The sequence below is a fragment of the Pelmatolapia mariae genome, linkage group LG6 (assembly GCF_036321145.2).
Source record: "Pelmatolapia mariae isolate MD_Pm_ZW linkage group LG6, Pm_UMD_F_2, whole genome shotgun sequence".
In the NCBI taxonomy this organism is placed as follows: Eukaryota; Metazoa; Chordata; class Actinopteri; order Cichliformes; family Cichlidae; genus Pelmatolapia; species Pelmatolapia mariae.
This window is the reverse complement of record NC_086232.1, coordinates 4,957,803-5,029,891: the sequence shown is the minus strand read 5'-3', so window position 1 is coordinate 5,029,891 and position 72,089 is coordinate 4,957,803. Positions and strand designations below refer to the sequence as shown.

Below are 72,089 nucleotides of genomic sequence, written 5' to 3'. Positions count from 1 at the left end.
TGCAGTGGTACAGAAAAGAATGCATTTGACAAATCTATAACTGAAAACCACTGTTCCTTGGGGGTCACTTGATTCAGGAGTGTGTGTGGATTTGCTACCACTGGCGGGATTTGTTCTGTTACTTCATTTATTGCTCTGAGATCATGTACTAGACGGTACTTTCCCGTATTTGCTTTTTTTACTGGGAAAATAGGGGTGTTACAGGTTACTTTAGTTGTTTTTATTAAAATGCCTGCCTTTTCCATGTCTACTATTACTGGTTTTATTCCTGCTTTAGCTTCTGTTGCAAGGGGATACTGTGGCCTCACTGGCCTGTAAGTTGTTGTGGTTTTTACTACAACAGGATCTGCTCCTTTAATTAGTCCTACGTCTGTTGGTCCTGTAGACCACAGCTTAGCAGGTATTTCTTCTAGTTCTGGATGTTGCTCTAAAGAGTGTGTGTATCAATTTTCACTAACTTCATGCAACATTAGTTTAGCATACATGCCCTCTGGCCCTGGCACTACACCAATATTTAGTTTTTCTAAAGCATCTCTCCCTAAAAGGTTAACTGGACAGGATGGGTCATATATACATTGATTCTTACAACTTCTGCCGCTTTCTTTGTGTACTAGCAACAATCCCTCTGTTAATGATTTAACACTGGTGTGGCCTGATGCAGATTTAACTATCAGGGTATCACTTGAGTATTTTAAATTTTGGGGCTTTTGATTTAACACGGTTTTACATGCTCCAGTGTCACATAACATGTATATAGGTTGGCCACTGACATGGATTGTTACTGTGGGTTTGTGTTCAGAACCTAGGAGTAATTGTTCTATGTTGAAAATTTCTGTTTCCTGTTCTTTTTCCTGTTCTAGTCACTTACTCTGATACTCACTCCTATTCCTACAGTCTCTTGCAAAGTGTCCTTCCTTTCCGCAGTTATAACAGCGATTGTCTCTATCATTTCTGTCCCATCTATCTCCTCTGAAACCTGCTCTTCTCCTTCCTCTGTCCCTCTGCTGCCCCTTTCTCTGTCCTCTGTATTCACCAGCAAATGCCACAAATCCTGTTTCAGGATCCACAGTGAAAACACCTCCTTTCTCTTTCTTTTTTAACACTCGGGTTGCATGTTCTGCATACTGCAGAGCATCTGTTAGGTTACCGGTGTTCATTGTCACCCAGTGTTTTTCAACATGGGCTCTAACTGGGGGAAGGAGACCATTTAAGAATGCATTCTTTAATTGCTGTTGGTATGGTCTCTCTGGGCCTTCTTCATAATCTAGGCCTGAATGTTGTCTAAAAACCGGGCGTAGCCGGTCGAGGAAGTCTGATGCTTTCTCGGCTTCCTTTTGTTTTACTTCTCCTATTTTTGCGTAATCTGCTCTGGGGGCCAGGCGGACTCTAATCCGCTCATACAACTGTGTTATGGCAGTTTGTAAATCAGGAGATATAGGAGGTAGGGCTCTACCATGTTCATCTGATCCTGTAAACTCTTCCCTCACTGTTCCCATTTTTAATCCTAGCAAGTCTTGTATCACTTGGAGCATTTCATGGCCATTTAAATACCACTGTCTTCTAATTAACTCGACAGCTTCTCTCCATTGTATAAAGCCTTCATTTAAAGGTGGGACATCTTTGAGTACATTCTGTCTATCTTTTTGTGACCATGGTCTGAAAACAAATATGTTTGGGTTCTCATCTCGCTCATTATGTGCACCACCGGTCAGCTGTCCAAATCTAGGATTAGGTGTGGCTATCATTGGGAATAATTCAGAGGGTCCTGGGGGGTTAACACTTCCTCCCATGTCCCTGCCTGACGGATCTTTCCCTATGTTTTCCTGTGGATTTTTATTTACAGTCATACAGTTTAATGCGTTTCGGGCTTGCGCATAGGGATTAGGTTGGTTGATAAACGGATTTTTTGATTGCGGTTCTGGTGCTGACGGCATTGATACATAAGGGGGTGGCTGTGGGTTTTGTAACGCTGTTTCTTTTTTCTTTTGTTTTTTTTGTCTATTTTCACTACGTCTTTCTTCCTCCTCTTTCCATGCTTTAAAATATTGCAACTCTTGAATACGTTTTGTTTTCTTTTTTTGATTCTTTTCAGTATTTATTTCTACTTGGAGGGTTTCTTTTAATTTAGTCAATGCGGAGGGGCTACATTTTCCCTCCCATGTGGGACATTTAGCTTTTTTTGAATTCCTCCATCTACATGCACTAATTTGTCCGGCGCCTGGACATTTTTTCTCTAACCACTGCTCGTCAGCAGTGAGTTTTGAAGCTTCGTTACCCATTTTAATCCTGTTTCAACTACACAACTGCGGCACCTTCTCTGGCACGAGAATCGAGAGAGGTAGTTGACACGGCCTTCTACTTTCAAGCTATTCTTGAAAGCGGTGTCATCTTTACGTGACAAAACACGACCTATTTCTCTCTTCGCCAGTACTTGGGTGACCAACAGTAAACAAATCAATGGAATAGTTCAGCCTCCTTATTGTGCTGTAAAATTAACTTATTCCATTAACACAAAAAATAAAACAAAAAATATCTTTATGCGCGCGCTAACTTTACCCACTACGGGGGAGCTACCAGTCCCAGACGAGCTCTATTTTTATTTTAATTTTTCTTCTTACCCACTACGGGGGAGCTACCAGTCCCAGACGAGCTCTATCTTTATTTTATAAAATGCTTTACGCAACGTGTCTCAGAGTGTCAATATTCACCTGGTTGCTGATTCACTGCCGGTCTCTCAGGTCCGCCTCATCGACCCCCACCGCCGTGTACCACTTGTAATAACGCCAGCCAGAACCCGAATTCACGTCTCTGGTCTTTTGTACTGTACCTAGACAGTAGCTGTCGACAGACTTCAGCGCGGGCTTCTCACGACGTCAGGACTCGATGAGGTTTTCCCGTAGGAGCACACAAAACGTTATGTCCTAAATCCGGCTCGGAGGACCAAATAAATGTTAGGAGTTTTCCTGTAAATTCAACTCAGATTGGAATAAATGACACTCAGACAGGTTTTACAAATTAACGTGCACGGGAGAGAACTGGACAGGCGCTGTTCCTTCGCTTAACCTCAGTTGCTCTCGTCCGCTCTCCCGTAACACTATTCTTTTATTGTGGTTACATGAATATGCATAGGTTCATTAACATATGACATCTTATAGGTATGCATGTGAACAAAGAATACCTTGTGTGTGTGTGTGTGTGTGTGCGGTCATAAAATGACTTCCTAACCCTGCTGGCCTGGAAGTCCAGCAGTTCATCTAAACAAAATGCACTTAGAGTAAAACAGACATAGATACGTCTATCCTACCATAAAACAATAAGACAAGGTACGACCTCTCTTAGGAGACGTGTGATCTATGCCAGAACACTCTGAGGAGGAGTGTACGCACTCCTCTCTTCATGCTGCACAGAGTTGTTACAGACCTCCTAGGATGAGACATTCTTTCAATCTACAAATAACTATATACTTCTAGGCATATATGAGATAAACAAGAAGACAAGGTGTGTGACCTCTCCCATGATCCCAGGATGTGGGTGTGAAAGTCAGGGAACTCTGGAATGCACACAAAGCTTGCACAATGTAACTTCTCTAATGAAAAGAGCAAACACATCTATAAAACCTTAAACAAAATGTACTTCTAAACATAAACATAATAAAATCTTTCAACAAATACCTTCTTGGTTTTTCTTTGCCGCACAAAAAAGGAATGTACAAAACTAAGGAGAACAATGCCGGTCCGTACAAAGACAGACTCGACGAAAAGGCAAAGAAAAGATACGAGGAAAAAATCAAAGGAGTGAAAGGGTCAGACCCTTACGAGCACACAGAGTGGACAAAAGACGTCAGCGTGCTGCCCAACTTTCACCACGCTCAGATTTATAATTATACGGTTCTTGGAGTGAGTGCATACACTCATGAAGTTTTCAGTAACTTCAGGTCACTGCAACAAGCCCAGGTACAGTTTACCGACGGATGGGTACAGGACCTTGAAATGCACTGTGTAGAACGAAAGACCATCGTACGAACAAAGGTAAGTTTACCAGTCTCACAAATCGTCGTCATAAATACACGTTCGTTAACCGTTTATTAATATAACCTTTGAGCTCAACGGTAATTAATTAGTAGTGGAAATAATTTCTGGTACGCATTACAGAAATGTAGCAGTGACAATAATATTGTATGTTGTAATCTCACTGGGCAATTAGTGATACAAAACAACTGTTTTATCCTGTGAATAAAAGTATATGTTTTTGGCAATGTACCATGGTAATAACAGAAGCGAAACGCAATATTGTGTCAGGACAATTCACTATTTATGCACAATAAATAAAGGAGCATAGTGCGACAATTTCTGTTCAGCGCCAGACTTGCTTGTAACCTATATCACCAATTATGTTAAGAAAAATGACATATTAACTACTACAAAACACTGACCTTTGTGGAAATGCTTGGAACAGACTAACATGTGAGCTGGAGTGTTCTGAGACGTTATTTTTGGTATATCCAGACCATCCGTCGGCTCTTACTTCGGAAACATGGCTTAAAAAATTTCTTTTCAACGTCGTAATCCGATAAAAAAAACGATCTCTTTACCCGTCGGCTTCCCGTGGCTGTCATGCGACCGGCTATTGCAGTTAATAATACAACAGCTTCTTGCCATTTTTTGTGTTTCTTTTTATCGCTGTGTAACTGAGTTCAATTGAAAGCCTGCGTGCGCTAGTACCTCTTGCCTCAAGTTCCCAGAATCCTTTGCGGTTTTACCCCTGAATGACGTCACATTTTCAATCTCTATCCTGGTGGGCCGGTCTCTAGTCAAAATGCTCGGGCCGATTTTTTGTCCCAGTCCAGCCCTGCCGGACTTCCTCAATTACCACTGCATAATACACACATTATGCACAAAAATGCTTAACATGAAAGAGATAATGGATGTGGCAACAAAGTTCGCCTGTTCCATCGCACCAGATCTCTTCAAAGACGGCTATTTCGTGCGCAACTGGAGGTCCATTCTTAGTTGTTGCTACACACTGACATGAGATGGCTTAGTCGAGGGAAATTCCTGGAAAGATATCGAGAGCTCTGTCCAGAGATTAAGGAGTTTTACCATGTAGCTAAACATCAGTGTCAGTCAAGGTACTTGAAAAAAGTAATCAGTAACTAATTACTGATTACTTCCCCCAAAGTAATCTGATCATATAAAATGTAATCAAATGAAATAGTCTTTTTTTTAAACTTGTTTTATTTTTTTAAATCTTTTAACTTTATGCATCAAGCAAAAATTAAATTATATGCAACATTCACTGACTGGAAGAAATTTGTTTAACATTTAAACCTATTTTCTGAACATTCCAGCATATAAAATTAAATAGTTTTTTGTGTTTACACTCACTCTTTCAAATAGATGCACGTAAAACACAGCAGAAAATAAATAAAATGAAAGACTCACCGGTCCTGTTGCTCTATTTTCACCTGTATAGCAGGAGTGGGCAGCCGGAGGTTTGCCCTGGTGTGTCGCAGCTGTCATGTCAGTGGAAGAATCCAGTTTCTCTGTGAATTTCACATTCCTGTGGCAGTGTACTCGGTGCTTGCGTGGAAGTTTAGGGGTATTTTTCGCTGTAAAAAGAAGTTTTCTTTCCACGCAGTGAACAGCGGACACTAATGTTTTTGTCACTTTTTACGGAATCAAACTCAAAGTAAGGTCAGTACTTCCACGCTTTAAACGCTGCACGATCATATGCTCTCCCACAGTCATTATATTATCCATTGTTGATCTGCACACAGCTGTTGCCACAAACGTCTCACTCACTTATGTCATTGTCATGAGACACTCTCGCCCAAAAAAAAATCACGGTTTTAGTAATGCAGCGTGCTCATGGGAAGGTAACAGTAATCTAATTACCTTTTTTGCAATAGTAATTGGATTACAGTAACGCGTTACTGTAATCTGATTACAACCAACTAAATGACGATCAGTGGCTACTAGATTTAGCAATTTTAACCCATCTGACCAACATGTTGAATTACCTTAATATAGAGCTGCAAGGAATAGAAAAAAAAAAAAACATGATCGATATTATCAGCTCAGTTGATTTTTTCAAAAGAAATTGCAGCATCTGTCCTCAAAGCTGTAGCGCCATGATTTGGCAAACTTCAAGAACCTTGTGTCAGAGCTGGAGATGCAAGGGAAGACGTGTGTGCAACTTGATGGTGCAGGCTACACAGAGCAGATCAAGAAGTGTCTGTTGGAGTTTGACAAAACGTTTTCCAAGACTTTGTTATACTGGAGCCAGTTGCTACATGAGCCAGTTGCTACATTCATGTTGCTACATACCCTTTTCAGGAAGATGCAGGTTGATTCACTCACATCAAAAATTGAAACACTGTTTCACGTGAACTTTTCTGGAGTGGAGGATGAGATTTTGACATTACAGGCTGACACTCAACTTAAGTCGAGGGCTCATGGACAGTTCTGGAACTTACAGAGGAAAAGTACCCCAACAAGAGGAAATGTGTTACCTCCTTGACTGCATTATTCGACTCCACTTATTTATGCGAGTCAGCCTTTGAGTCAGATTATTAAATCCAAATACTTTTCCACCATGAATGATCCCTCCAAATGACTGATGATTATTTGGAGTTGTGCTTGAGGCTGGCTATCAGCAGCTACTGTCCAGACTATGTCATGAACCGCAGTGCATGCACACAAGCGGGATCCAAGAGCAGACTCAATATGCCTAATGCAAGCAAGAACAGTCTTTATTGTTCTAACAAAAGGTGGCCCAGAACAACCAAGGAACCGAAAACGTGGAACTGAGGAAAACCGGGAAGACAAACGACACAGGGAAGCTGTAATCGGGACCAGTGATGGGAATAACGGCATTACTAACGGCGTTACTTTTTTCAGTAACGAGTGATCTAATTACTATTCCTATTGCTACAACGTCGTTACAGTTACTAACAATAAAATATGGTATGGTCGCCTTACTATTTTTCAACAAACAGACGGTTGAAGCGGTCTTCAGCTTACCGCACCTTATATCAGTTGCACGGAAGTAGCTGTCTATGTAAGTAATCTGGTCGCTACAGCTTTAAGCAGCTTTGCGCACTCCCGCAGGCGGCAATCACTTTCTGGTAGAGGATCACTTTTTGGCACAACACCTGGAGCTAAGGGGGTAAAACAATCGCATGAGTGCTGCTGTTTGACTGAGGAAGAATAAGTAGTCATGGTAAGCCAATCACATGACCACAAAGCAACAAGGTGATATATACCAGTTTTTAAACTGTGTTGATAGGCCACGTAAAACCAGAGTCATGATAAACAATATATACACGTGTTTTTTCCTGAATAGTTTTGCCACGTTTACTGTCTAAGGACAGCGCTAGCAATCACTCTCTTTGAGTATGACCAAAAAACAAAAAAACAAAACAAAAAACAGCCCTTTCGTTTTGATGGAAAAATGCACCATTCTGACCAATCAAAAAATGATATGGCAACATGACATTTGGTTGTTTAGGAAGAGGGGGAAGTTTTAGGAGTGACAGCGAGAGAGAGAGAGAGAGAGACAGAGAGCAGAAAAATAGAGCGAGCGAGTTTTGAGATGTGAGAGATTTGTGACGTTTAGCATGTTTGGAGTGTGTAGTTAATGTGTTGTCTTGTGTAGTTAGTGTGTAGTGTTGTGGATAGTTTTGTGTTGAGTGTCAGAACAATGAGGCAACTGCTGTCTCCAGGTAGAAAACACCAGTGATACACCTCCTGCTGTCAGACCTGCAGGTATCAGGCTGTGATGTTCTCCTTTATAGTGGACAGACATTTTTCGAGTGGCACAAATAAATTTGTGTGGCATTTTATTGAATGCAGAACACCTGATGGTTATGTAAATAGTTTGAAGTGGTTATTTAAAAAGGTTAAATGGTAAATGGCTGCAAATAACTTGTTTGTTGTTGTGCATAGGATTTTAAAATTGACAATTTATATTTGCATTTAAAGTTATGAAATATGATTTAATAAACATGTTTGTGGCTGTTACAGTAAAAAAATATAACTTTCTACTCGGATTTTATGTTTTTTGTCTGATTTTAGATCAATTGTGTTAATACAGTATGTCAAAATGAAATCATAACTGTAAATTCAGACATGTGAGGTTGTGCTGAAAAGGATGATACCAAACAAGGCAAAGTATATAGTTTTTAAAGGTGAAATGTAGAGGTAAAATCAAAAGTAGTCAAAAATGGCCAATAATACCCTGGACCCCAGAGGGTTAAACATTTTTTTTTTTAAAGTAACGCAATAGTTACTTTAAGTAATTAATTACTTTTAGAATCTTGTAACTCAGTTACTAACTCAGTTACTTTTTTGAAGAAGTAACTAGTAACTATAATTAATTACTTTTTCAAAGTAACTTACCCAACACTAATCGGACCGTGGGAGGCTGCAACAGAAAGGGGAGAAAATTACTAGTGAGCCAGGAGATAGAGAGACACAACAGGACAGGGCTTTAGTAATTGGATTACGATCAGAGCAGGACCATGGGACTCGGAAGGGGGAAAGTGTGCCCGTGGGAAGCGAATCCGAGGAGGGAGGGTTGAGGTCAGATGATGCACTTAGTGATCCGAGCAGGCAGGAGGAGAGGCAGGTGGCAGAAACAGACGCTGGACCGTAACCTAGGCACACGAAGGCAGAATTAACGTAGCTCATGTAACACATACATACAAAGCTTTTGCAGGGAGCCTGATTACCACAGAGGGGTGACTAACAGACTGGCGTGGAGCATCCGTCAGCGCAGGGTTAAATAGTCCTCCAGGTAATTGCCCGGAATCGGATGCAAGTGTGATGGTGATGGCCCAGCCCGGGGTGCAGCCACCGGGGCATCCCACACACTCCTCAGACACAGGGCCACGGAAGGGTCGCCCCCTGGTGACCGACCGGACTGTTGCCTGCGGAGAGAAGCGTGGAAGTCAGCGACGAGAGACGGATCCTGAATGAAAGACCGCAGAACCCAGAGACGGACCTCAGGACCATACCCCTTCCACGTCTCCCAGATACTGCCACCCCTGCCCTCATCAGCGTGTGTCCATGACCCGCCAGACCGTATAGGCCGGATGACCGCCGATAAGCCGGGCGGGAGGAGGGGGCTCAGACGAAGGGCACAAAAGGGCTGTGTCTGACAGGTTTAATCTGGGAGACGTGGAACGTGGGATGTATGCGCCAGGTGACGGGGAGCTTGAGCTGAACTGCCGCTGGATTGATGATTGCATCAATTCCATATGGGCCAATGAAGCAGGGGGCCAGTTTCCAGGACGACACCCGCAGCTGGACATTTTTAGCAGCTAGCCAGACCTTTTGCCCCGGCTGGTATTCTGGGGCCGGGGTGCGACGGCGATTGGCATAGTGTGTGTGCCATTCCTTCGCCTGGAGGAGAGCTTTGGCGGACCCTGCGCCAGACCCGCTGGCAGCGCCGGAGATGATGCTGTGTGGAGGGGACAGTGAGTTCGAGTTCATTTTCAGGGAAGAGCGGAGGTTGATAACTGAGGGAAGCTTTGAACCGGGAGAAACCGGTTGAGGACGAGGTAAGTGAGTTATGGGCATATTCCACCCAGGGTAAGTAAGCGACCTAGGAGGTGGGGTTTTGGGATGCTATGCATCGTAGTCTGGCCTCCAGCTCCTGGTTAAGCCGCTCTGTCTGACCATTGGATTGTGGGCAGAAACCGGAGTTCAGAATAACTCTCGCGCTCAAAATAGAACAAAATGTCCTCCACACTTGTGAGCTGAACTGCGGGCCCATGGTCTGAGACTATTTTGAGGGGAATTCCATGGAGCCGAAAAACATTCTCTACCAGGGCCTGGGCCGTTTCAGAGGCGGAGGGTAGTTTCGCTAGCGGAATGAAGTGAGCGGCTTTAGAGAATCTATCTGTTATGGTGAGGATGACACTCTTTCCTGAGGATCGGGGGATACCAGTAATAAAATCCAATGAAATGTGTGACCAAGGCCAGTGAGGTGTGGTGAGTGGGTGGAGCAGGCCTACAGGGTGCTTAGTGGACAGTTTATTGCGGGCGCAAACAGCACAGGCTGACACATATTCCTTCACATCCTTTATTAAAGACTTCCATCAGAAATGTCGTTTGAGAAGGCTTATGGTTCTACTCATACCAGGGTGGCACGAAAATCGTGCGGTGTGGATCCAGTGAATTACTGCTCTGAGGGTGACAGCAGGTTGGGAATTCAATCTTTTAGCAGTCCTGAGATAGATTAGATTCTTATGATCTGTCCATATGAGAAAGGGTTGCTCGGCTCCCTCCAGCCAGTGGCGCCACTCTTCTATTGCTTCTGGCAGTTTTATGGCCAAAAGCTCCCTGTCTCCTACATCATAATTCCTCTCAGTAGGGGTGAGCCGGTGAGATAAGTAGGCACACGGCTGGAGCTTACCTTGAGGCCCAGACTGCTGAGAGAGAACAGCCCCGACTCTGGTGTCGGACGTGTCCATTTCAACGATGAATTGTTTGGTGGTGTCGGGATGGATCAGAATGGGTGCCGAAGTGAATAATTGTTTTAGCTTAGTGAATGCTGTGTGGGCCTCCGGGGGCCAGGCGAAAGGTACCTTAGAAGAAGTGAGAAGAGTGAGAGGTGCGGCTACTTGACTGTAGTTGCGGATGAAACGTCAGTAAAAGTTTGCAAACCCGAGGAAACGTTGAAGCTTCTTCCGCGACTTCGGGACTGGCCACTCCACTGGGTCCGTCTTCACCTGCCCTCCTGCTAATATATAGCCCAAAAAGGAAACGGATGAAGACCGCAGTGGCGTTTGTTAAGTCGAACAGCCTAACCAAATAATCAAAGTGCCCCAGCGGAGTGTTAAAAGCGGTCTTCCACTCATCCCCCTCTCTTATCTGAACCAAATGGTAGGCGTTTCGGGGTCAGGTGCTTGGGAAATGGGTGGTGACGGATTCGGTGATGGTGTGGGAACTGCCAATCTCAACCTGTTTGCTAGGCAGAACAGACAGTAACCTAGGCAGACAAAGGCAGAATTAACTTAGCTCACATAACACATATATACAAAGCTTTTGCGGGGAGCCTAGTTACCGCAGAGGGGTGACTAACGGACTGGCGTGGCGCACCTGTTAGCACAGGGTTAAATAGTCCTCCATGTAATTGCCCGGAATGGGATGCAGGCGTGATGGTGATGGCCCAGCCTGTGGGTGTGGCCACCAGGGCATCACACACACTCCTCAGACACAGGGCCACAGACCATGACAGACTATGCATCCCTGGCTGATTCCATTCAGTGCAGGTCATCAAAGTAATGTAATGACAAAAAACCTGCAGAGTTGTATTGTGCAATATGGGTTCATACAGTTATGCAAGGTACATGTCACGGCCTGGAGGATCAGCAGGACGCTGATCAGCAGTTTCTGCTTTTCTCTCTCTGTTCTCTCTTTTTCTCTCTCGCTGGGGCGGAACTCATTGCGGGTTCATGCTCTCGGCCCACACGCCTCAGAGGAAGAAACACCTGAGCCTCATTAGTGTGGCCAGCATTTAAGCCAAGGAGTGACTGCTGTTCTTCGCTGGATCGTTGTGTGGTTTGCGTTAATGAAGTCAAGCCTCGGCAAGTGTTCTCTCGTGTCTCTGTGCTTTTGCATTAACAAGCGTTTCTTTGTGTAGAGACTCCCAGGATGGTTTCCCCTGTGTTTCCCGTGTGACGAGCGTCGGAGAGAGAGGTTGATTTCGTGTGTGGATTGTTTGGAGAGAGGCAAGTTTTCCGCTGGATTTCCTTGGAGCCCTGTCCCCTTACCTTTTGTATATAGCACTGACCTGCTGCTTTTTGTATATACACCCGGTGGACTTTGTAAATAAATTCTCTTGTGTGCATCTGACCTCTGAGTCCTGCATGTGAGTCCTACACGTCGACCGTAACAGTACATCAACATACAGTGACTTGCAAAAGTATTCGGCCCCCTTGAACTTTTCCACATTTTGTCACATTACAGCCACAAACATGAATCAATGTTATTGGAATTCCACGTGAAAGACCAATACAAAGTGGTGTACACGTGAGAAGTGGAACGAAAATCATACATGATTCCAAACATTTTTTACAAATAAATAACTGAAAAGTGGGGTGTGCGTAATTATTCAGCCCCCTGAGTCAATACTTTGTAGAACCACCTTTTGCTGCAATTACAGCTGCCAGTCTTTTAGGGCAGCGGTCCCCAACCTTCTTTGCGCCACGGACCGGTTTGTGCCCGACAATATTTTCACGGACCGGCCTTTAAGGTGTCACGGATAAATACAACAAAATAAAACTAGTACCGGTACTGAAAAAAAGAAGATTTATTCATAACACACGTGAAAAGACCCATTAAAACCGAGTTAACGAAAAAAACGATAACAAAATAATGCTAAAAACCGATAAAAACCCTGAAAACCATACATTTCACACCTGAGTCTCAACTCTCGCGGCCCGGTACCAAATGACTCACGGACCGGTACCAGTCCGTGGCCCGGGGATTGGGGACCGCTGTTTTAGGGTATGTCTCTACCAGCTTTGCACATCTAGAGACTGAAATCCTTGCCCGTTCTTCTTTGCAAAACAGCTCCAGCTCAGTCAGATTAGATGGACAGCGTTTGTGAACAGCAGTTTTCAGATCTTGCCACAGATTCTCGATTGGATTTAGATATGGACTTTGACTGGGCCATTCTAACACATGGATATGTGTTAGAGCACTAAGGATTCGCTGAAAAATCCCCAACTGAAGATGGAGCCGAAGACGGAACTGCTACGAAAAGCTGAAGAGAGCAAACTATCTTTCAAGAAGTGGATCAGCCCTCCACAGTCAACTAGCACTGCTAGTTGTGTAGCATCCCTGGAGATTGTAAAGAGGAGGAAGCCGTTCACAGACGGAGAATATATGAAAGAATCGTTCATAAAAATATCAGAGCATCTATTGTCCGACTTTAAAAACTGTTAAAAATTGTTCCGAAAATTAGAGAGATGCCTCTTTCTGCAAAGATTGTCAGAGAAAGGACCATTAAAATGGCAAAAAACATCAGCAGTTGGCAAATTGATGACATCAATTCAGCTCAATCATTTTCAATTGCCTGTGATGAGTCAAGTGAACGATGTTGAGCAGACAGTACTGTTATGCAGATATGTCAACTGTTATGGGCCGCAGGAAGAACTGATTGAACTCATACCGCTAAAGGGCCAAACACGAGGGCAGGACATTTGTGAGGCTGTTGTGAGTTGTCTAGAAGCTAAAGGAAAAATCACCACTCACCTGTCAGTGTCTACTGATGGGGCACCCAGTATGAGAGGAGCACATTAGGCTTGGTGAATTTACTTCAAAAGTCACTGGATCGAGAGCTGATGGCGTTTCACTGCATCCTCCACCAAGAAGCACTGTGCGCAGAAACATTCACCCCTGAATATGTTGAAGTGATGAACCTCGTTATCAAGATAGTGAACAAAATAATCGCGAACGGATTAAGCCACTGACAGTTTTGTTTATTGTTAGAAGAAGTCGACAACACATATTCCGATCTCCTGCTGCACAACAAAGTCTGGTGGCTGTCCAGGAGAGAGGTGCTGAAACGCTTCGCTACATGTCTGGAGCATGTGAAAACTTTCTTGGGAAGCAAAGGCCTCCGCTATCCTGAACTGGAAGACCTCGATTGTCTGGGTAAATTTTACTTCATGGTGGATATGACAAGTCACTTGAACACGTTGAATAAAGGGTAAAGGGAAGCACGGCCCTGCAGACACTGGAGAATGTTTTGGCATTTGAGTGCAAGATGAGAGTGTTCACAAGAGATGGACAAAAAGGTACGCTCTCTCACTTCCCCTCCCTAAGAGAGTTCAAAAAAGCGAACAATCAAATAAATTATGATTATTCCCACCGTGCCATCATTGCAATGCAAGCTGCATTTGGAGAACGAGAACGTGATTTCAGAAAGGAGAAACATACTCTCTCCTTCCCTGTCACACCGCTGGACACCGACCCATTCTTGCTGAACACAGTTGCATTCACGGAGTAAGCAAGCCTCTAGAAATTGAACTAGCCAACATAGTGGATAAAGATTTGTGGGTAAATAAGTTCAAAACACTGACTGCGGATCTTGAAGAAGTCGCCCGTCAGAAGGCTACGCTTGCTAAAGAGCACAAATGGAGTGATATGGAAAAACTCCCCTACCCCGACAAACGGAATACTGGAGTGCCATTCCTGACATGTATGTTAACATGAAAAAGTATGCATTTGGAGTCTTGTCCATCTTTGGCTCAACATACTTATGCGAGCAAGTTTTCTCAAGCATGAATTTCATAAAGTCCAAACACCGCTCCCGCCTCACAGATGAGAGCCTACAGTCCTGTATGAAGATCAAAGTCACATCTTACAGCCCCGACATAGGGAAGATCTGCAGTGAACTTCAGACATTACACAGGTAATAACAAGTATTTACAGGTATTTAAAGAACAAGTATTTAATAGGGTATTATGCTTTAGGAAAAAAAAATGTTTTAGACTCCGAGCTGATGTACATTTTTTGTATGTTCAGGTGCTTCAGTTGATTGCTGGCTGAGAAAAAACCCGAAGAGGATGAGAGAACACTGACATGGACTCTGTAAATGGCCTGTATTTGTATAGCGCCTTACTAGTTCCTAAGGACCCCAAAGCGCTTTACACATTCAGTCATCCACCCATTCACACACACATTCACACACTGGTGATGGCAAGCTACATTGTAGCCACTGCCGCCCTGGGGCGCACTGACAGAGGCGAGGCTGCCGGACATTGACGCCACCAGGCCCTCTGACCACCACCAGTAGGCAGCGGGTGAAGTATCTTGCCCAAGGACACAACGACCGAGACTGTCGAAGCCGGGGCTCAAACCGGCAACCTTCCGATTACAAGGCGAACTCTTGAGCCATGATCACCCACAACGACGCTGTCAAAGACGCTCCTAATTTTCTTTTTCTTTTTAAAGCTGCTAAGTTGCAGCTAAATGTTTTATTTATTTTTATTTATTGTTTTATTTATATTAAAGTGGGCTAGTTTTTATTTTACTTTTACACAAATATAGGAAGAACTTAAATAGGCCTACAGTTCAGTTTAAGATATGTCAAAGCAGGCCTACAAATGCACACTGCACTTCTGTTGTTTTATTCAGTTTTTAATTTAAAAAAAAAAAAGAAGATAAAAACTTAAAAGTTTACAAGCTCTGTTATTTTATGCGGCTCCCGACTATTGGCAGATGAGGGGGCAAAATGGCTCTTTTGATGATAAAGGTTGCAGACCCCAGGATTAGAAGTTCCCAAATCCGGATGGGAGAAACAAATGCAAAAGACTACCATGATATGGAAATGTTATGGAAGATTTTTTTTAAAACACTTGAGACTGACAGCCATTTCCTCATGGTTCCAGTATTGGTACTAAACTCAGAAAAGCTGAGAAGATGGAGAACAAAACCATTTTTCATAATACGATGTCTAAAACAAACATCCTCTGTGTTAAAGTTGCAAATTGATGAAAGCAGAATTTGCATTTCTTACTGTTACTTTTTTATTTCTCACTAAAAGGGACGGTCAGTAAAAACTAATAAATTCACCCCATAACATTTAAATGTTCAGCTTTAGCATGTCACACCTTTCAGTACCACTTCCACGTTACACTGTACTGCAGAACTGGTAGTCTCCAACATGCAGAATCAAAATACAAAGTGCGAAATCAACCATCACTCTATTAAACAGCAATCAGATTGAAATGCTACACAGGATCAAGGAAAGTACATTCAATATTTAGCTTTACAATTGCACAGAACCCCAGAAAAATGAAGTTTACCTGCATAAACACTCCACCACATGTGTGTTATACTTGAAATGTGCGTTTGTTTGTTTTTTAATCACTCAAAGGGCATGCAGGTTAGGTTTAGCTGCAAAAGCTGCCTGGCTTATAAAATGTACAAACTTCTAATACAGCCAACAAATATGAATGGAGAGTTGGAACAAACTGGAAACCTAGTAGCAAATATTTCTGTCATTCGTAAAAGCAGATACTGAATATACAGGATTTGATGGTTAAGAATTTAATGCCAGTTTCTTCTACAAAATGTTTTTTCACCTTCTTGAGGGAAAAGGAACCTGCCACACTCCTGGAACACAGTGACTTATGATGCATTTAACTAACAGCTTAACTCCGGACAAAAATATATATTTCATCCAACATTCAGAAAGTAAATCATCTTCAAAAAATAACTGTAATAGAATCACCTGGTCGTCCTGCAGAAATATGTCTAAGTATTAGCATGAAGTATGTTTTTACAGTTCTGAACACAAACTAGTACAATGTGATCTCAAATCAAAAGACCAAACATTTTTTTGAATCACCAAAACATCTTAGGCTACGTTCACACTGCAGGCGAAAATGCATCAAATCCGACTTTTCTGACCCTATGCGACCCATATCCGATCATGGTATGACAGTTTGAACAGCACAAATCTGGTATTTTCAAATCCAACCTAGGTCACTTCGTATGTGGTACTGAATCCGATACATATCTGATGTTTAGGAAAGCGAGTGCTGTTTGAATGGTCATGTTGCATTAAATCCGTATTTTATGTCACTGACACAAGACAGATGCCAATTATCAGCGCTGGAAAAGACAAACGAGAAAGCATGGCGGCGGAAACTGGAGACGGAGCGAGTCAATGAACAGAAACTGAGGTTTTGGACTTGATTAGCATATGGGGAGACAATTCAAACAAGCTAAACGACTTCGTGGCCATATATACCTCTGCATGGAGGTAGCAGCCACTGGTCCAAACGAGGCCATTGTTAAAGCATGGACTCTCTTTTTTCTCAGTGTCGTTCTTTTCCTAATTAATTTTTCAAAATTATGTCGGTTATGACTGTGCAGAAATTGATAGACTGCGGAAACAACACCTACTAGCTCTGTAGCTGCCATTTTTACTTCTATAAGCAGAGCGCGTTGTGTGTGACATCTTCTTTTGTGCATGCTTTGAGGGCCGTGAACACTAGAGCGCATTTGCTGTTGCATTTTATTTGTAGTGTGAACAACCAGACAAAAAAAAGAGTCGGATTTGATCAAAAAAATCAGAATTTAGCAATAAGACCTGCAGTGTGAATGTAGCCTTAGTCAACCATTCAGTACATATAGATCAGTCATTGCAATAATTAGTCCAGCAGTCCCCAACCCCCAATCTGTGGCAAAACTTCAAATTAATCTTCAGGCTTAAGTCCACTATGGTCATCCAACTTAAGATACAAATGTTTGTTGGAAAACAGCCTGAGTCATTTCGTACCGGGCCGCGAGAGTTGAGGCTCGGGTGTGAAATTGATGGTTTTCAGGGTTTTCTATCATTAACTCAGTTAACTGGGTCTTTTACCTTGTTGTAGTTGTGTGTCTTATTTGGAAATATTTACGCATTATCATAGTGACCAGCGAGCATTAAGTGTCAAAGAGGAGGATGTTACTCTCAATGTTGTTGGTGCATTTCGGGAGGATGTTGCTAATGAAGTTACACACTTCTGGTGATAATTTGAAATCACAAATTAATAGTTTGCCCACCAATGTTGTCAGATAATGGCACCTGACTCCTCCAATGCTTTGTGAAAAATACCCCAGTCAATGGCTAGACCACGAAAAAACCACGGCAAGGGTCTAAAATGTTTGGCATCATAAGCAGACTCCTTAGAAAGGAATCCACCTAAGACTAATGAAAATAAAGTATGTGCTAAATATAATCTTCCCTCACCAAATTTCTTGATGAGTTTAAGCGTGCAAACATGTCTCGTACGTAGAGCGAGGTCAATCCGTCGTGCACATCAAGAGAAACAGAATTACACCTTCATTCCACATCAGCGATGAGTAAGCACTATTCATGCTTTTAAAATACTCCTGCTATCTTCCAATGACAGCGGCAATGATAAAAAGGAACCTTTTAATCAATCTGTGGCAAAACTTCAAATTAATCTTCAGGCTTAAGTCCACTTAATGGTCATCCAGCTTAACTCAAGATATGAATGTTTGCTGGAAAACAGCCTTTCTGACATCATCGCAGGAACGGATGAGGACAGAAACATAGATCCAAGACAGGTGGGACTCCAACATGATGTGCATGGCTAAATTTGATCAGAGACCTATGTTCCCCAAGCAGTCATCATTCTCACTGCCTCAACATCTGTCTGTTTGATGAAGGAGCAATTTTTAGTAATCCTGCAGGTTCTGGTCGTGGTTCTGGTTGTGATTCTGAGAAGGGGGCAGCAGGCAGGTGACATGGCCGATGCCTTTGGTGACACCCTCCCTGAAGAGAAGCTTAGCGCCCAGGCGCAAGTACTCGGGGTGTTTGATAAAGCGGAAACGAACAACAGCTCTCTCGCCAGTACGCAGCTCATCCTGCAGCAGAAATCCAAGGTTACATGATGTGGTTACATAGAAGCTTGAAAAATAATCATGTATTATGTAATTTCAAACCTTTCCATGAAGGCACTCCACAGTGGCAGTCTGCCTGACATTACCAACGTGTATGGTGACCTGTGACCCCCGACGGAAAGTCTTGGCATGGAAGAGCAGGACAATGGCAGCTTCAAACTGACAGCAGATGGTTGGGTTCATCTTGGGACTGACCATCACCATGCCCTGTAACATCAATAACACACTGATGTAACCACAGGTTGTTATCAGCAGTTGTAGAATATTTGCAGGTCTTACAGGTATCAAAAAGCAGTCCTTTATCCATTAGTGCGCAACTTGTTAAGAATAAATTGAAATTTTCCTACAAGTTGGTTGTGCACACTCTCAGACATTTCCAGGTGGTAGAATCCAAAACTAGCTTCTATCATCCATAAGTTCAAGCTCACAAGAGAGATGTTTCATTTTTGGATAAATAATATGCCCACCTTCTAATACACAGATTGGTATTTGAAGAGTAACGCTGGGTTCACATCCATCAACATATACAAGTTGTTAAAAACAAATGTATCAGCAATTTAGCATAAAAACATTTGATGTAAAGACAATACACTTTCCTCACATCAAACTATGCAAGTTAAGTGCAATATTGTCTCATGTTGTATTCAGTTTGAATATTGATGATCTTTCTGTCAAGTTAAATGAATGTAAGACTGGGTGTATGGTGGGTAACCTCCATGATGATTTGGTCATTTTGTCTCCCTACAGTCCTGGTTTGCAGTAGTTACTTAGTTTGTGCTAGTTATAGTGCCCAGTATGATATTGCTTTTAACCCTAAAAAGCATGTTATTGTGATTGTTACAACTAAGGAGGATGACAAGCTAAATTTTCCATCTTTTCATTTAGCAACCAAGTACTGGATGTGGGGAACAATGTATAAAACTTGGGTCATATCTTAACAAGTGATCTCTGTAATGATGATGATGATGTGAAAAGACAGTGCTGTGAAGGTGTACGAGCAAGCTAATATCTTGGCACGTAAATCTGGCACTTTTTTTTAAGCCTATTGTACTTTTTTTATAGTAAAGCCATAACCAAAGCCAAACCATAGCCAAAAAACTGCAAGTGGCTTTTCAGGATGCATTTAGAATTTTCCTTAGACTTCCAAGTCTGCAAGTCAAATGTTTTTCATGAGCAACATCCCACCTTTTCATGCCTTACTCAGGAACTATATGTGCCAATTTATGTGCCATTTGAATGAGTCAAGAAATTCAATAGTTTTGTGAGTTTTGTCTTTGTTGTTTTTTTAATTATATGGACTAATTTTCTCTGAAAAAAAATACAATACAAAGCTACATCATCCCTCTGAACTTGTGTTCTCACCACTTGTGGTGTCTGCAGTTTCACCAATGACCTTAAAATTGTGCAGAGACCAAATATGTGAATTTCTGTTTGGATTACCAGGAAGTAATCTGAGGGCTCAAATTATGGTCATAAAAATTTTGTGTTTTGTAACCTTGTTTGTGCATACGTAGATAAGAATTTCAGTGTGCGTAAAAAAGATTTGTGTTTGTAAAACATAATTACAAGTTATAGCTGAAAGGAAGAAAATTCTGGTCAAAATTTGTACTTTTAAGTTGAAACTCACACAAAAGCGAGGGAACTTGAGCACAGAGTCTCACAACTACGCAAGGTTATAAGGTAAAGATCCTGAACTAATAACAGAATACTCTGTATTTTTAGCATGAGTCTGGTCTGTGTTTCACAGAGAAATTAAACACCATTAATAAATTTGAAAAACTGCGACCATGAAGGTCGACTGCGATCATTTCCCTCTGTGTTTTCCAAATTCTCAAAGGAACTGGAAAGTAACTTCCAGTATAAATAAAAGGGAACAAACAAAATATGCAATATATACACACAGAGATGTATGAATTTGTGCAAGTTACATTTAAAAAAAACAAACAAAATTGAATCCCCCTTTAAATCATCTCCTACATCCTTTCATGTCTTTAGGTGGCCTCTGACCTTGCGCAGTAGTGAACGGTCAAAGTTTCCCAAAGCCAGCGTTGCAGCCTGTCCAGCCCTCAGCACTCTGCAGGCAGAGCGGTTCCTCTGGATACTGCCCACCTTCAGGCGCAGAAAACGGCCCTCATCAGTTGGACCCACCACCAGCCTCTCACCCTCCCTACACATTCCACTGAAACACAGACCGTCACACAAACACAAACTGTTCTTAGTGTAATGCACGGCACTTTCCATGATTACAAAGACCTGGTCTGTGTCCAACCAAGGACCCGTAAAATGAAAAGCTGCGATATATTATCAAAGATTCTATTCTTATAAAAGTCATGTGTTATGTATATCTCTATGAATATTTGGGGTTCCCACTGTTTCAAGAATAAAATTTAAAATAATATTGACAACATATTAAAGCAGACAGTGCTATCTCACCTGTACAGAGTTCCTCCAACCACAGTCCCAACGTCAGGAACTGAGTAGATCTCATCAACCTTCAAACACAGAAACGATTAAATATCAGTCTGCGCTTTCCACACTCCAGCATGCAAGTCACACACACGTTTCTACCACATTCTATTAGGGGCTGGTGTGTGTGTGTGGTGTGTTTTTGTTTTCTTTTTCCTTTTTCGGCGCAGGGTAGGCAGGGCGGTGATTTGCAGGATCCCCAGCACACCTGTGGCAAATCAGGCCGGAGCTTTTATAGGGAGCTGCGTGGCTGACATCTGGTGTAAGAGTATTGCCTCTTCCACAAGTAGTAATGTGCGAGTTCGCTCTCTAGACTGGAATCTACGACCTGCCGAGTGTTTTAAGATTTGTTTCCTCTCTTATTTTCCTTCCACCAGCCTGCCTCGCTCCCCGACCGCCTGTCTGTGCCTCTGAAGACTGTTTAATCGGTCTGAACTGGGAATCACCTTGCCTACCAATTCAATTAAATTCAAATTCTTAATTACTTATTCCCCAAAGGGTTAATTTGTTTAGCAGCAAGACAACAATAAGAGTAAACAAAACAATAATGTTAATAATAATAATAACAATAATAATAATAAAAAGCCATTAAGGCTTAAGCCATTAAGTTATTTGCCATTAAGGAGATGGGTTGCACCGCGAGCAGCCCACACACTCCACCTGCCTCAGCCTTTGTTCCCGTTAAACCTCCTTCCGAGTCTGTAACTCAGTTTGTGCCAAGTAAGCTCTCCAACTCTCCTCCTAACTTATTTTCATCCTTGCCTTTTGTGTTCAGTCTCTAATTCTGTTCTGTTCTCCTCCCATAGACCGGTCGAGTGCCCTGCCAGTTTTTCCAGCACACCCCTGAACTGTGTTTGTATTTTCTCTCTCTGTCACTGTGAATAAAACACCGTCACTGTAAATACAACACTGTCACTGTGAAACCCCTGGTGTCTGCGTGTTCTGCTACCTGGGCTCACCAGAGTTACTACCTAACACATTCTTTACCCTATACTTACACTGTGGTAAACAGATGCTGCACAATGAAGAGTGGTAGTAAGACTGCGAGTGCACCTGCAGTAATGTAATAATTCATCTGCTTGCTTTCCTGAGTGTTTGGCTGCTAGCCTGTTCGTTACTCCACTGCCACTTTCCCATGCTGTGAAACTCAGTACTGTCATCATTACACTAATCCAATCATCTTCTTGCCGCCTTCTTTAAAGCCAATCAGCCACTCTGTGTGGTTTAAATCTCAGTGCTCTGTCATTCCCTCTTTCAGGTTCTCATTCGTGCAACCCGATCAGAGTTCCATCTTCTTCACCACAACCATCTAGACTGGGAGAGGTCTTATCCTAACTCTTATCACGCCTGAGAATCTTTTCTGCCATGATGGTCCATCAGAGTCTAATCGCCAAATACATTAGTTTATCTGTCACAGTAAATCATGTTCATATCATCCAAATGATCTCTAATTATTGAACTACTGTGGGTACTGTGGGAACTCAACTTCCTTATATACACACGTATATAAGGAAATAAATATTTCAAATGTCAAAATATCTGTAAGGGAAATAATTACATTTAAGTTCAAACTTGGTTTGGTGTACGGTTATAGTAGGTTAAGTTGTGAGAGGTATCTCAATTCCCCTCATATGGTCCCAGGCAGCTGAACTGTGGCGTGAAGGCAATAAAGTAATATTAAAGTTAAAGAAAAGTTAGAGTTAGGTTAACGTTAGGTTAAAATTAATAAAGGTTCGGGTACTAGGGCTGTTCGATATAACGATATAAAAATGTCTATCGTTTCCTATTATGCTATCGTTTGTTTCGTTGTGGCGCAAAATAAACTGTTTATGGCAATATTTTTCATGATTTTGATGGTCATTGTAGTGGCTATATCAATTTCTTAAAGTTCTCTCTTTCTCTTATGTTTAATATAACCACACCACAGATGGACAAGCAACTGTTTTTACGTGTTGTCGTTAGCAACAACGAGGTTAAAACTATGGCGTAGCTCCACCATCCGCTTGTTTATTTTGCACATAAACCTTTCACAATAAAGTTCAAGATCCTGTTGAGACTTCAGAAAATAAACTGAATCCCGTTAAAGAGTGTTTACAGATGAGAAGCAAAAAAGAGCCGTCAGGTGCTAAAAAATAAACCTTAGACTCAAACGTTAGAACAGGCTTTTCCCCACAGCACGCTGTGTAATAAATAAACTTAAACCTACACCATCCTCCCTATTCTGGTATTTTAAAGAGTACTTAGCGGAAATATTAAGCAACCTAACTAATAAGGTTGCCAACTCCCTGCAAAAAAAAAGAAAATAGGGAACCACCCCCCACCCTCCACCTCATGATGCTTAATCGAAGTAATCAACTTTAATTTGATGCAGTGTGAAAAAAATGCACAGAAATCAATTATTTTTCAAGAATAATTAAATAGATTCAACATCTTTCTTCAACAAATTTGCAGACTGCACAGATGGAACCTTCCCAAAGGAAAAAGTACTATGGCTTACTAGGGTATATTAGACTTAATAGTTACTATATACAGTAATGGACTTCTATACATTTTACATCACATTAAAACTTTGGGTGTAAGATTCAGATAGTTATTTATTAAAAGCTAGACATTTTAAATGAGAATAAGAAAGAAAAGTATTTCATTGTACCCCCCTTTTCCTGTTAATGCCCTACCTGCCCCCCTGGCTAAACTTTGCTAGATCCGCCCCTGCACAGTTACCAGCTGTCAGCTACGCAGAAAAGGATCCTGGTGTAGAAAGTAATATTAAATAAATTCTAACAACAGCTTATCAAGCTTAAACCTGCTGCTGTTGTTTAGCCTCTTTCTTGCGCAAAGTGGGTGATAAACAAACAAGAGAGACGGAGTCGTGACAGAAAAGCCGATCAGCCGATTATTGATCAGTTTCATGATTGAAGTAGCAACAGGAGAGGGAGGGGGAGAGAAGAGGCAGTCGCTCCATATATCGGTTGTTAAGCTTAACGTGGGAATGCTTTACAAACATTCAGAGATGAACTTACACACTTGCTTTAGTTCTCTCTGGGATAACTTTCTCGGAGATGAAATGCCGGTTTGGTAGTGAGGCTCGAAATACTCAACCAGACCACTGAGAGGTCTCGCACGCCACAGCCGCTCTATCACGTGACGCATACTGCTCGACGTGCTAAGGTTATGAGCTGAGTTATGCCATGTCGCAAGTTTTGTGAGGTGCTTTCGTGATATTTAATGGATCGGATTAAATTTTTTATTTCTCTCCGATATCCGATCCAGTATTTTAGGTCAGTATCGGACCGATACCGATATGTAATATCGGATCGGTCCATCTCTAGTGTCATGCATCAGTTAAAACCAATGACTGTTAAATAATGAAGTACTGGGTAAAGTTATACTGAGGATAAAGTAAATCTCAAGGAAATTAATTTAAGTCAGGGTTATGTCACCAGAAGTGATGGAAAAAAAGCATGTGTGTATGTGGGTTTGGATACCTGAAACTCAGTGAGCTGCTGCATCAGCTCTTCCTGCTCCTTGCTGTTGCTCAGTGGAGGAAGGATGTTCAAAAAAACCTTCAGGAGGTCCAGATTCTCACCAGACACACTGGAAAGGGTGAAGATGGGTGTAATGCTGCAAATGTGCATCCAGCCAAACACACACACACACACACACACACACACACACACACACACACACACACACACACACACACACACACACACACACACACACACACACACACACACAGTGAAGTGAAGTGAAGTGGAAATTCCAGAATCTCCAGAATCTGCTGATACTGAGTGGAATCCATGTGTCCCTCAACTTTGACAAGATTCCCAGTCCCTGCACTGGCCACACAGCCCCACAGCATGATGGAACCACCACCATATTTTACTGTAGGTAGCAGGTGTTTTTCTTGGAATGCTGTGTTATTTTTCCTCCATGCATAACACCCCTTGTTATGCCCAAATAACTCAATTTTAGTTTCATCAGTCCACAGCACCTTATTCCAGAATGAAGCTGGCTTGTCCAAATGTGCTTCAGCATACCTCAAGCGGCTCTGTTTGTGCTGTGGGCGGAGAAAAGGCTTCCTCTGCATCACTCTCGCATACAGCATCTCCTTGCATAAAGTGCATCGAATGGTTGAACGATGCACAGTGACTCCATCTGCTGCAAGAGGATGTTGTAGGTCTTTGGTGCTGGTCTGTGGGTTGACTCTGACTGTTCTCACCATTTTTCGCTTCTGTCTATGCGAGATTTTTCTTGGTCACTTTCTTGCCACTTCGAGCCTTAACTTGAACTGAGCCTGTGGTCTTCCATTTTCTCAATATGTTCCTAACTGTGGAAACAGACAGCTTAAATCTCTGAGACAGCTTTCTGTATCCTTCCCCTAAACCATGATGGTGAACAATCTTTGTCTTCAGGTCATTTGAGAGTTGTTTTGAGACCCCCATGTTGCTACTCTTCAGAGAAAATTAAAAGACGAGGGAAACCTACAATTGACCCCCTTAAATACTCTTTCTCATTATTGGATTCACCTGTGTATGTAGGTCAGGGGTCACTGAGCTTACCAAGCTAATTTGAGTTCCAATAATTAGTTCTAAAGGTTTTGGAATCAATAAAATGACAACAGTGCACAAATTTATGCACCTGCCTGATTTTGTTTAAACAATTATTGCACACTTTCTGTAAATCCAATAAACTTCATTTCACTTCTCAAATATCACTGTGTGTGTCTCCTATATGATATATTTAACTGACATTTTTTATTGTAACAACCAACGATTTATAAAGGAAAATAATGACTATTAACAAGGTTGCCCAAACTTTTGCATCCCACTGTAGGTAGAACATGTAAGGTCACTATTACAGCGCAATATTAAAATGCAATGCGATTCATGAATTCGACTTTAAACAAGTTTTCCGAAAATGTTATCATCCATTATAGAACAGTTATTTTGTGCTTTGTGTATCGTAGCAGTATTTTCATGACCTTCACTTATCATTTCTGCAGCACTATATACTGCTTTATCTATTTATTAGTGAATTTTTTTTATACTGCTGTATACACTGTACAATTAAGCTATTGCCCGCCATACACAGTAGCTGATAAGTATTGAGTATTTTTACTCACCATGTGGACTGGGTGAACTGCTGTGCTGCACTCACAGCATCGTCAGGGTTCAACACCACCATGGGCACCTTGTTGCAGCCCGGCTGCTTCAGAACTCGCTCTAGTTGTCTGACTGTTCGCTCCACAGTGCCTCGGGAACACAGGTCCACTTTACTGACTACAATGAAGATAGGAACTTTCAGCGCCATGGCCAAGCCCAGGTGTTCCCTAGTTGTACCAGCTGGATGAAGGAAAAAATAAAATACTCAATTACCCAGAACACTTGTCTTGTGATGTTTCGCATCTTATGTGCATAGGAAATCTAAACGTAACAAGGCAGTTGGATTCAAGTGAGAACAATTCTATTTAATTTTTAAATATTCAAATTATTTGTGCCTAGAAAGTAGTCAGAGGCCTGGACTCTGTACTATGAAGTGAGTTAAACATACCTAGGGTATCTGTCAGTTATCTGGATTCACTTACCCAAACACTGGTAACTAGGATTAGCAGTGGGGAGGAAAAAATTACTGTATAGTCGATTATTGTTAAAATCACTCTGTGCCTTAAATGTTATAGGTCAGTAAGACTAGAAAAGAGGTGCTTTATTACTAAAGTGTAGCCTATTTGACACATGAAGGAAAGCTTGTAAAAATGCTGGGTGTGTTAACAGACTTGTCAATGCCTCTATCATTAAGTCACGGAAGAATCTGATGAGGTGTAGATGAGTATTCTGTTTGACTAATGTTTAAATTTGCATAAGACAGTTTTAGTTTTAATTCTTTCAGCTGCAGCCCAGATGGTCGCATGATGGTCTGAAAGCAAGTAAAGAATAATTATAAAAACAGAATTCAAGGCCCTTTTTCCATTAGTACCTACTCAGATCAAGTCGGCACGGTTCGCCAGTTTTTATAGGGTTTTCCATTAGTTCCTGTTACCAGGTACTTTTTAATCTGCTCGCCCAGGGTTCCAAGTGATCCAGACAGGTAGCATACAAGTGTGTTTGGACAGAAAACACACCTCCTTTGTTTCTTGTATCGTTTATACCACGTCATGACACCTCTTTTATCTAACTAACTCTAACTAACTAGATAATGTCTTCATCAAATGAAACCCTACACAATCAAAGAGAAACCTGCTCTGTTCATAACTTATATATTTCTTAACGCAATAAGGCACTGGAAGAGTAAAAGAACCCTACTACAATCACGTCCAACTAGAAACAATTTTCCTACAAAATTTACACATAGAATTTTTATCTTTTGGACATAGTGAATCAGTTGTTAAGTCTCTAAAAAGGTTCTTGGTATTCCTGGGCCACTTTGTCTGGAGTTTGCATGTTCTCAATTGACTGGATGGGTAAATCTGTGGCTTACCCACAGGTTTTAGATATTAAAAAAACAAAAAACAAAATACAGGCTACTTACCAATACCAGTGTTAGCGCTCACCACCAGCATGGCAAAGTCAGGGCAATAACTTGTGAGGCCGAAGATGGTGGTCTTTAAATACTTGTGGTGTCCTGCAAGGTCGATGAAGGTGATCATCTTGGAAGAACTTTCGCAGATCTCCTCAGCTGTCCTGGACTCACTGTAGTTCACAACCTTTTACAGGTAACATACAAGACAGGCTGCACCAAAGGACAGAATTGAAATAAAACACGTCTTTTGTTTTGTTTTTACAGTTTGATTGTTTATTGTCAGGGATTGTTTACAAATATAAATATGCTAATACCCTGAGTTGAGGTGTGCAGCAATGGCAACAACAACCACAAAATGTTTTTTCTCTACCTGACTGATTTTTAAGAGTCAGGTAGAGAATCAATTAGGCAGCACATTAAAAATATACATGCCAAATTTCAAATGCTGTAGTTCTTCACTGTGTCTGACATACTGCATTTAACACTATGATGAGAGGCCAATCTACAAAGCAGAAATATGACCCATGAAATAAATTAGTCACTATATGATTGTAATTAAGCTATTAAGTTGTAATGAAAAATTTCCATACACTTGTCATGGGCATGATGGTAATTTTGGGCTTCTAAAGGTGAAATTGTTATACACCATAAATCTTTATTATTATTATTATTTTTTTTTTTTTCAGGATTTCATTACAGATTGTGAAGGCAAAAATATATTTTAGAACCTACTAATAAACAAAAGATAATAGAATACAGTCCTTAACACATCTAAATAATTTAGCAATGGTAAAAGAAGAGCATTATGAAAAAATTTCAAACTGAACTTTAAATAAAGTTACAAAGCTGTTTCTAAAAACTCCTCAGGGAGTAATAAGGGGTTTCCCTTCAAGCTGTGAGGGTGTCAGTGGAAGTGCTCCACTGTCAGAAGCCAGCCTAGGAGCCTTTAAGCTTCAGTTATGTTCAAATGTTTTCTGTTTATTTTTAAATTTTTTCACTCGTTACTGTTCTAAGAGGCGGTTGCTTGCTGCTATTGAGTTTATGTGCTGTGGTAATCTAATATATCTTTATGGAAAGTGAATCAGTGAAAATAATCTCTTTTAATGTTAACGGGGTTCTGAATGTGATTAAGATGAATAAGATATTGTCCAAACTAAGGAAGGAGAAGGCACAGATTGCATTACTTCAGGAGACACGCATGAACCAAGTAGATCATTTGAGATTGAAAAGAAAGGGTTTTAAATATGTATTCTCTTCTTCCGTTAAGTCTAAACTAGAGATGGCACGATACCACTTTTTTATGTCCGATACCGATACCGATATCATAAATTTGGATATCTGCCGATACCGATATGAATCCGATATAGTGTGTTTTTTAATCAATAAAACTGTTTTTTTAATATATTGCTGCATTTTGTATAAGTTAATATTCAAGTTTCAATAAACAACAACACTAAAGCTATTCTGTTATACCTGTATGTAAAAAATACACTGCACCCAAAATATTTCATAGTTCAGCAACACTGATCAATCTAATAAACTTAAACCTACTCCATCCTTCCTACTCTGGTATTTTAAAGGGTACTTAGCAGAAATATTAAGCAACCTAACTAATAGGGTTGCAAACTCCCAGCAAAAAAAAATAGGGAAACACCCCCCACCCTCCATCTCATGATGCTTAATCGACGTAATCAACTTTAATTTGATGCAGTGTGAAAAAAATGCACAGAAATCAATTATTTTTCAAGAATAATTAAATAGATTCAACATCTTTCTTCAACAGAATTGCAGACTGCACAGATGGTATCTTCCCAAAGGAAAAAGTAGTATAGCTTACTAGTGTATATTAGACTTAACAGTTATATACAGTAATGGACTTCTATATATTTTATATAAGATTAAAACTTGGGGTGTAAGATTCAGATAATTATTTATTAAAAGCTAGACACTTTAAATGAGAATAAGAAAGAAAAATATGTCTTTGTGCCCCCTTTTCCCTGTTCATGCCCTATTGGCCCCCCTGGCTAAACTTTGCTAGATCCGCCCCTGCACAGTTACCAGCCGTCAGCTACGTAGAAAAGGATCCTGGTGTAGAAAGTAATATTAAATACATTCTAACAACAGCTTATCAAGCTTAAACGTTCTGCTGTTGTTCAGCCGCTGGTTTCCTCTTTCTGGCGCGAAGTGGGCCAAAAACAAACAAGAGAGACGGACTTGCGACAGAAAAGCCGATCAGCTAATCATTAATCAGTTTCACGATTGAAGTAGCAGCAAGAAGAGGTACTTGCTCCATATATCGGTTGTTAAGCTTAACGCGGGAATGCTTCACAAACATTCAGAGATGAACTTACACACTTCCTTTACTTCTCTCTGGGATAACTTCATCGGAGATGAAATGCTGGTTTGGTAGCGAGGCTACAAATACACACAGCCCTCTATCAGGTGAGGCATACTGCTCCAACGTGCTACGGTTATGAGCTGAGTTACGCCATGTCGCAAGTTTTGTGAGATGCTTTTTTGATATTTAATGGATCGGATTACATTTTTTATTTCTCTCCGATATCCGATCCAGTAATTTACGTCAGTATCGGACCGATACCGATACGTAATATCGGATCGGTCCATCTCTAGTCTAAACACAAGAGGGGTGTGGCTATACTTATCTCTAGTACACTAAACTATGAACATATCTCAGAAGTATGTGACGAGGAAGGCAGATTTGTTAGAATAACAGGAAGGATAGAGGGATCTGAAATTACAATATTAAATGTTTATGCCCCCCTAGGAGCGAGTGGCTATTTTATAGGTATATGTTTGACTTAATGGTGGACTCTCGGGGGATAGTTGTCTGTGGGGGAGATTTTAACTTTAGGCTTGATCCCAAACTAGATTCTTCCCCTCCGACCAGCCAGGTAACAGCACTTACCAGAAAAGTTAATTCCTATATGATAGAGATGGGGATAATAGATGTATGGAGGGATCGCTACGTATCTACTAGAGACTTCACTCACTATTCTGGTTCATTTAAAGTGTATGCAAGGCTGGATTACTTTTTCATGTTTAAAACTGATAGGTTTAGGGTCAGAGACTGTGACATATTAACAAGAGATCTATCCGACCATAGTCCTATTTCTCTATCTCTACAGGTGGCTAGGAAAAAACGTATGACACTGTGGAAATTTAATTCGCACTTGTTTAATGATCCTGCCATAATTTCCAAATTAAAGGAAGATATTAAAGAATTTTTAGAAGTTAATGACACAGGGGAGGTATCCCCAATCATTCTTTGGGACACGCTCAAAGCGGTAATGAGAGGTAAATTAATTTCTATTGCCTCCCACCTAAAGAGAATCAAAGGGCAAAAATTAGCAGATTTACAGGCAAATCTAAAGTTGAAAGAACAGGAAGATATAAACACCGCAAATCCCACTGGATATTTACACCCAGGAGGCCCAAAATAATTTAATCTTTTTGAGGCAGAAATACTATGAGATAGGAGGGAAATCTGCAAAATACTTGGCACATAAATTACGCAAACAACTAGAGGAAAGTACGATATATCAAATCAAGGATCCCAAAACTAACATTTTGGAAACAAAATTAGAAAACATTCAGGAATGTTTTGAGACCTTCTTCAGGGAATTGTATTCACAACCTAATGCTACTGAGGAGAATTGTATTGATGCCTTCTTAAGTTCTCTAGAATTACCTTCACTCCTCGTTTCTCAAAATGAGTATTTAATACATCCCATTTCAGCGGAAGAAATTAATGTAGCTCTTTCCAGATCAAAACCAGGTAAGGCAGTTGGGCCGGACGGGTTCAGCTCCCAGTGGTACTGCACCCTGAGGGCAGATCTTGTTCCCACATTGCTGAAGTCATTTAACTATATTCTATAGGAGGGAGAAATCCCACCCTCTTGGAGGGAGGCAATTATTTCAATTATCCCAAAAGAGGGGAAAGATAAACGAGAATGTGGAAATTATCGACCAATCAGTGTCCTTAACCTGGATTACAAATTATTTACTTCTATTCTTGCTCGCAGACTGGAGAAGTTGCTACCTGACCTCATTAATTTAGATCAGACTGGTTTTATCCACTATAGACAAACAACTGACAACATTAGGAGAATATTACACATCTCTACTCAAATACAAAAAAATAAAATTCAATCAATAATAGGAAGTTTAGATGCCGAGAAAGCCTTTGACTCCGTCAGATGGGTATTTTTGTACAAGGTTCTGGGGAAGTTTGGCTTTCAAGATAAGTTTATTAGAATAATTCAAGGTCTTTATGCTCGACCCTCAGCCCGTATTAAGGTGAATGGCGATCTCTCTAAGCCCTTTATCCTGGAACGTGGCTGTAGACAGGGTTGTGCAATCTCGCCACTTCTCTTTGATTTATTCATAGAAACATTAGGCCAATCGATTAGACAAAATCATAACATTAAGGGCGTTGCACTATCAGGAGTTGAACATAAAGTAGTAATGTTCGCCGATGATGTACTGGTTTGCCTGGAGGACCCAGAGAGGTCTTTTAGTGAGTTGATGTCTACCTTAACTGATTTTGGGAAGTTATCTGGTTATAAGGTTAACATTTCAAAAACACAGGTGATGACTTTAAATTACACAGCTTCTGCAGCTTTACGTAGGAAATTTAAAGTAAATTGGAATAATGGGAAAATCAAGTACCTGGGATTATACCTGACTGCGGACCTCTCGGGGCTCTTTCAGGCAAACTACGAGCCAATATCTGCAAGTATAAAAGATGATCTGCATAGATGGAATCTGGTCCCTTTTTTGAGTCTCAGCTCCCGGATATCCGCAATCAAAATGAACATGCTTCCCAGATTGCTTTACCTTTTTAGAAATTTGCCAATAGAAGTGAACGACTATCAATTTATTGAGTGGGACAAGTGGATCTCCAGATTTATCTGGCAGGGCCGAAAGCCAAGGGTTAAATATGCCACCTTACAGCTCCCCAAGGAAAAGGGAGGATTGGGTCTCCCCTGTCTCTCTCTTACTATTATGCCGCTCAAATAACCCCTCTCTTATATTGGTGCAACGAAACATACACAGCTAGGTGGAAGGAACTGGAATCCAGCTTGTTGGACCGACTCCCTCTACAAGCTGTAATGGCAGATAAGGGTTTAATGTGTCGGCTGGAAACCTTGGGGAACCCCTGGCTAACTCACACCCTCCAAGTTTGGCAGAGGGTAATTAACATCTGTGGGATACATAAAATGTTAAAAATTTTCAGGTGGTTTGCTTTCGACTCAGATTTTATCCCAAATAGACACGACTCTAACTTCAAAGCATGGATATCCTATGGCCTTACGACATTCCTCTCTCTTACTCATAGAAATATTGTGCTCAGATTTGAAGCCCTGCGGGACAACCACTACTTGACAAAATACGATTTCCACAGATATCTACAGCTGAGATCATATATTGATCATGAATGCAAATTGTCTGACTTTAATGAAGTTGAGTCACATTTTTTCCTCATTCTGAAAAATGCCACAACCATGATTCCTACTAAATCCATCTGCAAATTATACAAAGCTCTCTCTAGTGCCAGCGAGGATAATACTTTATACACTAAAGATAAATGGGAAAGGGAATCAGGGATTGTTATTTCTGGGGGGGAATGGGAAAATGTTTGGCACTGCCAGTGGGCTACATCCAGTTCTATGAGCTGGAAGGAACATGGCTAGAAGAATATCATTAGGTATTTTAAGACACCAAATCAGGAGAGATACAAAGGGGTTCATATGCAATGCTGGAGACAATGCGGCTCGACTGTTGCTAACCATTTTCATGTCTTTTGGGACTGTCCCAAGTTAAAAAATTTCTGGATGGGTGTCCAGGCCTCTTTAAGTGCAGTCTTCAACGTTCAAATACCTTTAGATTTTAAGGTTTTATACATGGGTCTGGTCCCCTTTCTGGAGTGTAAGAGTGAGATTAAGTTGGCGCAATTACTTTTGGTGGCAAGTAAAAAAACAATTACTAGAAGATGGTTAAGCCCAGTCCAGCCTACCCTGGATGACTGGTTTGGGATCATTCTAGAGATATTTAGGATGGAAAAATTGACATATTTGTTAAGAAATCAAAAGGCCAAATTCGACCAAATTTGGAACAATTGGATTCAATTTATTACCCCCACAAGAGCTGACTTCACTTGATTTCACTTACTTGTTTTTTTTTTCTCCTCTTAATTTATTTATATTATTATTATTCGTTCATTTATTTACTTGTTTACCATGACAGCAGCACGGACCTCCCCCAATTTGTGTTTATAGTTCCATGTAATGTGTTCTAGGTATCTCCTTTTGGAGAGCAGGTGAGCAACTTTCCTAGTAATAGCCAGAGGAGGATAATATGTACCTGTTGATTATTGTTGTTTATCATCTGCTCTCCTAAACTAAATCTAAAAACCTGGAATGGACTCCGTTCATATGTTATTTATATACTGCTATCCAGATGTTTTCTGTTTTTTTATTTCTACTTGTCCAATCCAAATAAAGATATAATTTTTAAAAAAAAAAAAGCTGTTTCAAAAAATAGAGCAAACAAAAGTTAAATGTCCCACCTTGACCAGATGCTTCTGGCAGCAATTAAAAAGATCCTGGCCTAATTCTGGCTGAATATTAGAACACTCTCTTTGGCAGAATTTTAGAGTATTTGAAGTGATTTTCTTGAAATCAATTTGGCTTTTAAGCATAGTCCACAAATTTATATTTTTGTGTTGAGGGTGTGGCAAAGACCATTCCTTGAAGCTTAATGTTGGCCTGCTTTATCCATTCCAAAAGCATGTTCCAAAAATGTGATGAGAAATTAATATCAAGTTAAAAGACACTAGAACCATCTACACCACTTGTTAAAAGATTTAAATTTGTTGTTTATAAAGTCATTAAAGATGTATACTGTACAATAATTCCACCCTGGAAAAAGCACAGTTCAAAGAAATCACTAAAAGCCCCAAGTTAGCATGAATTCATGTCCATAGTGAATGTAAACTTCTGAATATTGCTAATATCCTAAGTGGCAAAGGGATTACCTCTCCTTTGCTGTTGAAGCCCAAGATCTCAAAGCTGATACTGGAGGTGCGTCCGGTCTGGATCTCATGCAAATGTCTGAAAAGGTTGAGCCGTGCACGGCCTCGTCCATTGTCCAACTCGCCTTGTGTCAGGACACCCAGTAAGGTTGACTTCCCAGAGTCCACATTGCCTAGCACTGCCACCCGCAGATCCAGGAACTGTTGCAGACCAAAACAGCAAGACAGAAAATGGGATCATATTTTCATAACCATTAAACAGCACTGTTTAAAAAAAGAACCCTTGGTGCTCTCTATAGTTAAAGCCTAAATGGGCAATGCTGTGATCCTTTTTAGAGTATTGCTGTATTTTGACACCACTGTTGTTTTGTCAGATTCAACTGGACTCTTTTTCCTCTACCATGTGTAACAGACAGACTCTTACCTGCTGATCATCAGGAACTTTTCGAACAAGGACTTCTGCAATTTTGCGCGTGTTTCTGTCTGAGTCGTAGTCAACCTCCCTCTCTCGGAGGAGAGTGATGTCAGCCCCGACTCTGAAATGAAAGAAAAAGACTTAAGTTTTATCATTCAATTTTCATTTAGTTTACACTGATCCCAATCAATTTACTGAGCAAAGCAGTAATAAATTTTTTTAGACGGCTTCTCCCAGTTTCAATTTATTTCAAACAGTGACTGGAAACCTGCCTAATGATTGTAGATTTATCTACCTAAGAAAATGTAATTAGGCATTCTGTGTCATGTGTGGAAAGTTAACTACAAAAATTAAAAGTGCTTTACATTTCTATCAAAAAATAATTAAATAAATAAACAAACATTAGAACATTCAAGATTAGCAAGACTGCTAATGGTGAGTACAGCATAGAGTTGGGTATTTAGTACTTTAAGTAAGATTGCGATGGGATATGTTGCATTACAGATTTAATAATCATGTGGTGACAAAGCCTTAATGGATGAAGTTATCCGAGTCAGTGAGTGATGGCCAAAGTTGAGAGAGATTGTGGCAGATTGGATATACGCCTGGACTTAAAGTGCAGAGTCCAAAACAACACCCTGGTTGTGAACTTCTGGGGAAAGTGAGATGAGGCGTCTGTCTGCGACAATGAGTGGAACATCAGTTTTCCACAGTAGGGCTTTGGGGGCCAGAACCAAGAGATCAGTTTTATTACTATTGATGCTTAAGTAGGTTAGATGACATCCATGTTCTGAAGCAATGCAGACATTTGACAAGCAATTGCGGGGGGAACTGGGTGGAGGGTTTGGTGCTGAGATAACATTGTGTGTCATCATCATAGGAACACAGGCAGAGACCATGGCAGCACATGATCTGACCAAGAGAGAGCATATAGATGGTGAAGTGAAGGGGTCCAAGCACAGAACCTTGAGACACAACGTGGTTAACCAGGGCAGACGGGGAGTGGGAGCCTTCTGCAGTGACAAACAACAGTGGGTTGGAGAGGTAGGACTGAAAGCAGGAGATTACAGTACCAGGAGTACCAGTGAGGACAAGATATCTGGATATATGTGAAAGCTGGATGGTGTGAGAAAAGTGCCAAAGGCTGCAGAAAGATCTGGGAACTTGAGGATACTGATGTGGCCAAAATCAACTGTCATGATATCATTAGCTATTTTGATAAGAGTAGTCTCAGTCCTGTGGTGTGTTCTGAAGCCAGACTGTAAGGATTCATGGAGCTCATGGTTTGACATATATTGATGGAGTTGGGTGGCTCCTTCCAAACTTTCATGTCATGTCAAGTCATGTCACCAGATGAAGCACTGTTGCTGATAAATAAATTTGTCAAATTAGTTAATCTAGTCCTGATGTTTTTGACCCAGGACCGGGGCGATCGTGGCTCAAGAGTTGGTAGTTCGCCTTGTAATCGGAAGGTTGCCAGTTCGAGCCCTGGCTTGGACAGTCTCGATCGTTGTGTCCTTGGTCAAGACACTTCACCCGTTGCCTACTGGTGGTGGTCAGAGGGCCCAGTGGCGCCAATGTCCGGCAGCCTCGCCTCTGTCAGTGCGCCCCAGGGTGACTGTGGCTACAATGTAGCTTGCCATCACCAGTGTGTGAATGGGTGGATGACTGGTTGTGTAAAGCGCTTTGGGGTCCTTAGGGACTAGTAAAGCGCTATACAAATACAGGCCATCTCCAAAGGGTGGATAAGGAGTTCAGTTATTCAGGAGGGGCTCAGATAGGCTGATACTACTTCACATTGAAAGGAGCCAGCTGAGACTGTCGCCTCCTGGATAGTCTTCAGGCTAGGCATGTCCAGCGTAGACCCAGGACCTACTGGAGAGATTACATGCAACAGATGGCCTGGGAATGGTTCGATGTTTCCCCAGAAAATCAGGATCAGTAATCTACATGTTACACTGATCCATATTATGAATGAAGCTTGCTAACCAAGCTTGCTAAGCTTAACAGACACTTAGAATGCCACCCTGTCCTCCAAACATAGTAATTTCTGGCTGCAAAAGAACCAGCATGACACTAACATTGTGGAGTCCAAAACTAATGAATGACACCAGAGTGAAGTTTGGTGACGTCTTAATGTCAGCAAATAAATTGTACAAGATGACCTACTTCTCTGCCATCTTCTTTAAAGTGTTGAGTGAGGCCTTCATGTCAGCCTCAGTCAGGCCGACGAGCAGACCATTGTCTTCTACTCCTATCTGGTAAACAGCTTCGCCACGGCCCTCCTGCAGTCGCCACTTCAGCTGTGTGGCCAGATGCTCAAAGCGGTACTGCGTGGGGTTGACCAGCTTCAACTACAGTATAGAAAATACAATACATAATAATACAGGTGGTAAATGGCCACAGTTTAACTAGAGCACTGCTTGCATAGGAGTTCTGAGGTAAAATCAAAAATGTCAGCTACACTAAATCCAAGATTTTCAAAACTGAAGCATTTAATTCTGATTCTGATTCAGAAAGTCCTGATTATATTCAATTTAAATTTGACTCTGTCAGAAACATATACTCATTTATCCTGGATATGTACTGTCGAAAGCACCCTCGAAACCTTGTAAATTACAAATATTTAATTCCAAACTATGTGACACTTTTTCTGCAATAGAGAAATAGTGTAAACTGTCTAGGTATATAAATAAAGCTAACACTTCTGAGACCTCATCAGCATCACAGCAGATGCCATTGTGTCAAAGTAACTGATGATAAAACAGAAAAATATGAAGGAGATTTTCCTGGCCTTGTCTTTTTATAGCAGATTTAAAAAGAAGAAAACCATGAATCAACATATAGACATCACTTGTACAAACATTGATGCTACTGAAAGTGAAAACCTACATAAGGGTTGTTGTTAATGTCTCTGACCAAACAATCAGAAACAGACTACAGGGTGGGCCACTTATATGGATACACCTTAATAACATGGGAATGGTTGGTGATATTAAAGTCCTGTTCAAGTTACGTTGAAACCAAGTACACCATTGTTTTTCTTGTGACATTACCAATAAGTTTGATGTGTCACATGGCCCTCTTCCTATTGAAAAAACAAAAGTTGTATCCAAGATGGCTGACTTCTAAATGGCCACCATGGTCACCACCCATCTTGAGGAGTTTGCCCCCTCACATATACTAATGTGCCACAAACAGGACTTTAATATCACCCTCCCTCTAGTGGTATGCGGGAAGTCTGCCCCCCAAATTTTTAAGATGAAATAATATACCATGTTCTGAATGAGGGATTTCTGAAAAATTTAAACGTACAGCTGTGCTATCACTTCCGACATAAATGAAGACAGAAAACTAAACAGCAGTGACGTTTGTAGGGTACTAAAGCTGGGCTAGCGTGTATATAATGATGTGCTACGTGATGGTTAGCATAATATAAACACAGTGAAGTTGGAGGATGAACGCTTATTTTTTTCTATTCAATAAAAGTTAATGTGAGGGTTCCCGATGGTTAGGGACCAATACAACTGCAACGGCAGGATGCTGTAAACAAACCAAACTTTAGTCAGGAGAACAACTGAGGTTAGTTTTACTGCTGCATGGGCTGGGCTGTAGTTATGTCATAAGGTTTTAAAAACTGAGCTTTAAAATGAACAGTGGTAATAAAAACGGAGTAAGTTTGCTAATAATGATGGAGCTAATAGAAGCAGTCAACAGAAAAAAAATAATAATAACACTGTTTTAACAGCACCCTCTTTCATCTGCGAGCAAATGCACCCTCCTCAGAGTGTGCCCAAATGCTTGTTGATGGAGCTGCAGAAGCTGGTGACAGCCTAGCATACTCAGCCAGATGGTGGACACGTACATGCTCATGCAAGTTATGCGCGCATAATACGTCTGTACAAGCGGCATACTGCTTTGATTACATCCTTAGGTTTACCTCTTTCATCCAGTTAAAAGCCAAAGAAATCCCAAATTGGCGACTTTATTTATTTTATTTTTTTTAGTGCTGTCAGCTTTAATGTGCCGTCATCATGACTAACGCGATTAACAATAAATTTTTTGGGGGGAAATTAGTTTGTCCATGTTTGGACTTCTGTGTCGTAAACGCGCAAGTCAGTCCGTGCATGACTACATTGCTCTGCCCATCAAAAAGTCTGCGCATGCGCGGATATATCGCCCATCGTCGATTATTGGACTGACGAGGTGGTACTCATTGTGAAAATTTTGAGAACCACTGCTCTAGTGGGCCCTGCCCAGCACAGTGGAGTCCAACTGGCATTTGCCATAGAAAATGCCATAGAGTACCAGAATTAGCAGATCCACCACTGGCACACTGCAGTTTTCACAGATGAGAGCAGAGTTACCCTGAATACATGTGACGGTCTAATTCAGCACAGCTATCCAGCCCATAAACAGATGACAGAGATAAAAAATCTGATGTTTTTAAGTGGGCAGTAATCAATTTTAGGAACTGTAAGGAGCTTAGGAAGAAGGATGCCTTTTTGCCATTAGGTTAAAATCAGACAAAATCCGGGTTCCTGCTGGTTCACCAAGTTTATTTCAAAACTTTGAAGATATTTTAAGAGCCTAAAGAAAATACCTATAATAAGAATATACAGCATTTAACAACAACCTCACCATACACATTTTTAATGTAGTTATCAATACCTTCCTAGTATGTTAAGCATTTTATTAGCCTACTGCTGAATTAATTATTCATAAAATGGTTAAAAATATGGAATCAGCCAATATTTGTCCATTTATGCACACGAACTAACTAATTAATCTAAGATATGCAACATAGTTTTCCTAGTCTTTTCCACAATTATTTAATCCTTTCTCGGATAGCTGTTTTTAGTAGCACCAACTGACTCTTATTTTTTTATTATTTCTTCTTTGTAGCCAAACATGCTCTCTGTCACACAGTTGCTGCTGGTGGTAATAAGTTGGACTTTCTCTTGAGTTATCACATTCACAAGATTTTCCGAAAACTTGACATCTGACCTTGAGGTCAAGGTTACTGAGATTCAAACTAGACCTGGGCGATAGAACGATAACGATATGTATTGCGAAATAACTTTTTCTCGATAGAAAAATTAAACTATTGCGATAGGCCTCATCTCTCTTGTCCTCTTAAAAAAAAAAAAAGAAGAAGAACAGCCAATCCAAATTAAGTAGCGCAGAGCCGAACCAATCACAGCCGCAGCGTCACGTCACGTGACTTGTTACGTACAGCACAAGTGCTAAGCCGCACATGTGTATTTGTTTGGGAAGCAGCCAGCCGCCGTGCCGCCCGGGTAATGGAGGAAATGAGTGTGCCAACTAGAGAAAAATCAACCGAGAGCGTGACCGAAGGTCACCGAAGAGAAAACAGATGATGGTTCCAATGCCGGAGAGATTGTCGAACGGAAGGGCCATAGAAGTTCCGTAGTGTGAAGGTATTTCGGCTATTTCAAGTCTGACAAAAAACAGAGTAGCGCACTGTAAATTGTGCCGAAAGCAAGTCTGGAAATACAATAAACCGGTGCATGCTCAATCTCTGACTGAAAGCGCTAATTCGTCATTCGGCTTTTGTCAGACTAAAGTCACTGTTAAAACTGTTTGAAAAGCTAAGCTGTACAACAAGGAGAGATTGAGAATTTCCTTTTAGTTCTCAGTTTATTTGATATTGACAAAAGTTAGTCAATTTTGTCTGTTCTTCTGTAAAACAAACTAAGATTTATTTTTAGAATTAATATTTTGTTTCTAAGTGGAATTGACAATTTAGTAGTCTGTTTTTTGGGTTGTTTTTTTTTAAACTTAAACGCTTTAGCGGCTGCCTTTTGTGTAGTTTGCAATATTTGCCTTTATTTATCTGAAAAAGTCTCATGTTCCTTAAGTACATCTACCCTGTTGAACTTATTATGGGAAATAAATATTTAAATCAAAACAAGCTGCAGATTATTTCACATTTTACTTGTGAGCAACGGCACATTTAAATCTTACAAATATAGTTATTTGGCTTATATCATCATATATATCGTTATCGCCTGAAATGAAAAAAACATATCGTGATATGAAAAAATCTTATATCGCCCAGCTCTAATTCAAACTCATTCAAGACTTTTAGAAGACGTCAAACTGAAGCTAAATCCCTTCGTTCATGAGTTATCGCATTCACAACCTTTTGTGTTCACGCCATCTGCTTGCTCGTCGCCCAACAGCTTACAAATGAAAAGAAGTTCATCACATCATAATTTGGATAAGAAACGGAAGGTTAGTTACCTTATATTCAATGTTCCCTTCTTCAGCCTGGAAATGTAGAGAAATGTAGGGATCAGGTTACTTAACACATTAATGACATGAATAAAACTGTTCTAACTATAACATAGACCATGTAGTCAAAGGTATGTTGCCACCCTGGCAACAGTTTTTCAATTTTCAAATCCAGAAGAAAGTGGTCAACTCCCTAGAATGTTGGTAACAGAGACACTCAGCCGTCATTCATCACTGCCAAGATGAACTAAAACACTAGAAGTCGCCACCCAGAGAGGTCACTGTGGGTGTGTTTCTCAACAGCAGGTATATAGCATATAGCAGCAGAATTGTGTCTCAACTTCTTGTTTACCTACAACATGCTGTTGTCAGTTTCAGAGTATAGGTTTTAGCATATGTATTGACTTATGTGTTTTCATGTTTTCTTTGTCATCTTATACAGTCAGAAAAACACATACATATATCTCTGAATCTGCAATCTGTCATATTTATATGCTGTATTCCACTTATTGGAGGGCAGATTACTCTTTATATCTTGGATCTTTCTCTGTATTAGACATACAGACAAAAACTAACAAACAAAATGATTTAACTACATCAATCTGCTTTTTTCAAGATTTAGTGGACAACCTCAAATTCTGCTTTTTCAACTTTTCAGGGCCTAACATTTTTTGGGCCATTTTCTTAGTTTCTCTTCGCACACTTTTCATTAATCTACTAATTTATGTATTCTGGATGTATTCATATATGTGTGTATGTATTCTCATTAAAATCTTGCTAATGTATTGATTTAAGTGAAGCATCAACTCTAACAAACACTATTACTACAGTCAGGTTTCCAGATGTGCTGTTACATATTACTGTGTTAAGAAAACATACTTTTAGCTAAACATACTTATGTGGCCCCTCCTGCTGCATTCCCTTTTCTGCCAACCGGATTTAATAATAATAATAATAATAATGATAATAGTGGACTGCATTTATATAGCGCTTTTCGAGACCCTCAAAGCGCTTTACAATTCCACTAATCATTCACTCTCACATTCACACACTGGTGGAGGCAAGCTACACTGGAGCCACAGCTACCCTGGGGCAGACTGACAGAAGTGAGGCTGCCATATCGCGCCATCAGCCCCTCTGGCCATCACCAGTAGGCGGTAGGTGAAGCCTACTGGTGAAGGTGAAGTCTTGCCCAAGGACACAACAACCGAGACTGTCCGAGCTGGGGCTCGAACCAACAATCTCCCAATTACAAGACAAACTGCCAACTCTTGAGCCACGATCGCCCCCTGATTTAGTGAAATCCTCCTGCAATTTCAGTTTCCTGCGATAAATTACTCAGGCCACTTCCTTTATTAAGTGGATTAGTATCTCAATTCGGGATATAGTCAATTCCCTTTGCACTGCGTACTTCATTTTAATATGTTTTCTCAACGGTTTGCTATTCCATCTCCCACCATTCTTAACTTTGCTCCAGTCGAGCTAAAACGTATTTGACTATTATAAAAATGCAGAAAAAAAACACAGATTCTTTTGCTGAATTAGTATTGCTGAATTCTTCACTTCACTTGATGAGAATGCGTCAAGATCTCTGGCCTCTGCGTGTGGAGTGAGTTTTCTTCAAACCAGACAGCGTTAAAATATTGTTGTGTAAAATCAAGGTCATATAAGAGTATTTTCCGCCATGTTATAGGTAGCTGTATGGTGTAAACAAAGGCTACGTTCACACTGCAGGTCTTAATGCTCAATTCTGATTTTTTGATCAAATCCGATTTTTTGTCTGCTTGTTCACACTACAAATAAAATGCGACAGCAAATGCTCTCTATTGTGAACGCTCAAAGCAGCCCGCATGCGCAAAAGAAGATGTCACACACAACCCGCTCTGTTTAGACCCAGACCAAACAATATTGTTTGACTGATGGCCCTTAATATAAAGACTTCGGACTTCACGTTTCCCAATTTTTGCTTTAAGTTATTTTGTTATTTACATAATAACGTAAATAACCTAATAATTATCCTTATCGCTGTTTTTAGAGAGGAGCGGTGCTTCAAAGGATAGTTGCAGATTTCTGTCAGAATCTGCAGATTATACAGTATAAATAAAATGTGCACGTTTCTCCAACGTTGTCTTCCCAACAGTTTCACTAACATCTACACTGGATGGCCAGGAAGCGTTCACGATGTCTTCTCCGGCGCTGATAATTGGCGTCTGTCTTGTGTCAGTGACGTAAAAGACGGATTTAATGCGACCTGACCGTTCAAACAGCAGTCGCTTTCTAAAACATCGGATATGTATCGGATTCAGTACCACATACGAAAGTGACCCAGATCGGATTTGAAAATATCGGATTTGTGCCGTTCACACTGTCATACCGTGATCGGATATGGGTCGCATAGGGTCAGAAAAATCGGATTTGATGCGCTTTCGCCTGCAGTGTGAACGTAGCCAAAGTGTAGCCGCAAATAACCTGCGCTTGACTATGGTTTGCTACAGTATCACTAGCTAGCTTAGCGGGCTGGAGGTCCCATAATCATGCCCAGGCTATAGAAGGGTAGCTACCTCCGGTGGTAAATACGGCGGTGGCGTTTTGTTCCTGTTGTTCTTTTTGTTCCTCCTTCTCTTTCCTCTTTTGCCTCTTCTCGTTCGCGACTTCTTCGACGTTATCCTGTCATTATTACCCGAACCTGATCCCTGTCTGTCTCTGTTGTGTCCGACTGACACTGCACCACCTTCGGACAAATCCACCATCGCTAATCTTGGAGTGTCAGCTCCTAGCTTAGCTTGAAAGCGTAGTTTTCCGTGTAAGAGCAACTCACGGCAGTAAAGTAAAATGTAACACTGCTCGGCGTTGTAACATCACAGCGTATAAAACACACGACCTGTGTGTGTGAAAACCTACAATGAAGGATGCTCTCTCCTCAGCATCCCCACAACAGTTGCCAAATCTACTCACGTTTCCGGCTGCAACTTTCAAAATATTTCAGTGGGCGTAACCGGAAACGAACCTAAACTTCAAAATAAATTCATTTTTGTTTCATGTTATAGTGTAACTTGTGTACTTTTTTAATTTATTGTATATTTTGAAAGCTTATCAGATAGTTGCTGGGGTAAAACAGTCCGTAGCACTGGACAGAATTTTCTTCCTTAAGTCCGTTACTCTAATAAAGGTAAAAGAGATGATATGTGAGCAGAATTCCAAAAGAGAAGCATGAAGGAAAAGAAATACTGTCATGGTCCTGGGTCGGTGACCCAGTGTTTTTGGTTGTTGTACTTTTTCTTTTGATATTGTTATGTATTATACTGTTGTGTTTTGGTTTCCCAGGGTTTAGTTTGTGCTCTCTCTGTTTGGTGTCATCCCTGCCTGTGTATCTTCCTCCGTCTCCCTGTGCGTTCTCCCCGCGCTGTCCTCCCTGCAAGGTACCCTCACTCATGTTCAGGTTTTGTTGTTTAAGTTTTAGTTTTCCCAGTTTAGAGTGTTTTCAGTTCTGTTTCTCGCCACCCTTTCCTTTGTTTGGTACATCACTGTCGCAATAAAGCTCGCTCACTTCAGAAGCCACCTGCATGGGTCCTTTAATAATTCACACGGCTTGCCCCGGCAACCTGTGACAAATACTGTCTATCTTGAATTTAATCAGTTAAATTATTAGGCTAAGATTTACACATGACCTGCTCCCAGAGAAGGACTTCAAAAAGTCAATACATTTAGAATAATGAGATATAGAATTTTTTAAGTTCAACATCTTTTTTTATAGGGAAAATGTTTTTTATTGATCTGTCTTGCTTAAATCTTCCAATTAAAACGCATGAAAACTGTGTGTTACATTGCTAAAGTAGGTGTTGATCATTATAATTGATCTTGTTGTCAGTTGTAATCAGTTGACAGCTATAGAGTTTTGTACTCCCTTAAATTGATCTCTGATGCCAAGATGCAGCTATAAATTTAACTAGTTTTTGTTTTGTGTCTGTTTGGAATATTGATTGATTTAATTGATATGTTATCAGTCGGTAACCAACTGATAGCTATAGAATTAACTGCTATTTGTTTCTAATTTTTACAGTTGATCTTGAGTTCTGTTATCAGTTGATGACAAGTTAATTGTCTGGGGTTAGTTGTCTTGCTTTTACATTTGATCTTAGTATTTGTTGCAATCACGGCATTGTAAGATGGCGAAAGATATATATATATAAACATAATAATAATTAGACCTTGGAGTAAGGGATTCCTTATTCCTAAAATAAAACAAAAATAGATATAATAAACAAAACAAACATAAAACTTAAAAAGATGAAAAAAGAAACTTGAACATAAATTAAACAATAAAAAGAGAATATAAATAACAGCTGCTCTGCCACCTACAGCTCTGAGCGTGACTGTAGCTCAGGTTGCAGAGCAGGTCAGCCACTAACCAGAAGGTTGGTGGTTCGATCCCAGGCTGCCTCCTGGCTGCATGCCAAATATCCTTGGGCAAGATACTAACCCCATGTTTGCCTACTGGTGGTGGTCAGAGGGCCCGGTGGCGCCAGTGTCAGCCTCGCCTCTGTCAGTGCGCCCCAGGGCAGCTGTGGCTACAATGCAGCTTGCCATCACCAGTGTGTGAATGTGTGTGTGAGTGGGTGAATGACTGAATGTAGTGTAAAGCGCTATACAAATTTACCATTTACCAGAATGGAGATGAAATTGTCAATTAGGTTAATTAGAAAAAAATACATCAACTACCGGAAGCTGGATGGTATAGAATTTTATTTTATTTTTTTGCCTTTCCCATTTGGTTCTTTAGCCGTCAGAATTGTTGTCTGAAGGCCAACAAGGATACCCAATGGATTTACTTTACCAAGTGGATCATCACGGCCTTGCCGTATTAGTCCATTTGATCTTTGTTGTGATTCTTTATTTTATTTTATTTTCACTTGTTACAGACGGGACAGACATGACTGGGGGATAGGAAAAGGAGAAAGAAAGATGAAGGAAAAGAAAAACAGAGGGGAAGCTGGATGGTATAGAAAATAAGGAAGCAAGATTTACAGTGGAGAAGAAATTGAACACCCGTGGGAGTAACCCACCGAGAGGGACAATGGACCCCCTAATGATCCTCTACCTAATCACATGAGCCAAAGTGTGAAAATGGGTGTAAGTCACAATCAGGCAAGGTTTCGGGTGAGCTCATTGTGAAACCTAGCCCCACCCTATCATGTGATTCCCTGAGGTCAGATGGCCCAGAATGTGAGTGAGCGTTAAGGTGTCTGGGAAAGGATCTCCAAACTGGATAGACTATGGCTGTGTCCCAATTCAGGGGCTGTGTCCTAATTAAGAGACTTGAAGTACGCGCACTACGCATACTACGTACGGTGCGTACTATAAGTACGAGAAGTGCGGAAGTGAGAGGCTTGTGAAATAGGACGGTCTAGCCTTCGTCGCGCTGTTCAGGTTGCCTAGCAACCATGGTACTAACCGCGAGAAATGTTTCATACAGCATTGTTTGACATAAATGAAGGAGAAAAAATGTTTTGTTGGTCATTCATTTTTGTCATGACATCACTTTGATTAGTTGAGTATCTGAGGCTGAGACCACGGGACTGTAAAACATGATTGTTGGGCTTCATTTCTGTACTGAACAGTCATTTCAAGATTAGTTAGTAAATAACAATTAGCTAATGTTGTTCATGAGACTAAAATCATCTCACTGTGGCAATGTAAATATAATATGGCCAATATTATATGTATTGTCAGATTATTATGAAAAAAAAAACACCCATCTCGCCCCTGCGGGCGGTTTATCCTTCAAGCTCGGGTCCTCTACCAGAGGCCTGGGAGCTTGAGGGTCCTGCGCAGTATCTTAGCTGTTCCCAGGACTGCGCTCTTCTGGACAGAGATCTCCGATGTTGTTCCCGGGATCTGCTGGAGCCACTCGCCTAGCTTGGGAGTCACCGCACCTAGTGCTCCGATTACCACGGGGACCACCGTTACCTTCACCCTCCACATCCTCTCGAGCTCTTCTCTGAGCCCTTGGTATTTCTCCAGTTTCTCGTGTTCCTTCTTTCTGATGTTGCTGTCATTCGGAACTGCTACATCAATCACTACGGCCGTCTTCTTCTGTTTATCTACCACCACTATGTCCGGTTGGTTAGCCACCACCATTTTGTCCGTCTGTATCTGGAAGTCCCACAGGATCTTAGCCCGGTCATTCTCCACCAACCCTTGTTTCTGTATACTATGCCGGCCACTTGGTTATGGCGCTCCATGTATGCCCTGCCTGCTAGCATCTTGCACCCTGCTGTTATGTGCTGGATTGTCTCAGGGGCATCTTTACACAGCCTGCACCTGGGGTCTTGCCTGGTGTGATAGACCCCAGCCTCTATGGATCTTGTGCTCAGTGCTTGTTCCTGTGCTGCCATGATTAGTGCCTCTGTGCTGTCTTTCAGTCCAGCTTTGTCCAGCCACTGGTAGGATTTCTGGATATCAGCCACCTCCGCTATCTGCCGGTGGTACATACTGTGCAGGGGCCTGTCCTTCCATGATGGTTCCTCGCCTTCCTCCTCTTTCTTGGGTTTCTGCTGCCTGAGGTATTCACTGAGCACGCTGTCAGTTGGGGCCATCTTCGTGATGTATTCGTGGATGTTTCTTGTCTCATCCTGGACTGTGGTGCTGACACTCACCAGTCCCCGGCCTCCTTCCTTCCGCTTAGCGTACAGCCTCAGGATGCTGGACTTGGGGTGAAACCCTCCATGCATGGTAAGGAGCTTTCTTGTCTTTATGTCAGTGTCTTCTATTTCCTCCTTTGGCCAGCCTATTACCCCAGCAGGGTACCTGATCACGGGCAGGGCGTAGGTGTTGATGGCCCAGATCTTGTTCTTACCGTTCAGCTGACTCCTCAGGACTTGCCTGACCCTCTGCAGGTACTTGGTGGTTGCAGTTTTCCTAGCGGCCTCTTCATGGTTCCTATTTGCCTGCGGGATCCCCAGGTACTTGTAACTGTCCTCTATGTCTGCAATGTTGCCTTCTGGTAGTTCAATCCCCTCAGTTCTGACTACCTTCCCTGTCTTTGTTACCATCCGACTACACTTCTCCAGCCCGAATGACATCCCGATGTCATTGCTGTATAGCCTGGTAGTGTGGATCAGTGAATCGATGTCTCGTTCACTCTTGGCATACAGCTTGATGTCATCCATGTACAGGAGGTGGCTGACAACTGCTCCATTCCGTAGTCGGTATCCGTAGTCGGTATCCGTAGCCAGTCTTGTTAATGATCTCACTGAGGGGGTTCAGGCCTATGCAGAACAGCAGTGGGGATAGAGCATCTCCTTGGTAGATCCTGCACTTGATGGTGACTTGTGCTATGGGCTTGGAATTGGCCTCTAGTGTTGTCCGCCACATCCCCATTGAGTTCGTGCTCTTAGGGTCCTCTTGATCTTGTACAATTCTAGGCATTCCAGGATCCAGCTGTGGGGCATTGAGTCATAGGCCTTCTTGTAATCAATCCAGGCAGTGCACAGGTTGGTCAGTCTGGTCTTGCAGTCTCGGCTGACTGTTCTGTCTACCAGTAGCTGGTGTTTTGCGCCTCTGGTATTCTTGCCAATCCCTTTCTGTGCCCTGCTCATGTATTGACCCATGTGCCTGTTCATGTTAGCCGATATGATGCCTGATAGGAGCTTCCATGTAGTACTGAGGCAGGTTATTGGTCGGTAGTTGGATGGGACCGGTCCCTTCTTGGGGTCCTTGGGGATCAGGACCGTCTGACCTTCGGTTAGCCATTCCGGGTGTCTCTCGTTAACTAGCAGCTGGTTCATTTGTGCTGCCAGACGCTCGTGGAGTGCAGTCAGCTTCTTCAGCCAGTAGGCGTGAACCATGTCGGGCCCTGGTGCTGTCCAACTCTTCATACTGGAGACCCTTTCTTGGATATCTGCCACTGTGATGGTTACTGGACCCTGTTCAGGGAGGTCGCTATGGTCTGCCCTCAGATCCAATAGCCACTGAGCATTGCCGTTATGGGTTGCGTCCTTCTCCCATATGCTCTTCCAGTATTGCTCCGTCTCCAGCCTTGGTGGTGCTGTTCTCTTATTGTTCCCTTGCCACTGAGAGTACACCTTTGCTGGTTCTGTGGAGAACAGCTGGTTTATTCTCCTGCCTTCTATTTCTCTGGTGTACCTCCCCAAGCGGCTGGCCAAGGCTGTGAGCCTTTGCTTGGCAGTTTCCAAGGCCTCAGGTATGGACAGCTTGCTGTATTTCTTATGCACCTTCTTTGTCGCACCTTTCTGCAACTCCGTTAGTTGGCTAACCTCCCTCCGTGCTACTTTGATCTTGCCCTCTAGCCTCCTTCTCCATGGAGGGTACTGCCCCTTGTGGCTGTTCAACTTGTAGCCAAGCCTCTCACTGATCACTGCTGCCGTATTGTAGATCAGCTTGTTAGTGTCGGTATTCGTGGTTGTAGGTATCGTCCGTAGTGCTGCATTAACATCATCTAGCAGACCTTCTGAGGGCACTTCACGTAATCTTGGTAACCGGCTACGGGGGATCCAGGTTTCAAGCTTGGCCATGATCCTATCTTTCAGGTCAGTTCCTCTCGCACTCAACGATCCTTCTCCTATCGCACTTGGGGCTATGTACCCAATCTCGGGTGGGGGTGATGATATCTCCCCCCTGACCTGGCGTCCTGACTCCTCCTTGCCGTAGCATTTATGTTGTACCTCGTCAATCTCTAGCTGTGAGAGCAGTCCCTTCTTTCGAATGTTGGAACACTGAGCTACTAGTTGTTTCGCCGTCATTGTGGATGTTGGGTATCGAAGAATCCATAGGTCCCTCATCCTATTCATGTAACCCCTTCCGCCAGGGTTACTTGCGTAGTAGCATTCTAACAACGCCCTGTTTTCGTCTCTTGCCCACCGATGCCTTCTTATATATATATATATATATATATATATATATATATATATATATATATATATCTATTGTTATGGGTTCGAAATTGAGGACGAGAGTAAAACAATGATGGTCCAGAAGAGGTCGGTCAAACAATTGATTTTAATGAATGCACGCAGCGTGGAGAGGTGTAAACTGCAAAACATCAGTTGTACATCTCTACCCAAAATACACTCTAGATTGCTTTTATAACATCAGGGTATTGTAACGCCCCCTCTTGCGTTTACAGTCACATAATTTGCATGTACAGAACATTCATGTATTTTAAGAATTAACTGCAGACACAGAAGTTCCCCTTTGCTGGCATCCATCCAAATATGGTGATGATCTCAGGCCTTTGAGGTCTCCATGGACTTGTCCTCCTTGTGTCACCTGTAACTATAAGCTTTTAAGATGATAGATTTACCTCAACGATTTAAAGTGGTTATAACTGCACCTGTCATAAACATGTTAATATTTGATTATGATAACCCCTGTAATACAAATTATAACATCATGCCGACAGCTTCAATAAATACTTTGATGAAATGATAATTAATGTAATGATAAGGATGCTGGTTATATACAGTTCAGCAGTAAACTAATTTCTTTAATTCTACAATTCCCTCTCTTGATGTCTCTCCCAGAGACATCACCACACCATTTCCTTGTGTCACTCCTAGACCCACTCTGTCACCTCTACATCCATTAATGGCATCATGGGCCCCTAAACCACCATTCCCAGGTCCACTTCCTTCGCTCTGACCCTCTCTAGCCGTCCTCTGAGTCAGCAGATCAGACAACCACCTCATGTCCTCTAGGTGGTCCAGTAATAAAACACCAGCTCCCACTTGAAAACACTTCATGCTTAAGTGGTCCCTGCTCCTTTTCTGGGTCCCTCTCTAGTGGAAATCTTCTCCTGTAAGGGATAAAAAACAAACAGCCTTTCTCTGCTACACCTTACTAACCTACTGTGTTCATCTAATGTTCCTTGAATTATTCAAAGTTGGTTGACAATATCATGTTCTGGGCTCTATCCATTATATTAACTTTACTTAATCTCAATACTCTTTATGTGTGTGAGCAACGCTTTTAGTTCTATTAAAAACACCCCGGGTAAAATATACACCATCCCTATGTCAGCCTAAATCTCCGCTAGAAAACACACTTCAAAATTTTCTATCATCATTTACGCCTCTTTTTGCTTCAAGCATATACATAACCTGCAAAAGTTACTGTTAATACCAGTTAGACAAGTTTCTATTATCTACAACATTTTGTTTCACCCGGCTCACCCTCACACATTTCCTGTTCACTTATTGCATATTTATCTTTAACACCTTTTACCTCAGCAGTTGCTAAGCAGAAACAAAGCAACATGTGGTCCACCTTTACCCTGTAAAATAAATCCATTTCGTGTTTGTGTCTGTAAGCATGTTTTGCATTCATTCATTACACTCCACGCCATTCCTGCAAGTTAGGAGCTGTAAATTTAAAAGCTACATAAAGTCCAGGCCTTCGGCCTGGCCTATATTTAAATCATGTGTGTTTGTAAGTGTGCATGCAATTAACCTGCTATGTTCTCATCTTCCCTCAACATGTATCACCTGGACACTCTCACCAGTGAAGCTTAAAACCCTTTTGGACGGAACATCAACTCTAAACAAGCACAGTTATGCATTGTGTCTGAAATTAACTCAACCTGTAAATAGAGACATCACTGTTATGACAAACATATCCAATACTATTAAAATAATACTGTACAACATGTTATTATATAGTGTTATTTCGGTACTTTATACTTCACACATTTTGAATGTTGTTTATATGGGGAGTTCCTCTTTTTGTGTCTATATTTATTAATATGCCTTGTGCACTAAAACTTCCTGTTTTTCAGTCTGGCTGAGCACTTGTTTGTGAGTAAAAGGTGGCCTTGCTCTACAAGCCAGCCTTCATTATTAAAGTACATAAAACAAGATAATGAGCAGATTCATATTAAAAATATAGCTTTTATTCCTAACACCAGTCCCCGTTTTTTCATTTCTCCCCTGAGAAATGAACTAATTCCTAGTTTATGACATTTAAGTTTACTTCAATACATTCCCATTTAATTTTATTTATATAGCGCCAAATCACAACAAAAATTGCCTCAAGGTGCTTCATATATACAGAGAAAAACCCACCAATCTTGTGACCCCCCATTGAGCAAGCACTTTGGCAACAGTGGTAAGCAAAAACTCCCTTTTAACAGGAAGAAACCTCCAGCAGAACCATGCTCAGGTACGGGCAGCCATCTGCTGCGACCGCTTGGCGTCAGCTAACAGAGACTTTTGAGGAGAAATACTTAATATTTAATAATCCACATTTCACTATTTTATTCTTCGGTTCAAATTTTTATTCTGTATTGTTCTTTATTTGTTATTATTTATGTTTAGATTGTTTATTGCTAGTCTTGGTTTGTTGTTGTCTGTTTGGGAGCTGACATAGTCTCTATGGATAAGTGTCTTTTGGTGGGGTAGCATCAGGAGAGAAGCTCCAGAGAGGCATCTTTCATGTTAAACACTAAAATATAACAAAAGAGATCTCCTCAACGTGTTGTATATTTTCAATATTTCCTTATTATTTTATCATAAAATAAATCAACCAAATAACTTAAGCTGTGTGACAGCACCTTGCGTTTACGCCGGGCTGTGAACTGCCCTGAAGCTACACCCCCTTTTACCCCATTTAATTTCTCAATCTTACTTTAAACTATTCCTGACCTTCTCCTTCTCTCATCTGATCATCTCAAGTACGTCCTGTACCAAACTTGCTTCCTCTTTTCAAGTCCCACATTTAATTACAAGCTCTAATACATTTGCCCTATATGGCTGTTCCGACGTGTTTCCTGTCAACTTAACAGAGTTATTCTCAAAACTCAGAGCTGAGGTTCCCCTTTCCTAAGTCTATATGTTCTACAAGAGAGCAAGTCGGTAAACAAGTTTATCATCACAAAGGTTGTTAGGTAAAGTTCACGTAGACATTTGCTTAGTAACCCTAAAAGAGCACATTTCATGTAGCTAATCGCATATATTAACACCCCCCTTTTTGTGACACATTTCATGTGTTACAAACTCAAAATCCTTCACTCAGGTTAGGGAATTAAAAGAAAAGTTAATCATATCATATTAGGTATAGTTGCTCCGGGCCTTCAAACCTGTGTTTAAGGAATGAGATCAAATTAATCATCATGTCAAATCTTTTCTTGGCTCCATCCACAGCCTGCATCCTTGAAACGTCCTAGAAACAAAAACCTGTGTGTTAACCAGAACATCACCTTTTATACTCACTTTCTCCACTTATGATCCAACCTGTGTTATAAAACAAAACTTAAAACATAACAATTATCAGTCATGTGTCCAACCTTAGTCCAGTCTTTTGTCAGTGTCCAGTCGGTCCAACCTATGGTCTGCCTGGTCCGTCCATTCACCTGTCCATTCCCACACATTCACTCACACGCATTAACATCGGGTGTTGGTTCACTTCCGCACAAATAATCAGATTTACCACCTTCAGCAAACTCACTTTATTTATATAATCATTTATTTTCTTTTTACGCGTTTCTTAAGAAAATAGTTCTTTATACTTTTGGACTGGATTGGCTCGCTGCAATCCTCTTAGACAGGGACCCACAATCTGACCCATTGTAATTCGGAAAAGGTCACCTTACTTTTTGTTTTCCTGAGACTATTGTCGGCGCCGTTATTCATTGTTGTCTTTTGCAGGCCTGCTTAGAACAAAAATGAGAAAAAAAAAAGAGAGCTGAGTATTTGCTCATCAAAGTACAAAACAAAATCACCTGACAGGTTTTTTCTTTATAAGTGCACTGTTACAAAACCCCTTAAACATGTCCATGTTTATTAAAACTCCCTCTTTAAAAATAAAACAACAACCTCAAAAATCTTCAACAATCTTAAATTTCAGCCATAGAACACACCCAAAACGTAAAAAGCTACACCGTTTCGTACACAATATCCCCCTTTAAGCACTTTACCAAACTCACATTCAACCTAACATATAAGCACGTTCTCACAATATGTCAACACTAATTTATAAACCTCTTAATCAAATTTACACCTCTCAACTGTCTACTTTGCTTCCTTTCCTCAAGGCCTCAATCACACACACACAGCAAGCTCCTCTGTCATCACTCACATTAGCTCTCCAACTAATTTTCATACTCAGTCACAAGATAAATACATGTTTAAACCTTATCACATTATTCAATTATTTTCATTTTCTTTCTATACTAATCACTTGTTTTTATCAATCAGTGCAACAGCGCTCCTAAGTCACCGTTTTAAACTACTTTAATCACTTCTCTTTTGTTTTTGTTTTTTTTGTTTTGTTTTGTTTTTTCCATAACTCACTCCCTTGTCATACAGCTTCGTTTGAGTTATTCCACAACTCTATTTTATCCAAGTGTGTTTTAAGTGTATTTTCTTCAACATTCACACTATTTTAACACTCATACAAGTAGCAAGCCGATCTTCATTGCGTATGTTTGTGTGTGCTATTTTGCATATATGGCTTCACAATCTCACAGACACTTTCCCATTCTCCAGTTAAAGAGTCAGTTTTCTCCGTCCCCCAATCACTAACCCAAATTTTACTTCCCCACCTTAAATCACAGCCCTCCTGATCTTCCGCCACCAGTTAGGGCTTGCTGTCAGGTTCCTGGACACTGTAAGCAATTCAACCAGAAACTTGCCTTAACATATCCATCCATGTTAACCTGTAATTTCTTCAGACTCCTGCATCTGGAGAATTGGTCCGGGTCTGCTTTACTCCTGAAAATAACAAACTAAAACATTTTCATTATTATCACTAAACAACCCACTAAACGACCCATTTCTCTTTCTCTAGTCAAAATACCAATTATGTCATGTATGTAAGCGTGTTCTTCCTTGCGTTATGTGGTCATGTAAATGCAGTGTAAGCTGTTTTCTTCATTGCATGCCAGGTGATCATCTTAATTAAGTGTAAGCAGTTTCTTCATTGCATGAATGTAAGCTGCTTCTTCATTGCATCCTTATGTATTCATTGCATTTTCATGTATTCATATTTAATTTATGCATCTTTTCACTGAGCTCTACATTCAAACTATCTCACTTCTGATTCGTTTCGAAAATAATCTCACATGTAACAGTTTGTATATGTGTGTTTTCTAGTCATTAATATAATTGTCAGTTATTTTGATTATCTTTACCTTTTGTATTGTTTACCTCTTTGTTGTGATGTGGTGGACATCCCTAAAACCTCAAGAGTCCAGCGTTCAACTTCAACCCAATCATATCCTATATGCTCGCAGTCAAACTTGTCCTGGTTCACCTGACCTTGGTCCCTCTCTTCCCACTGTCCTGTTCGGCCTTCAAAGCAAACACAGTCTGTTTCTTCTCTGTCTTGATCTTTCCGTCTTCTTCTTTTACGTTAAGTTCCAGTCTGGCAAAATACCACATTCAGTTCCTTCGCCTCAGTGCCCCCCAGTCATTTGACACTGTTCTTGACCAGCCTCCAGTTCCCCCTGCATATTTTATCATGGGGTTTCCTCCATTCTGCTTCTGGAGTCATCAGTCAATCTTATTTTCATTTACTCTCTTGTTCTTCTCCAGCCATCTTTCAGTCTTCTCTTTCAAGCATGGCAAACATGAAACTCAGTGCCCAATGCTTTTCCACAGTTCTTTATCCCACTGTTCAACTGCCCAGCCTGTAATTCACAGTACACGTTGCATACATGCTGCTGCTGGCGTCGTCAGTGTTAATAGTTCGGTTCCTTTTGTCTGCTGTTGATCCACGATGTTCTGTCGGTCTTCATCAGGAGATTAGCTGGCCTTTGAGCTTCTTCTCAGAGTCAAGGACAAAGTGCCAGGTGAAGCTATAATTTTAAGCCAAAGAGTGGCCTGTTTTCCCAATTGTGTTAATCTATGCTTTTGCTGCTGTGCTCAAGGGTTCCAGGTTTAGAGACGTTCACCTGTATTAACACACTAAAGCATATAATTAGTATCATATTCATTGTTTATCTTAAAACCTCCCTTTTGCTTCATCTGCCCACAGTTAACTCTCTCTCTCGACTCTGGGTGCACACTTGTCACCGTGAGCTTCCCTTTTATGGGCATGCATTTCCTGTCCCAGACACACACACGGTTTCCTGTTTCTACAGCTTCTGCAGAGACTTCTTTTTAATTTCACAGTCTACAAATAATCAGTAATTCTACTAAATCTTTATTTAAAAGCAATATGCCTTCATTTCACTCACACACATTTTAATAGCGCTCTTTCACACATCAGGACAACTAACACTTCTCCACACACATCACCATTCTTTAGGTCAGTTTTGCAGCATCAGTCACACAATCATTTCTTGAGTGGGTGTACTAAGTGCATATACTTATGTGTTTTCAATCAGCGTCAGTGGGATTTAGATTTCTATCCTACCTACAGTATAATTCCAGGGCCCGAAATATAACGATACTACTACATGCAAAATCTAATAATGCTTCTTCTGATCGCCTTATTACTGAAGTTACTAAAAAGCCGTAATGAGTATCTGAAACCACAGCGTGACATTGACAGGTTACATCATAAACATCCCCTGTCCATGTATATTCAACTACACAATACCCTGAATCCAACATGTGTAATTACACAAACTGTTATAAAATGTTAGTCAAAAAACACGGTGTGATTACAAAGAGTCAATAAAACACAAGTCCTATTACTTTCAACAAGTATTACGTCGTTCAAGGACGTGTTAAAGCAAAACCCATACTCCAATTCTACATGTATCATAAAGTAGTCCTCGTATTTAACAACCGTAATGCCAACAAAGTAGAAATAAAAGCAATTCTTCCCTTAAAACACCAATATAAGTCGTCCTTAACCCAGGCTCTGCAGTCAGTCATTAGCCACTCATTAGTAAACAGGAAATGTCACTCTAAATAAGTCACAGGCATCTCATTTACATAGACACAGACACACAATCTCAAAATAACCTGCCTTCTACAGCCCCCGTGGCAGACACAATCTATATACAAACAGTCAAATTATAATACAGAGACGTCTCATACATCAAATATTTACAAGGCCTTATATTGCACAACCTACAGAATTTAGACAAAATTTAGATTAACCCTCCAAGGGATAAACTCCAAGTTTTTGATCGTCAATGACAGTCTCAGTTCCAAACTGTATCTGCTCTAATCCCTAAATATCCTACAGAATTTAGACAAAATTTAACTTAACGGTCCAACCGATAAACTCCCTGAGTTTTTTGTGATCAATTAACCATTCTCGGCCCCGGACCGTGGTCACATATCTAATGCCCTAACACAATTTAAAAGCGTTTCACGCCCAAGTTCCGAACTTTGCTGACCAAAAAAGTGCAAACCACCGTCCCGGACGGCAAAGTGGTCCAACCACTAGTTATTCTGGAGTGCCCCAAGCTCCACAGTGACCAACTGACTATCCCTCAACTGAGGACAAGGTCTAAGCGTCCTTGACCTTGGCAAGCGTTACCTCTGAGCAATGCACTTGTTAGACTCCCAGAGTCCCGTTCTATACAATTTAATTATTTTGAAGACACCCCAAAAATCACAAACCCACCATATCGGTGTCCAAGCCCGGCTTTATAATCAATTGAGACATTACTGTCACAAAATTCACCAATTACCTGTCATACTAAATTCCTTTACCACTGTAATTACTTTAACTTGTCTTAATTCACTTTTCTCATACACTTATTCTCTTTACTCTTTACTTATTTTCTCTTATTCTCTTTACTCTTTACTTATTTTCTCTTATTCTCTTTACTCTTTACTTATTTTATACTTCATTATCATTACTTCAACTTCCATTCTCATGAGATTTTCACCAAAATCAAAACAGACCTTTACCAGTAATTTCAGTGAGTAGACTTTTAATTTTGTCATAACCAATCCAGCACTGTTTGGAAATAATTCAACAGGTAGTGCCTTACCTTTGAATAAGCCAGCTTATGTCCACTCACTTCGACCACTGACTCGTGTCTGCCCGTTTGAGCACCTCAGACCCTCTCGGTCTCAATCTCCAACTTTCTCCCCCTCAACCCTTGGCCAATGCACCAAATGTTATGGGTTCGAAATTGAGGACGAGAGTAAAACAATGATGGTCCAGAAGAGGTCGGTCAAACAATTGATTTTAATGAATGCACGCAGCGTGGAGAGGTGTAAACTGCAAAACATCAGTTGTACATCTCTACCCAAAATACACTCTAGATTGCTTTTATAACATCAGGGTATTGTAACGCCCCCTCTTGCGTTTACAGTCACATAATTTGCATGTACAGAACATTCATGTATTTTAAGAATTAACTGCAGACACAGAAGTTCCCCTTTGCTGGCATCCATCCAAATATGGTGATGATCTCAGGCCTTTGAGGTCCCCATGGACTTGTCCTCCTTGTGTCACCTGTAACTATAAGCTTTTAAGATGATAGATTTACCTCAACGATTTAAAGTGGTTATAACTGCACCTGTCATAAACATGTTAATATTTGATTATGATAACCCCTGTAATACAAATTATAACATCATGCCGACAGCTTCAATAAATACTTTGATGAAATGATAATTAATGTAATGATAAGGATGCTGGTTATATACAGTTCAGCAGTAAACTAATTTCTTTAATTCTACAATATATATATATATATATATATATGTGTATATATATATATATATATTACAGCAGTGAGCTTGAACTCTGGGTCAAAGATTCAAGTTGCAGTTATTTATGTTTTCTATCACCTTAAATCTTGACTCAAAGACAAGTATCTTTGACAGTGTATATATAGATGTATTATACATAAGAGACAAATATTGTTCGTTTAATATGTTGGCATTATTACATTTGGCTCAATGCTTACATACATGTGTAAAAAGGAAAATGTACGAGCTGTGAAAACTGTTTCTGATAGAATGAAGAGTAGACTGATATATTAAATATTTCTTTATTGGGTGAGAAAATCATACCATGTCATAACTGCTTTAAGTCATACAGAATAGATATCAGAGCCTTAAACAGGCTGACTTCTGCTAAATGGGTCAAACCGGGCAGAAAGTATACAAACACATAACATCCTTATAGAATATGATGTAACACTATAGATCAACTTACCTCAGAATATATAAAGCATATAAACAATTACAGCAATATGATGCAACAAACACAAGAGTACTACTAATCCAAAATACTCAAAGCTTCATAGAACTGAAACAAACATTTATTTTTAGCTCCATTCTGCTGCTGATACATACTTTAGGTTTCTGAATATTAAACTTGTTTCTGCCTTTCATAGTGTTTAACTTGAAGGCCCTGAGTACTTTCTCCCACACTGAAAACACTGGCATGATAAATTTATTTGAACATTACCTAATAAGACTGATTCAGGACAGACAATTAGTTATTTTAAACTTTTCAAGCAGTCCTTCACAAACAGGGAACAGTCTGTCTATTCTCTCCATCTGTCAGCGGCTGCTGGCTCTTCCTCCTCCTCTTCCTCACACACTGCTGAGTTTGTCCTGGTGGATCATCAGAGGTGCAAAGCCTCACAGATGATGTGCAGCAGTGGGTCCCTCAGTCTGTCCTCACTCTGGACACTTGCAGTTGTCACACATGGAAATCAAATGTGTGATAAGCTGCAGGATTCAAACACAAGTGTAACTTATAAATACAAAAAAACAAATTTCCCACGTGTGGGACTAATAAAGGTTATCTTATCTTATGTTCATACTTTTATTCCACAATCAGAGAGAAAGAAACAGAGAGAGAGTGCAGGACAGACAGACAGGTGACAGTCTCAGGTGTATACACTGCTACAAAACAGCACAAGAGAAGGAGGATTTAGTGTTTGTGTTATTACGAGTGCTAAACAAGAAGAGTTCCCAGATGGTACAGACTCCAAATGGATGAATCAAGGGGCGACTTACATTTCTCGAGATGTCTTGGGCATTTACAGAATATATATGAAGATGCTGTTCATAGACCTGTCCATATTTTTACCCCGCGCCTCAGAGCAAAACAGAGAAGGGATTCAAATTCTATATTTCTCAGTTGTCAAGGGAAAGTTGTACTCTAGTGGTCAGTATAAGCTTTTAATGATATAAGTTTGCATATGATAGAATACTGCATGATGACCTTTTTATGACTTAGACTGTTGTCCACTACAAGACTGTTTTATAAATTCTTTCTCACAGCGATAATAGCTGAACAAGCTGTTATTATTTCACTCCTGCTAGGAAGAGGAGAGCTGGACACTCTTATCTGACGCTCCTTAACAAGAAGAGGGGCCGCGTCTTTCTGTATCCCACAACACACACATACACCTGAACCACTCTTATCTTCACTCCCTACGCACTAACATTCTTCTGCCCATGAATAGACGTATTCACTGTTGTATTGCTTTGTATATAAATAAAGACCAGAGAGGCAACAGAGCGCTGATCACAGGGCCCCCACTCTGATGTGAGCGTTCTGTGACCGCCCTTGCAAGTGAATGCTGCAGCGTCTGTGTGTTTCTACCCTTAGACTCTTAGCTGAAGAAGTGTCTTTAGAATAAATCTCTTGACATCAGTATTTGTAAACAGCGGTCCCTCGCTTATCACGTATCGTGTTATGTTCTAAAAATAACCAGCGATTGGTGAAATCAAGTAGCCAATTATATTTTTTGACGGTGCAAAACGTTTCGTCGACATTGTTGTGTTTGTTGGGGAAAAAACGTACAAACATACAGTACTGCATTTCAGAGTCATACTGCTAGCGATCGATGCAGCGATCCTGTACTGTACAGGAGAGACGGCACGGAGGAGATCGTCTGCAGCCGATCAGGATGCAGGACACAATGTGATGTAAAAAAAAAAAAAAAAAAACAGCATGCAAACTTGCACTAAAAAATCTGCGAAACAGCGAGGTGAAAGGTGATAGTGGTCCCTCGGGAGGCTTGGGTCCTGGTTGGTGTGTCGCCGGGGTTGTGGGCGGGTGGGTGTATGGGGGCTCAGCCCTGGCGCAGGGTGCCGCTGGTGCATCGAGCCACCTGGGGGGCTCTTCAACTGGTGGGGGAGGCTGTTACATCTTGCAGGAGGTCTCCTCTCTCCAGGAACTCACTCTGCAGGTGGGGAGAGATATAGGAGAGGTGGAGGAAGAACTCAGCTTGGGTGTCTATTGTCTTGTGTGGTCTGGAAGATAAGTTGATGACGGGGTGGGTGCAGTTTTCTCTGTGGTGGGGTCGGGTGGGCTGCCCTGGGCTCTGTGGGGCCGGGCGGCACTGCTGAACTGGGCCCTGGTCCGGATGGGCCTGGGCCCCCTTGCCCAGGTGGGTTACAGAGTGTGGGAGTGCCTACTGGGGTCAGCAGGGGGAGCTGGCCCCAGGGAGGGGCAAGTGGCCCTCCCTTCCTTCCCTCCCCATCTCCAGCTGCCTCCCTCTTCCCGCTCCACCACAATCACCCACACATGCAGGGCCTTGGGGTAAAGGTGTGTCACCAGGGTGCAGGGGAGGCATCCCCTCTCTGTCTCTTTCTGGGTGCCTGTGCCTCAATTTTATCCCACAACTTAAACATTCACATTACTCATACTCTCATAACACATACATATAGGACCTTGGGAGTGGGCACGCTACACGTCATCCAGAAGACCATCAGGGTGTACAACCTCACCCCTGGCGCCGTTGCCCACCTCTCAATTTTAAATACACGTATACATTGAGGGCTATCAGGAGGGGCTATGTGCTTACCCTGCTGCTCTCTGGCAGGTAGCTCCATGCCCCCCTGGGTTTTAAATGCACCTTAGAACACACATGCATCAACACTACATATGAGCGGGCAGAGAGAGGTGTGAAGTCTTCACACACCCCCGTTCTCTGTTGCCTGTTGGGGCGGGGGGGCTGGGAGGAGGAGCTGGCCATTCGATTGGGGTCTGGAATGTGGGGCCTCCCTGCTGCTGCCGAGTCAGGGCGGTCTGCTTCTCTCCACCTCAGGGAAAAGGGTAACACTACCTGGGTCTGGGTGCAGTTTCCCCCTCCAGGGGCAAGGGCACCTAGACCTGGGGTATAGAGTACGCTTGGGGAGTGTGATTGTGTGTACATTATCTATTCATGTCTGTCTCCACGTTGGGTGAGTGCTGAGTAATTGCACGAGGGTAGAAATGGATGTTTGTATCTGTGTGTGCCTGTTTGTTTGTGTCTATATGTCAGGTTGGGTATCAGACGCCACCTCTCTAGGGACATCTCAGGCCCTCCATGGTATGGAGGCCTATCTCCCCCCACCACTCCCCCTGCCAGTGGCAGACGCCCTCAGACATCGGTGCATTGGTGGTTCTTTGTGTCCGGGGATGGGCGTCCAGGTACCCACCAGCTCACTCCTGGTGGCTGCTTGTCGGGGCCTGGAGCCTGGGGCTCGCTTGGGGCCCTTCGCGGGTGGGGTGCCCTTGGCCTCTCGGCCTGGGGCTCAGTCACTCTGGCACAGCTGGCTGCCGGCGGAGCTCACAGGCACGTCACTGCAACCCCCCCCCCCCCCCCCCCCCCCCGGCTTCTGCTCCGCGGCTGCTGAGCGACCCCTCATCTGGGACTCTCCTCAGCTCTTTCCGGGATAGTGGCATGGTTCCCCTCCATTGGTCTTCCTTGGTCTCCTTTGCTCTTGGGGCCTCTGGATGTCTGGAGCCTTGATCTCCTCCATACCTGCTTCATGCCCAGGAGGACGGGGCTATGGCTCCCCGCACCCTCTAGCAGATCATTACATGAAGGAACCTTTTAAATACAAGCGTGCTCACGCTCACAGGTATACACGCGGGTGCTCACACACACACACAAACTACGCCCTTTTTGGCTCGTACCTCAAAGCACACTGTGCGCACTATAATATTTAGTATTTACTGTTATATTCACATAGATCAGCGGTCCCCAACCCCCGGGCCTCGGACCGGTACCGGTCCGTGAGTCGTTTGGTACCGGACGCGAGAGTTGAGGCTCAGGTGTGAAATGTATGGTTTTCAGGGTTTTTATCGGTTTTCAGCGTTATTTTGCTATCATTTTCATCGTTAACTCGGTTTTCCTGGGTCTTTTCACGTGTGTTATGAGTAAATCTTCTTTTTTTCGGTACCGGTACTAGTTTTATTTTGTTGTATTTATCCGCGACACCTTAAAGGCCGGTCCGTGAAAATATTGTCAGGCATAAACCGGTCCGTGGTGCAAAAAAGGTTGGGGACCGCTGACATAGATCATCGTGATGATGTTGTTTATTATATTGCTCTCTTTTTCTTTGCTTATTTTCTCTTATTTCTTTCTCAACGGGTGATCCAGGTGATTGATATGTATTTTTTGTCTGTTTGTTTTGTTGGTTTTTGCCCTTTATCACCGTCCCTCTTCCCCGCTCTTTTTCTTTCCCTCTTTCTTTCTCCCGTTTCTTTTCCCCAGTCAAGTCTGTCCCGTGTCCAGCAAATGAAAATAAAATAAACAATAAAAGCAAAGGTGAATCAAGTAGACCAATACGTCAAGGCTGGGATGGTCCATTTGGTAAAGTAAATCCGTTGGGCATCTTTCTTTGCCTTTAGACAACAATTCTGATGGCAAAAGAACCAAACGGGACAGGCAAAAAAAAAAAAAAAAAAAAAAAGATAGTGTCATGATTAGGCTGTGTGTAGGCAGGAAGCGGATCCAATCGCAAACTCACGGAGGCAGGAATGAACTCAAAATTCACAGCTTTATTGCTGGAGAGCAAAAACCATACAAACCAAACTGGGAAACTATAACGTAATACACAGAGAAACACACGGCCATGAATGAGGCAGAACGCGACACAGAACTGAGGGAGACGCAGACATAAATACACAGAGGGTTAACGAGGGAAGTGGAAGCACACGGGGAACACAGCAGTTCTGCTCGTGTTGAGTGATGTAAACAACTGATCGATCTAAACTCTTTAAATGTCAAAACTGATCATTAGTTTTTTTATGACAGAACAGTGGTGAGTTTTCCCACCTTCTGCTCTTTGTAACATAGCGCGATCTTTCCGTTTTCGTGTTTTGGACATGATTTTGGAGTATATCTGCACAGTAGCGATTGACTGCAAAGTAAAGCTACCGGAAATGTACAACCCTACATCCGGTCTCAAACCAGGAAGTTAGCATTTTCTCGTGCACAGGGTCTATTATAGATGGCAGACAGTTGGTGTCGTAAACCACTGCCTCTGTTCAAAGATGGTTGCTCACAGTGGACATAAATGGCTTCTTTTACTCCTCTTTCAAACTATCTGTAGAATGTCTCGGACTCCCGGACCATCAGCACCGGCTCCCCCCCAGAGCTGTGTTCTTTCTCCTCTGCAGGACTGCAGACTAACTTTTTGCCACGGTTGCCCTGGTGCTCCTAACTTTTTTTCTTAGGTGCACCAGCACAAAAGTTAGCCAAATTTTTCAACCGCATCGCTTAACACAGCAGCTTTACATCAGAGCACTGGTCAGAGCACTCATCTTTAATTGGAATGTGTATAGGATGAGCATATTTTGATTTCCAAAAAAGAGGACACTTGGCCCAGTCATGAAGAACTTTAATAATACTGTTTGCTTAAAGAAAACTTTAAAATATTTAAATGATGCCTTCTCTGTGCGATTAATGAATGGTGAAATAAAAAATGTCATACAGGTTTTTACAAGTCAACAAGTGCGAAAAAGAAATCCGATTCTTGCAACAATATGCTCCAACAAACCTCTTGTTACTCTTCTTTTAAGTTGACCTTTTAAACATTATTAGAACACTTTAAACAACACCATATGTAAATAAGGAACAATTAACTGAGGTACCTTTCTCATACAAAATAAACTATTATTTTAATTAATCTATTAAAACTTTACTATCATCTATGAAGTTGTGACTCACCCCATGCTGGAAAAAGAAGACTGAGTGAATAGATAGTGAAGGTGGTGACATGAACAAAGGGTGGTGAGAGAATCGCCAAGTGAAGATGCATAATGTGAACTTCTTTACGTGTACAATTGGGTGGATGATACAGAATGTCAGGAAAGAAATTCTGTTATGAATTTTGTTCTTAATGGATGGAAGAATTAAGTGTAGAAGTAGATTCTGAGACTGGTCACATTGTTTTTACTATAATGCTTTGAAGTAAGCAGGAGGTCTGCTTACTTCTCAGGAAGTGGAGGAAGCATTCTCACCAGGAAAGTCCGTCAGGTATAGGAAACTAGTTCTGCCCCAGGATGAAGGTGAGGTGTGATGTAATCTCTCATTAGAGAGATAAAAAGGGGGATTGTTGAGAATAGATTGCTTAATATACATCAGAGTTAAAGAGAATATAGTTTAGGATTAGTTGCAATATTACAATATGGTGGTTAATGGGTGTAAGAATACCTGGAATGGGAACAAAGAACTGGGGGTGCAGGGCAGGAGGACAATCAACCCCCACCCCCAGGGCAGCAAGTAAGGGTTACTGAGGGTGAGGGGCAGACAAAGGGCAAACGGGTACTACCTTAAAAGGCAGTGCTAGTGTTTTTCCATTGTGGGGGTGTGTTTACTGTAGGGGGGAGGAGACCAGAGGTTACAAGTGTAACTGTTGTGTGGAATAGATCAGCCTTTAGAATAGTACTGCATAGGATGCAGTGTGCTGATCTCCAGATGCATCTGTAAGGGAAGTGGGTAATAAAAGGATTGTGTGAAACATGGAAACATCTCTGCATGATCTCTACCAAGACACAAAGAATCGGAGAGAGGCCGGTGTTGTGTCTTCACAACACCAACTCAGACAAGTCAAGCATGTTCTTTAAGGTATGCGTCGTACCATAACCCTTATTCAACTGACCCCTAACCCTGACCTTTTTCTAGACCTAACTGCAGGATTCTAACCTAACAAAGATTCTAATTCTAGCCTAAGATTTTATTTAAAAAAAAAGAAGATAAATAGGCGGCTTTTTATATAGTGTTTTTCTTGTCACGGTTGCAAAATAATTACCCAAAACACAGACTCAGAGATGGATTTAAATAAACAAAAAACCCCCACCTTTATTCTGGTCCACATGCCAGATGAAGACACGGTTAAAACAATCCAAATGGGAATACATGGTGGAAACACATTGTCAGACAAACAGTATGGCATGACAAAGAACTTAGGAAAACTGAGAGCCTAAATACACACATTAAGAAGATTAGATTACTAACTTTCAGCACTACTTCTTAGCCAACAGGCTTCAATTTATCTCAGGATGGCTAAAACATACCTTCTCAGACGAACCTTGGCTAGATGTAGAACAAGCACTTTGCAATAATCTTGAGATTTCAGACCTACCATTTATCAGCTCAAACATCCGACGACATGAATGCTTTAAAAGCATCAACATCAGCTCTTCTCTGACAGCATGGTGGGAGTTTCTATAATTGACGGAGTCTTCATTAATCCCATGCAAACGTACACCTATCTGGAACAATCCTGACAGGGCTCTAGAGTGCGACCAATTTGGTCGCATTTGCGACCAAAAAACAAACAAACAAACAAAAAATCTCTGCAACTCTCCGTGTGGTCAACAACAGACACACATTATGCCCCTATCGTGGACTAAACCAATCAGAGATAGTCAGGGGCGGGACCTCTCTGACTGGCCGTGGTCCAGTTGAAAGTGCAGTTGGAAGAGGGAGGTGAGTAGCTTGAATAAAGCGATATCGATTCATTAAATCCTGAATTGACTTTTAAATATAACTGTGTTTTGCCAGAAACGCCAAATTCTCAGATTAAAGCTCACAAAACTATTTCAACAACCACCAAACAGCAAATGAGACCAGGTACACGGATTCCACACAAAGACGTAACCACAGAGCAGACCTGACACATCAGAATCAGCTTTGTCTTTCTCGGCTTTCTCACCCGACGGCCCGTAGACGGACACGCTGTCGGAGCTCACCGATTCTGATGCGTCGGGTCCGCTCTGTGTTTACATCTTTTTGCGCTAGATTCTGAGCCGCAGGTTTTGTCTCTCTCCAACCAAAATTCACAGAGCCAGCAGCAAAAGAAGCAGCAAACTACGCTTCAAATTTGATCAATGTCGTCATGAATTCCTTCTGACTTTTGCTGTTTTGCTTCCACCACGATAAAAATCACACTTAGTCAATTGTGGTACAATTTCTTACTCTTAAAACCCCCAAATTACTTTCCAAAATATACAGAATGATTTCTAAAACAGATGAATCAATATCACTTCCTATTGCAAAATGGAAAGCGGATTTATCAGTTAACTTAGACCTCTCAGATATGCATAAAAACCTTTCATTTAATTAGAAATTCCAGTCTTTAATTAATTCAATACAAAATACTACATAGAGTACACTATACAGGTCATCAGATTTTCAAGATGGGCTTTACGTCTTCCAACAACTGCTCACACTGTCAAACCAAAACACCGGACAATTATATCCACGCTCTTTGGTTCTGTCCACCAGTTCAGAAGTTTTGGCGCGAGATATGTGAAGACATATCAAAGTGTCTAAAATGTAACATTCCAACTTCCCCTTCAGTGTGCTTGTTGGGCAGCTTAGATTATGTCACTACAGAAAAGAATATAGCCCATATAGTGTATAGGGCAGTGAAATGCCCTATACATAGTCAAGAAAACAGTCCTCATGAACTGGAAAAATAAAAATAATCTTAAATCTAACCAATATAGAAATTATCTAATAGATTACATTAGTCTTGATACAGCCTCTGCCACCACATCAGATTAATTGCTCTGGGCTCCTTTGATCAGCTCCATCACCTAGTGGGGGTGGGGAGGTCATAGTTTGGTCCCACCTTCGCTGTTGTGATTAGTGTGGGGGTCCACAGCAGAACCAAAGGAATCTCAACGATCAGCTATATCAACCAATGCTACTGCATCCAGGGCAGCCGATGCGCCAGTGCTGGGGACCCAGGGCGCTGGTGGGAAATGGACTACTGGCCATCGACTCACGCCAAAGACGCCGATCAACGTCGCAGTGTGGAACGTCAGAACTGGTCACCATGTTGGGCAGAAGGAGATCATCACCCGTGAACTTTCGAAACTCAACGTCTCGATAACGGCCCTATCGGAACTTCGGCTGACTGGAACTGGCACCGTCCTCATCGAAGTGCCGGCCATGGACGAGAAGATGACGTTGTATTACTCGGGCGGCGACAAAAGAGAAGCATGTGAGTGAAGTTGGCCCCCCCACCTTCTTCAAATCCAACAAAAGTGGTATCAAACGTTTGTGCTACGTTTGTGCTGGTTTGTGCTGCAAAATTTTTTGTTTGTGCTGCTATCATTGTAAAGACATTAATAAAAATTTCTAGAGGTCATCAAAGGTCAACCAGCCCCCCCACATTAATTAAATCAAACAAAATTGGTGTCAATCAATTGTGCTATGTTTGTGTTGGTTTGTGCTACTAAAATTGTAGTTTGTGCTGCTTCTGTTTTAAAGATATTAATGAAAATGTAAAGGTCAACCAGCCCCCCCACATTAATGGAATCAAACAAAATTGGTGTCAATCAATTTGTGCTGCAAAATATTTTGTTTGTGCAGGTTTCCCCAATCTTGTAAACAGTACATGTACAGTGAGAGAGAGATGTTACATCTGTCTTCACTTGCATCCCAGTCACGGAAGAGTTGGAGGTAGTTCATAGGAGATTACAGGATCACCCCAACCTCAGCAACAGGACCACTCTCAGCACTGATCAACTGTGTTTGCTTTTGGAACTGTGTCTTAATTCCACCTATTTTGCATAATGGTCAGTACTACAGGCAGAAATGTGGGTGTGCCATGGGTTCCCCCAGGCCCCTGGTCAAAGTCACCAAACCAGTTCGTAAGCGGGTACATGTGTGGCCAGAAGGGTCCTCAGAGGCACTGCAAGACTGCTTTTCCACCACAGACTGGGAGATCTCTAAAAAGGCTGCCACACAAGACAACACCACAGACTTTCAAGAATATACAGAAATTGTCATTGCCTACATCCCAAAATGCATCGATGATGTCACAGAGACCAGGACTATCACTGTCCGGGCCAATCAAAAACCATGGCTCACAGGTGAGGTCTAAAGGCTCCTTAAGGTTGAGAAATGCAAGCCTTCAGAGCCGGGAATTAGGTGAGCCTAAGAACAGCAAGGGCAAACCTGTCACGTGGCATCAGAGACGAAAGGCAGGATTTTGCAAAGCTTCAGTGACAGCAGAGATACTCAGAGGCAGTGGCAAGGAATACAAACCATCACAGACTACAAGCCCACTCTGCAGACCGTTTTGACACAATCCCCAGACAGTGTGTGGAGATTCCTTGCCAAAATCAATACACGCAAAGCTCCAGGTCCTGATAACATCCTTGGACGAGCACTGACGGACTATGCTGTGGAACTCACAAATGTCTTCACAGACATCTTTAACAAATCACTAGGGTCAGGCCGTCGTACCCTCATGCCTCAAAGCCTCCACCATCGTTACTGTACCCAAGAAGTCATCTACCTCCTGCTTTAATGACTACTGTCCTGTCAAACTCACCTCCATAATTATGAAGTGCTTTGAACAGTTAGTCATGCATCAAATCAAATTATCTCTTTCCCCCAACCTGGATCCATTTGAGTTTGCATACCGGTCAAAACGCTCAGCCGATGATGCAATTTCAATTGCCCCTCACTCAGCCCTCACATATCTGAACACTAGAGACTCATACGTTAGAATGCTGTTCATAGACTTCAGTTCAGCATTCAGCACCATCATTCCCCAGCAACTCATTCACAAACTGGATCTGCTGGGGATCAGCACCTCGCTGTGTAACTGGCTGCTAGATTTCTTGACAGGAAGACAGCAGACAGTACAGGTCGGCAGCAACACCTCCAGCCCAAGAACACTGAATACGGGGGCTCCCCAAGGATGTGTGTTGAGCCCCCTTCTCTTCACTCTGCTGACCCACGACTGCACACCATCACACAGCTCCAACTTTTTCAACAAGTTTGCAGATGAAACAACTGTGGTAGGTCACATCAGCAACAATGATGAGATCTACTACAGGGGTGAAGTTAACCATCTGGCAGAGTGGTACAGCAACAACAACCTGTCCCTGAATATGGAGAAGACCAACAGCGACTCTACTTCCTCTGCAAACTGAGAAGCACAAGAGATTCAACCCCCATTATGAGCACCTTCTACAGAGGCACCGTTGAGAGTATCCTCACCAGCTGCATCACTGTGTGGTATGATTCCTGCACTGGGTTCTGGAGGAATAAATGACAACGGGTAGTGAGAGCAGCGGAGATTGTGGGGACTTCTCTTGCCTCCCTCCCCAGGAGATCTACTGCACCTGCCTCATCTGGAAGGTCCTCTCCATTACAGGTGACTCTACTCATCCCTTCAACAGCTTCTTCAGTTTGCTGCCATCAGGAAGGATACTGAAGAGTACTGGGCCAGAACCTGCAGACTGAGAGACAGCTTCATCCATCAGGCTGTCAGGATGCTGACCATCTCTGAATTGAGAAGGTGGGTCCAAGGGTACATCTTTTGCCATCTTACAATGCTGTGATTGTAGCCATTCCCCAACTCTCTGTGAATGGTACTCATTGATCAGTGGTCTTTGATTAGTAGTCATTGATCAATGGTCATAAGAATTTGCATTCTAACAATCCTGGAACTAACCCCCCAGCACATTGCTCATTCAGTGGTACTAGTTTCCTTCACTATGCAAATGTACTGTTTATAAGACTGGGGAAACCTGCAGTCAGCTGAGACTGAAGAAGTCACTTGGATGAGTGATGAAACGTTTCCCCCACTGAAAATGTTGAGATGAACAGAATCAACTTTTTGGGATTTACTTACCTGGATGATTAAGCACACATCAAGACATTATTTTATTAATATTTTTAAAATGACAGCAGCAATAACGAAATTTTTTGCAGCACAAACCAGCACAAATGTAGCACAAACATTTGACATCAATTTTGTTGGATTTGGGTAATGTGGGGGGGCTGGTTGACCTTTTGACCTTTACACTTTCGTTAATATCTTTAAAACAGAAGCAGCACAAACGACAATTTTAGTAGCACAAACCAGCACAAACATAGCACAATTGATTGACACCAATTGTGTTTGATTGAATTAATGTGGGTGGGCTGGTTGACCTTTGATGACTTCTAGAAATTTTTATTAATGTCTTTAAAATGATAGCAGCACAAACAAAAATTTTTGCAGCACAAACGTAGCACAAACATTTGATACCACTTTTGTTGGATTTGAAGAAGGTGGGGGGGCCAACTTCACTCACATTGGACAGAACTGTGAGCAGCAGCAGCAATGGTCGCAAACAGACAAAGGAGGAGGGCAGGACCCCAGGGCACGCTTCAGGCCGTGGTTTACCCAAGGCATCAGAACAGGAAAGTGATGAACACACACAAACACACACACATCTGCACACACACTGACTCAGCATGAAGCGCAAAATATACATGCACACGCTCGTGCAATGAAGAGTGAGACACACACACATGCTGACGCAATGAAGAATGCTTTGCTAACAAATGCTCAGCAAAATGCTGCACACAAACATCCAAATACAGAATCTGTTACAAGAAGCCCTTGATTACTTAGAATGTGTTTTATGTCTTATGTACATTTAAGGAACAAGGTCTAAAATTCAACGGGTAGTGAAAACAATGTCTGTGCGTGATGTCTGTTTATGGCTGCTCAAGGCCTCGACTGAATTGTTTACTGTGCTTCACACAGCCCTGATGAGGAGCAGTGGTACAGAGTGAAAATGATGAACTAACTGTCTAAGTTTTATTTTGGAGCCGCATTTTCTGTGATCAAGATTTAATTCAAGGAGGAACAAAAGGTGCTATGGCACCTGAGGTTCTCATTCCCATACAATATTGTTCCATGAGGAAGCATAAACTTCCTGTGAATTTTCTTTTGGTTGATTTTTGGGTTTTGCTTAGCACTAGGTTGATTTTATCAGTGAGGTTCGGGTTGTTTTCTTACTCTAAGAGAGAGAGAAA

The 72,089-nt window shown here is 41.6% G+C and overlaps 1 protein-coding gene across 2 annotated transcripts; it reads right to left on the bottom strand.

The window, feature by feature from the left end:
- Positions 1-15,201: 15,201 nt before the first annotated feature.
- Positions 15,202-44,671, bottom strand: gtpbp2b (GTP binding protein 2b). Of its 2 annotated transcripts, none has more exons than XM_063475692.1 (12): positions 43,708-44,671; positions 41,156-41,182; positions 37,058-37,242; positions 34,898-35,009; positions 34,477-34,674; positions 27,429-27,603; positions 26,026-26,245; positions 24,386-24,494; positions 20,868-20,926; positions 20,442-20,613; positions 18,477-18,641; positions 15,202-18,398 (listed from the first exon to the last, which is right to left on the bottom strand). In XM_063475692.1, the coding sequence occupies exons 1-12, from the start codon at positions 43,894-43,896 to the stop codon at positions 18,210-18,212; spliced, it is 1,800 nt and encodes a 599-aa protein (XP_063331762.1). In that variant the 5' UTR covers positions 43,897-44,671; the 3' UTR covers positions 15,202-18,209. The 2 variants fall into 2 exon arrangements, with proteins under 2 accessions (XP_063331762.1, XP_063331761.1); XM_063475691.1 differs by having other exon boundaries at positions 24,386-24,521; positions 43,708-44,670.
- Between the last annotated feature and the right edge of the window lie 27,418 nt (positions 44,672-72,089).

Excerpts from the sequence above, each read along its gene's own strand:
- gtpbp2b (XM_063475691.1), bottom strand. The coding sequence starts at position 43,896 with ATGGTGGATTTGTCCGAAGGTGGTGCAGTGTCAGTCGGACACAACAGA. Across the intron at positions 20,614-20,867 it reads GTTGGAGGAACTCTGTACAG|TGGAATGTGTAGGGAGGGTG; the intron begins GTGAGATAGCAC and ends TCTGTGTTTCAG. Across the intron at positions 18,399-18,476 it reads TGGAGTGCCTTCATGGAAAG|GATGAGCTGCGTACTGGCGA; the intron begins GTTTGAAATTAC and ends TTTCTGCTGCAG.